General features: G+C 25.8%; 2 protein-coding genes across 2 annotated transcripts; both read left to right on the forward strand.

Moving 5' to 3' along the window:
* Nucleotides 1-7,709: 7,709 nt before the first annotated feature.
* On the forward strand, nucleotides 7,710-12,208 carry LOC129616080 (fatty acyl-CoA reductase wat-like). The gene is made up of 5 exons (XM_055531550.1): nucleotides 7,710-7,887; nucleotides 9,986-10,073; nucleotides 10,447-11,269; nucleotides 11,345-11,510; nucleotides 11,831-12,208. The coding sequence occupies exons 1-5, from the start codon at nucleotides 7,733-7,735 to the stop codon at nucleotides 12,192-12,194; spliced, it is 1,596 nt and encodes a 531-aa protein (XP_055387525.1). The 5' UTR covers nucleotides 7,710-7,732; the 3' UTR covers nucleotides 12,195-12,208.
* A 4,841-nt stretch (nucleotides 12,209-17,049) lies between these two features.
* Nucleotides 17,050-55,395, forward strand: LOC129616105 (uncharacterized; the record flags this gene model as incomplete). Its single annotated transcript, XM_055531576.1, has 3 exons — nucleotides 17,050-17,197; nucleotides 25,367-25,429; nucleotides 55,198-55,395. Coding segments are annotated over exons 1-3 (324 nt in total), but the record flags the coding sequence as incomplete, so codon positions are not given.
* Nucleotides 55,396-72,089: the final 16,694 nt, after the last annotated feature.

Raw genomic sequence — 72,089 nt, forward strand, 5'->3', positions numbered from 1 at the left:
AAGCTACTGATGATGATGATGAACCCTATATATATATATATGATTTCAATAACTCCTTGTTATAGGCTCACACTCTTATAATTTATTAAAGGAAAGGAATTTAGCTTTATATTTTGTCAAGAGGAATTTCTCAAAAGAATATTTCTAAACACATATTATGTTCAACTGTATAGCATTAGAGATTTAGTTTAAAGTGTTACAGCAGTACTTCTGCGCCTTCCTTTACGGAATGTAAACACAAATACACGATAGAGCAAAACTATTACTTAGTCAGTTTGACCGTAGTTTTTAGGGGTTTATAACCATCCAGGTGCGTTTTAGATTGGTTTAAAGTCCCTTACTATTGATAAGTCTGATGATAGTTTGGTTCCTCCTATCTTTGTCTTTCGATTACTTTTACGTTATTACCTTTATTAACAAAACAAACAAAAATTTGGAGAATCTCACAATCATCTTAACAGAATTTATTGCATAATTTTAGGCGGTTATAATTAAAGTAGTAAAGCCTCGTTAGAGAGAAAGAGCATTTAGTTTAATAAAATTTTTACCGTTTTATTAAAAAATTTTTTGTATACATTTTCCTTAATGGAAGTTGCTGTAAACATAATTGTTTTATAGTCAAGAATATAGAATGGTAATTCGATAATTGATAGTATTTTAATATAAATGAGAATTTCTGTTTAATGGTAATTCTTATTTGCGCTTTATACTGATTACATTAGAGCACTTATTGAGTAGAATTAGTCACAGTAGGGTTAGTCACAGTATACTAGGGTTCTTATTTTGTAGAGCATTTAAGTTTAATTTTTAAGTTTTAAAATGACCTCTATGTTATATATCAAATTAGATTCTTAGTACATAAACAATTTACTTACCATATAATATCATAACTTGTATGTTTTAAAGTGCTTTAATTTAATAACGTGATCTTAAAAAATTTTTTTGAAATTTTTGACGTTCTCTTACGCAATTGCAACATTTTTATTTATTACTTTTATATTATATTTATAAAAAAAAAATTTTTACCTTCTTTTCCTTTTTCAATAAAATAACATCAAAAATTATTTTTTTTCCTTTTTTTTGAACAAACATCCTACCTATATACAAAATGATAATCTTATTCACAAAATTTTAACTTTACCTATATTATTTGTAATATTGTATATAATATGAAGATGAAGGTCCATCTACACACACACACATTCAAACATAAATATAGGTTAAAAAGTTTTTCTTCCTTTTTCTTTTCTTCTTGTTTATTTTTACTTTAAAAGATGTTTTCTCTGATTAAACCCTTGAGACTAATATTATGCTATATATTTAAAGTCACAAACAAAAATTTTTTCGTATTTTTTTTTTGCTTTTTTTGTATTTTTTATTTTATATCACTTTTCAAAGGTTATATTTAATGATAATAAAAGGCCTCTATACTGTTATTATAGTTGGTTTATAAGAAAATATAGAAGAGTATACAACTGTATTATATGAAATGTACTTAAAGAGAGAATCATGAATTCAAGGATCATCTGCAATTTTTAACATTTTTATACATTCTATATAGAAAAAAAAAAGAAAAGAGAATATTATTCTACTGTTGCTTAAAATTTACTATAATAATAATTGTACTTTAATAAAATCATTTTAAAAATTTCAGAGTAAATAGAAAATGACTTTAATATGCATTTAAGTGCTTTTCATGTAAATTATAAAGAATTTCAAAATGAATTTGTAAAATTGTAGAATGTAGATTTAATAGTACAGAATTTATGCATATAAGCATAAATTGATTGTAGTAACAAGGATTCTTTTAATGTAAAATATTTCATAGATTTTCATTTTGTTGGGAAAAAAAGGATAATTTTGTATTCAGTGTATTTCAGTTTTTAATTTTTTTTTTTTTTTTATTTAAAATCATTAACTACAATAATTTTTCATTTATAAAAACGAATACGCATGCGTTGACCTATAATAAATAATTTTTTTCGAGTCTCTTTTAAAATTACTATTGTTACGAGTATAATAGTGAAATTATAAGAATATGAGCTGTTTGTAAACATAATTGTGAATTGCTTTTCAATATTCACGATTTTAAGAATTAAGTCTGTTCCCGAATAACCATTAATTATACGACGTATTGGTTGCTACAGTTGAATATTCTAATAACGCATGAAAATATCAATGATGATCGGAATTAATTATTAAGTTCTCTTTAATTAAGTTCGTTTATGGATTTTTAATTACATTTTTAGTCAAATAATATTTGCTATTTTTGTAAAATTAAATAAATTTTGCTGCACTATAAAAAAATAAGTTTAAATTGTGGAAATTACCATGAAAATGACTTCGAGACTTGAATATAAAACGTTGATTAATTCTAATTTAAAATTATATATTACAATTATGAGCATAAATGAGCATATGAGCATAAATTTTTTAAATTATGAGCAAAAATGGGAAAATAATATAAAAAATTATTGACAAAAATCGAAATTTGGAAATTTTCCTGTTTTAAACATTGAACAGGAAAAAAAAAATAAATTGAAAATATAATATAGGTCGAATTATAGCCCAAAAATCTGAAATTTAAGTTGAAAATATAAAAAAAATTATTAATCATATGAAATTTTAAGTAATTTTCAATTTTAAGTAAATTTTAAGTAAATTTTAAGTATATAGTAAATATGCCCCATAATTTTTTGCAGTGTATTACTACGATTATAAATTTACTAGTAAAACTAGTTGGTAATTCAGTTTATTATGTAACATGCATATTTTTCTCTGAAATGAGAACAAAAATATCTGTAATAGGCACGAGCATAAATTGAAAAATAAGAGAGTATATTCGAAAATTTTTAATATTTTCCTTCTCTTTTACATTTTGTTTTTACTCGTTTCTGTTTTTCTCTCTTTCTTATATTCTCCTTAATTTTTTTAATACTGTTTGATATAGGCTTCTATAACTGTTATACAATAAAGAAGAATATAAAAAGGAGAGTGTAGAGTATAAAAAATGTAATATAAAGGTGTGTAATATTTTGAGGAGTTTTTAATTTTTCTCTTCATTTACTTTATTTTTACTTTATTTTTACTTTGGTGCTGTGATTCTCTTTCCTTACATGTCCTATTTATTTGTTATAATTATTCAGTTTATTTCCTAGCTATCATGAAGGAAAATTTGTAAATAGTTATATTTTTAGTAGCGGATGCAATATGCAGGTATTTAATAAAAAATTGCATATTGAGTTAAAATTTAATTTCAAAAATTTAATAAATCTTTGTTAAAGAATTAAAATATAGAGGATGTATGAGTAATTAAATGACTAAAATGAGAGTGAGGTTTAATTAACCGTAATTTATTTGCTCTAAATAAACGGCTTACTTAATATTTTCAACTGTTGTTCACTAAAATGCAGTTCAATATTTTAAAATTACTCTCTATTTTTACATACATTACGAGTAAGCAGAATTTACTAATTTTTAAAAATTAGTGTTAAGAGAGAATAGTCCCTATAAATAGAAACTTTTAATCGAAATTAGGGTAAATAGAAAAAGAATGATATATTATGGGAACTGGTCCTCAAAACTAATCGTAAATATAATTGTATATTTTTACTCCGATGACAACTTGAACGCAAATTAAATATTTCAAATATTATAGTTGCTTTACTTCGATCCGATTAAGTAAAAGAACACAGGTTTTGTAAGAAAGTTTTCAATTCTCAACTTTAATATTTTTAAGCCGCTCTTTCAAATAAAGTATAGAACTCAATTTTTAATACTTGCAGCAGCGTATTGGAGTGCGAACATATTAATAAAATATTATCCCTAGTATCATGTGATGAGAAAGATGAATGAATGCATTACGCAAGGATATAGCATTTATTTGTATTTAAAGGGCAAAGCATAATTTTTATTTTATCCTTTTATGGTTTTTATTTTTCTCAGTCAATACCGCCACATATTATGTATAACACGTTTATATAGGTAAATACATAGATAATTTATTTATGAATTGAAGAAATTACTCACAACTTGGGTAATTTAATTTTATTACGAAATATTTCTAAAAAAAGAACCAAAATGAAATCTTAAGGATAATAAAAATATTTTTATTTTTTTTAGTAGATTATATTGTTGCGTGTAGGTGTAGAAAATTAAAATTTCTTTTAAACGTTTTATCTTTATTATGTTTACCTATGATACACCATACACGCACATATCATGCATTTTTATTTTACACCTACAAGTTCTCATCTTTCATTCTCTTTCTCATCTACATGAAGTGAATAGCATTAAGGGTAGTATAAAAACATTAAAAGAAAATTTACCATTATTATTGAGGAGAAAAGTTTTGTAAATAACCACGTTGCATATTTTTAGGAGTAGCACAATTTATTGTGTATTTTTACCAAGAAAACACTATTTTATTGCAAAGCTTTTTCCGAGTTTTTCGTCATTTTTTATTTCTCATTTTTTTTTTATTTATCTCGTTTTATTGTTATTTCACTTGTTGGTATAGTGCTGACCATTACAAATTTTTATAAAACACAAAAAATTCTAAATCAAAATAAATCTGAGGATTTTGACATTTTTATGTATGATGAATGATACGCCCTTTTACAGTTTATTCAAAACTGTTTTGTTGTTCTCGGAAAAATGTAGATGGGTATTAAGAATCTCGTAATTTTTTTTATAATATTTGTTGAATAATATTTTGTATTAGAGACCGTAATTTTTTAATATCTTATCGAAGATGATTATTGCAGCCTAGGAACCATCAGTGAAACAAAGAAATTTGAGCATCTGTGCTTAATATACATTTACACGGAAAGCGGCCGTGTTGAATATTACCTGCTGGACTCATGCATGCCCTTGTAAGTTCTAAATCACTGTCATGCTATACCTTCTTCTCATTATATTCGATCGGAACACGATCCATTCAGTGAATCTCACTTTTGTCCTTCTTTCTAGTTGGAAAAAGCCTTAAAAAAATTGCTCAGATTTGTATGAATTTTCATTTCTGGGATCTTTGAACACTTAAATTGTTATACATGTCTGCTATGTCACTTCACGATAGTAACGTTGTTTTAATTTTAATTGACTTTTCATTTTGAATTAAAACATGAAATATTTTAGTTCTATATATCCTATAAATTTAATAAGTATAACATTCTGTTATACTATTGGATTGTGTTCTATATATTGGCGAACTTTTTTCATAAAAAAGGTTTACAAACGATTTTCTCATGTAAGACCTAATACTGTACCCAAATATGAAATAACATTGTATAAAACGTAAGAAAGAGAAAAGAAATGTAAAACTTTTACGAAAAAATCAAAACAATAGAATAACAGTATACTTTTTTTGTTAAACTTTTTTTTTACAATGTATGATATTAATTTTTATATGCTCCAATTTACGCAAAAGATCTAATTTTTTTGTTATTCTTTTTAGCACATTTTTAATGAAATTGTAAGCAAAATGTTCTAATATTGTCAATTATTTCTATCTAGTCCAAAAAATCCTTTTCTCTTTGCAAAAACTTCTCGAAATTACAAATCTTTCACAAAACTGTTATATATTATGTAAGTTACTACTATATACCTAGCAACATGGTATCATAATTTTTTCGGCAAAATACTTTTTAAATTTTCGAAAAAGGTAAATATTGTTATACTGATACGACCTGCTGCAAGAATTGTATAACATTAATTTTTACCACACATTAAAATTTTGACATGTAGTAAGTAAAATAGAAGTAATAAAAATTTGTATAACAGTTATATCAGAATTAATATTTTTAATGTAATTATTATAACTGAAAAATTCATAAATGTGGAAATGTGATATACTGTATAACCTCGAGTTCACTTGTCTTTTTTTTTACATATTATACGATATTTCATTTTCTGCTTGTTTTCCTTTATGTTGTTCGCTTGGCTCAAAACTATTTAAAGTAAACTTGTGTATATAAAGGCAAGTTTGAATAATGATTTTTATTATTCTCATTATATAACATAAATGTAAACTTATATACACATTCTGTACACGTTATTCTAAGGGGAATATGTATGTATATATATACCATATATATACGTATATATGTATATATATATATATATATATATATATACAGGCTTTTGTATTACTATGATTTTATGACTTGTTTAGGATTATGTAAGAGATTTGTTTATTTAAGAATTTTAATGTCCTTGTTCTTTTTTCATTTTTATTATTATAATATCGTAATAAAAGGATAACTTTATAAAAGTGTTAAGATAAAATGTTGAATATTTGTTTTAATTGTTTTAACAGTATGTTTTTTTTTTTATTAAATGAGCAAGGCAATTTTATAATGCTTGTTGTGAATTTCGATCTTATAGTCTCTGTTTAAACTTTGGACTTATGAATCGAAAAAAGTTTTAATATAGATTTGTAGTGAGTAAATGCCTATAAATCCACATCGAAAATTTTGTAATGAGTAATTAATTTTATAATTTAAATTAAATTTCATCATAGCAACTATTCTAATGTGCAGATTTTAGATAGTTGTTGAAAAATAAATTTGTGTTTTTCACAATGAAGCGTAATTATTTATTGATTCATTTAATTATGAAATATTGTACCCTATGGGTTATGCCTTAACAACAATAATAATTTCTACAATAATTATTATGAAACATAAAAAAAATTTAATGTGGTCAGCACATAACCGACCGCAATGTGTGTTATCTAGTCTTACAGAAGATTATAAAAATTCTGTACGTAACTTTTAAACACTTCTTTCCAATTTTTTTAAGCGTTCGTAAGCATTTAGTTAACATACCTAGAAAAATATAAATTTGGTTCTTGTAGTAGAGTTTCGCTTTGTGCCATCCAAATTTGTTAAAAATTTCGCAAGTTAATTTTAGTAATAACCAGAGCTCAAATATTAAATTTCAAGAAATTTCATCAATCTGTTCCGTAGATATGGTAAAAAATATAAAATCGGCCCCCAGTTTAGTCTCCGAGTCCTGATCGTTCCAGAAAACTTATATGTTCATTATTTTAACACCCCAAATTCAAATATTAAATTTCAAGAAAATTTATTGATTATTTATATAGGTAAAAATCTAAAATTGGCTCGAAAAAAAGTCCAGTTCCCAAGGCCTAATATATTCCAAAAGTCGATTAATTTATGACACAGCCAAATTCACATATAAAATTTCATAAAAATCGGTTTGGCCGAACCTGAGATTTACGCTTGCACACACAGACAGACAGACTGAAATACCGAAGATGTCGACAGACTGACACCTCTCTAAAAATAGTTTATTTATGCTTCCCTACTATTAAGAAGTGCATTCCAACCGAAAACTCAATATGCAAAATTTGTTGCCATCACATAACCTCCCTTATTTTATTGAAAAATTAAATAAAAATAAGCTTTTTTTTTGTTTTTTTTTATTTTTTACAAGTAAATTAATAATATTTATTATTTATAATTTTTATATATTAAATATTGTATATAATGTAATTTTAATATTTTACATATATATATAAAAAATTTACTTGAAAAATAAAATTTTTATATGGAATTATTTTAGTTTTATATCAACCATTATTGGATTAACTCTTCGGATTTTTTAAAAAATAAATTTTTTGGAAATTCTCGGATATTTCGAAATTTTTCTTTGTTTTTAAATCTCGTTGATATTTCTATAAAAAAAAAAATTTCAATAAATAATCATAATGAATTATTTCAAAAATAATAATGATGAAAATTCAAAAAAGAAAATTTCGAAATTGGAAAATTCACCAATGAGAAATTTTTATAGGGGAAAAACAATATTATTGACCGGTTGTTTAGGATTTTTAGGACAATTATTTTTAGAAAAATTATTAAGGCAAGTGTCCAAAAAATTTTTCTATTAAGAAAAAGCATAATGATTTTTGTATAACAGATAATTAAAAATAATTGTATAATAATAATTATTTATTAAAATATTTGACTGTTATACACATAATATTTACATATATTTGAAATATAGTATAATAAAAATTTTATAATAATTGTGCTATTTCTATGTGAATTTTTTATTAAACAAAATAAAAATAGATGAAAAATAAAATATTAATATTTTTTGTATTTAATAATAATAAAATTTTAAAATTTTCTAAAACTAATATGCTAATATAATTCATTTTAAATTATACGAGTATTATAAATTAGAAAAAAACAAAAAAGTGCATAGTGCAAAATTTTATAAAATCGAAAAACTTGTGTATGAAAAAATTGTACTTTGTAAATCAAAAACTATATAACTATGGACCTTGGTTTTATATAAACAAAATTATGAATTATTAATGATTATTAAATTTAATATATTCTGTTATATAACAATAATAATTATAACCATTTCAAATAAATAATTATGCACATATATTATTTAAAAAATTGAAAAAGGATGAAGTTGGAATTTTACTTCCGGAATTAAATTCTTCTACCATATTTATGTTATACTATTGTGTTATACTTTATTTATTTTACTAAATTTAATTTTTGTTTTTAGTTCAGTTCATTTTATATTGAAATTTTAAGTCATTATCATTCAAATTCATTTTTAAGTTTATCATAACCTTTATAATTAAAATATTTATAATGGAAAATTATTGAAATGAATAAAATATTGAAAGAACTCTAGTGTTATGTGGAATTTTTAGCACTTTTCCAAAAATTTTTTGAAAAAAAGTGCTTATTAGTTTCACTCTGTCCGTCCGTCCGTCCGTCCGTCCGTCCGTCCGTCCGTGTGTCTGTTTACAAAACTTCTACACCCTTGAAGATAAAAAGCTGAAATTTTATATGTACATAGATCTTTACTAGAAACTTATTTCTGTAGAACAAAATTTTTACCTATCTCCTCCCCTCTAGAAGTTATACCCCCCCAAAACCCTAAAAATGGCCTTTTTTAACTATTTGTTGCAATGAAACCATAAGCATTTTTGAAATTTTGCAAACACAGAAAAGCAGCGGCGTGCTTCCCCTAGCGCGGCATACTATATTTAAACTTTAGAAAAACAAAATGGCCGTTCAAATTTACCGTTATCTAAAGTCCTTTTTTTGCAAATTTTTGATGTCGTTTTTTTTCTAAACTACAGCCTGTAGAAGCTTGAAATTTTAGGAGCTTTTAGACATTATCAAATAGTTCATTTCGCTAGAAAAATTTTTTTTCCATCTCCACCCCCTCTCAAGTTATCGCCTCTTGAAATTTGTAAAATTTGAATTTTTGACACCTTATATTTCCGAAATCGCAAGCTTTTTCAAATTTCTATTAACGCAGAAAGTTAACGGTAAATTCCATGAAATTAAAAAATATAATTATTTTTCTTAACTCACAAAATTAAACCTTAAAATCGAGCATTATGTTAACCCCACTTTATATTAATTTTTGCTTTATTTCAAAGACTGCATAAATCATTCATCCTAAATATATGCAAGCCTAGAAATAGTTTTGTATATGAATGAAAATAATTTTAATAGTGTGATAGGTACATAGACTAGATAGACTGTATTTAAAAGCAAAGTTTTCATTTGTTGAAGGGAAAAGTGCTACAATACAAACCATTGGTTTGACCCAACTTTATTTTTTTTAATTGTGGAAAATTTCAGAAATATTCAAAATAACAAGTTATAAATAATTTTGTTGTAATTGTCATATAGTTGAATTTAAAAATATTGGATTATAATTAAAATTATATAATTCTATTGAAGATTTCATTCATATATACGAGGATTTTTAATATAATTTGACTATACGAATCTGTTATACTACAATACTTAATATAACAGAATCTGTTATACTATAATAGTATAACAGATAATAGTATAGTTAATATAACAGAATCTGTTATACTGCGGAATTTAATATTTAATAAGTTTATCTTTATAGTGTAAAAATTTATATTACAAAATTTAAATTTATAAAATTTATATCTTTTATACAGGTCAGATGTCAAAATGGTTTATGTTATTATACGACCAAAGAAATCAACATCACCTTTAAATCGTTTAAAATCTATACTTAAAGAGCCTGTAAGTAAAGTTTTGCTAAAATAATAAGCTTAATGTTAATAACTATTATTGAAAAATTTTTAAATCATAAAATTGTAAATTTTTCAATTTTCTAACAGATGATGTAGAACATTGTACTAGCTACACTGTTATACATCAAGATAAGGTCATTATGTATATTACAATTTTAATTAGTTTAAAACACTATAATCACAAAAATATTTGTTCAGCCCATACGCCATTTATGTGCTTGTTGACTCAAGAATTTTGTATAACAGTTTTTATTTATAACACATATCAAATTATTTAAACATTTTTTCTCGGACTCAACTAAATGGCGTATGGACCAATAATATAAGATGGCATATTTTTTAATTAATATTATTTAATATAGCAATTTGATAAACTTCGACAATACGATCCAAATTATTTTGATCGAATTCGAATAATTGAAGGTGATATTACAGAAAAATTAATGGGTTTAACTGATATCGAATTAAATGATATTTATAATAATATAAATATTGTTATACATGCAGCAGCTGATGTACGTATGGATGCAAAATTATCATCATTAATTATATCAAATGTTAAAGCAACAAGAGAAATTTTAAGAATTGCTGAAAAAATAAAAAAACTTGAAGTTTTTTCATATATATCAACAGCATTCAGTAATTCATATTTATGTAATATTAAAGAAAAATTTTATGAACCACCAATGGATCCAAATAAAATAATTGATTTATATGAAAAATCTAATGAAAATGAATTTGATAATATAAATACATTATCAGTTAATTTTACAAGACCATGGCCAAATAATTATGTTTTTTCAAAATGTCTAGCTGAAGATTTAGTTAGACAATATGGTAAAAAATTTCCGGTATGTGTTTTAAGACCATCTATTGTTATATCAACATATAAAGATCCATTACCAGGTTGGTGTTATTCAATAGCTGGTCATATTGGTGTAACAGTTGGTGTTGGTATTGGTTTAATAAGAACAATATGCCTTGGAAAACATTATGTTGCAAATGTAATAAGTGCTGATCTTGTTATAAATACAACATTAGCTGCAATTTGGAATACACATACAGAACAAATGAAATTAAAACAAAATACAAATTTATTAATAAAAAAACAAGAAAATCAATTAGAAATTATTGAACCAGAAGTATTTAATATATGTTCTTGTTTAGATAAACCAGTTACATGGAGTAAGTTTTCTATAAATTTTAAAAATTAATTTTCAAAATTAAATTAAATGAAATTTATATATTAAAAATTTTTAGTACAATTACAAAATGCATCAACCGAATGTGCTTATAAAATAGAATCAAAAACTTTTTTCCCAGTCTTCTTTAAGCCAACAATTAATAAGGCTTTATTTTTCTATTATACTTTAATATTGCATTTTTTGCCAGCATTTATTGTAGAAAAAATCCAGCCGTCATCTAAGTAAGTATACGAAAAAATGTTAAATTTTTTTTAAATTCTCCATTTGGTTTTGTTGGTTTTTGCCAACAAGTGTTGCCATTATCTTCAAATCATTTATTATCATACATCGATTTATTTGAACATCACTCCTGCCATCTAACTGATTATATCGAAATTCACAATATTATATTTTCATTTGATTATCACTGCTGCCATCTAACTAATTATGTAAAGCACAATCATAAAATATTTTTGTTTGATAATCAGTGTTGCCATTTAAATAATCATGTTAGATAAAATTTAAATTCTAATAAATATTTTAATTTAAATATTATATATAGATATATGATGAAACAGAGATTAACACAAAGATTTCTCCTGATAATACGATATTTTTGTACCAGAGAATTCATATTTGATAATACGAATTATAAACGTTTAATGGATAAAATGACACCCGAAGATCAATCATTTTATGTTTCAGATATTAGAAATTTTGATTTTGATATATTTAAAGTGTCTTATGTAAAATATGTTACGAAAATAATGATGGCAACATTTAAAGACAATAAAATGTCAAATAATCATTTAAGAATGTTTTATATAATGTTATTAATAATATTTTATGGATTTCATTCCGTTTTATTTTATTTTATTACAAATTATTATAATATTATCAATTATAAATATTTATTGAATATGTAAATAAATTATTTTGAATTTAATTTATTAATATTTTCGATTTTTTTTTTTGTTGTACAAAATAAAATTTAATTATAATTTTAATTACAATTATAAAGACTTTATAGTTACATGTTGAAAATTTTTGTTGGTTTTAATTATTGTTTTTTACAACACTACAGTCATTATTATCCAGGTTCGGAATAATAATTGCATACGATTGGAAGGTAAGATCAGAAAAGATAAAGGACAAAAATTGAATTTCATTAATAATAAGAAAACAGAGTCAACCATATTTTTTCTATTACAAATGATTTTCAAACACAAGGCACACTGAAATTTAGCCCTTCTGTTTATTTCGGGTCATTTGATGACCCAAAGTAATTTCAAATGAAAAAAACTTGTAATTAAAGTCGGTTTAATTTAAAATTTATTATTAAATTATGAATTCAATTGAAATTTGAATAAACTTTTTATTACATATGTGTTACATAGATTTATATGGCACCTTAGACCACGTATCTTTTGTCATGTAGCACGAAAAATATGCAATAAAGGCATATCTCAAAAGTGTAATTTATTTAAATTGTAATTGCTTTGAATTATGTGAAAATATTTACAAGATGACACGACAAATTACTTAATTATCCCAGAGATGATTAAGTATAACTCTGCAAAAGGCGACAATTTATATTTTAGACCTGAGTTCTTTATGACTGGAACCGAACAACATTATATAAATTACTGTTCGTCGCAAGCTGATCAGAACTTTTTGTAAGTATTTTTCATTGGATTCAAGAAAGAATCAACAGCAACATATTTTGCAAGTATATTTGGTCGGCGAATTGTCATTCAACAATGATAGCCTCTGTTTACTGTCAAACAGAATTTGATTTCTTTTTGAATTTAATGTTTTTGTTGTTAAAAACTGAAGTCCTCAGAAATAAGTCATATAATAAAATAATAAAAAAAATGGATCATTCTATGACCCGAAGGTAACACGTGTATTTTTTTAAAAAGGGTTAATTATTTCATAATTTTATTTAAGTTTAATAATATCAGTTTATTACACTTCATAATATCTGGTCTGTATAGAAATAAATTACGACTGCATACGTCTTTTTCACCACTCAAAATAACTTTAAGCTTTAAATTAATTTAAATGCTTTATGAAAGCCGCTCAATGTTTTAATTATATTATATGGCGTGTATTTAATTTTTGAATATTTATAACACAAGCGAGTGTGTGGCATTAAATTAAATTCACGTTTAAGGTCAAATTTTGTTTACTTAAAAACTTTGATTTTATTAAGAAGGTAAGTTGAATATTTATAATTATTTACAAGTTAGAAATTTGAAAAATTTTGAAAAGGAAAATATTATTATTTAAAATTTAGGTAATATTGAGATATTCGAGTGTTCAATGCTTGATGTTCAATTGCTGTAACGCCTATCGTATAAACGACTTGGGAAAATTGGGTGCCAAGTTATTATTTTAAAGAAATATTTACTACAATATTGCATATTGTAGTAAATATTGCTTCAAAACTTTGAAATTGTGTAAACAATTAAATATGTATGAATTTAAATTTAGATTGTTATCCAATGTGTTGCTTTCTTCCATAAAAGGAAATAATATACAAGTATATAATAGATTTCAAGGATGTGTTATAACCTTCAGACAAACTAAATATAAGATCAATATTTTATAGTAATACAGATGTTTCAAAATAATTTCTTTTTATCCGCTCTTTCTGCTTCTCCAACTGTATAACAGTTTACGCTAAGAAATGAAATTTAAGAGAAAAATTATAAATATTGTTTAACATAACATACAAATTATGTAATTTTCGAAAATTAAAGAAATAAAATAATTTTATATTTAGGTGGTTGGAAAAACATATGTTTATAACTGATAGTTGATATAGGCTGCCCAGATTGTAAAAAAAATTTTGTTTTACAATTATTTTTAAAATTAAAATTCTCTTCTTGGTTTTCTGTACAAAAATTAAAAAATCAATTTAAATATTTAATACAAATAACTTAAAAAATATTACTTGTTTTCTTTTATTTAATTTGGTATGGGTTGATATCAAATATAACTCTTATACACCAATAATTAAAGATTTTTTTTTACTGTAATATTTGAAATATTTGCATATTTTTAGGCTCAAAAATATTATATTGTAATAATATACAGGCATTTATGTATATTATTTTTATAACTGTTATACACATTTGGTTAACTGTTATACATATTTGATTTGTAAATTACGTTACCAATTTAACTCGTAAACATCTTTTTTTTAAATTAATGCATTTAATTCTGCATAACCATAACAATTTTCAATACAAATAGTATTCAAAATTTTTTTATTTGAAACTTGAAAGTAAACAGAATTTCAAGAAATTAATGTTAAATTCTTTTCACACAACACTAATATTAATATGGCACAAAATTAGTGATTGTATAAAGTGCGAATATAATTAAAAATGTACAGATAATGGGTGATCTGCAAGGCCAATAAGATAATACATAATATAAAATTGTATAGGTAATTAATTTACAAAAAAAAAAAAAAAGAGTTTGTAATGAAGCACCATGTATCATCTGATTATATTCGAAAAATATTACATATATGTATAACATTATAACAATAATATAAAAGTTCGAATAGTTTTCGAATTGATTATGCGCTATTGAAATTTTTATATTTTGTTTTTTATTTTATTCTAAGTGAAAAAAAGAGAGTTTACATTTATATCGAGAGAATACAAGAGAATATTGAGAGAAGTAATATTTACTGTTTTCTTTATTATCATTATTATCAACATAATAACAGCAACAACAACATACCAATGAGAATAACAGTGAGATACAAAATTATACCAATTTTTAATTTTATTTTTGTTCTTTGTTTTGTTTTTATTTTTGTGTTCTTCCTTTATTATTATGAACCTGACCTGATGTACCGAAAAATATGTTAGTGGTGACGGTGATTATCTTTTTGTTTTTCTTTTTATATAACACAAAAAAAAAAGCGCAAAGAAAAGCAACACTATATGAATATAAGAGTTCTAGAGAAGAGTTTTCTTTTTCTAACTAAAAAACAAAAAAAAAAAAAAAAATAAAGAAGAAAAAAAATACGGCAAATATCCTTTTTTGGTGTATAGTAAAGTTTTGCTGTTTTTTTTGTTTTTTCTTTTGCTATTCTTTTATATTCGCAGACTTGTTTTCTTATATCCTTTTTTTTTCAATCAAAATACATTCATCAGTTGAGTTGATGTTATAGAAGTAAAGAAGCCGCAAAACGATAAAAACATCCAAAATTATCAATAAAATTCTTTATTTTTTTTGTGTTGAAGTTTTACCAAAAAAAAAAAGCAGTCCGTGATTTTTTGTTTTTTATTTTTTAATTTTTTATTTTTGGGGTAATTTTTTACGTTGATATTTGGACAATATGTAATAATAAAGAAAAAAATTATAAAAAAAATTTTTATGACAATTAAAATATTTTGTAAAATTTTTATTATTAAAATTGATAGTACACTGAGAAAAAAAAATTTTAAAAAATCATAGTAAAATTGTGATGATATTAAAATTATTAGCGTGTTAAAATAGAAAAATTATAAGTGAACAATAACAAAAACAGTAAAAAACGGAAAGAGTCCTTTATTAATCAAGTTCTGTTTTATATTTGTTTCTTATCAAAATATTAATAAAAATTTTTTTAATATTGAAATATTTTAATATATTGTGATTTATTATTGTATTAATTCAAAAAAAATTATTAGAATTTTAATGAAATTTTAAAATTTCTTAACAAAAATACAATGATATTTTGAAAATTTATCTTTTTTTACTATGTGTGGTTAATGCCATTGAATTAATTTTTGTGTTATGAAGGTATTACTCGAATGAATTTTATGCACTCATCATATAACTCAAATTAAAGCTGTAAGACAATTGTAATTTTACAGTTGAAAATTAAAATTGAGAACATTTTAATGTTGTGAATTAAAATTTAATAATATAATTGTTAATTATCTGAAATGATACTAGTAAACATGATAAATACAATAATAATACACAGAAAAAAATTATAACAAAATTTTGTAATAAAACTTAAAATTTTTTGTAATATGAATGGAAAATATCTTAATGTTATAATTGAATTATAAATTAAATGTAATATTAACTTAAAAGAGTTACTATACTTAATTTATATTCTATTAATTACAGTTGCATGTAATTTAAAAAAAAATTTAAGAAGTTTACAAAACTTCCATAATTAAAGAATGTGCATAGAACCTTTTAAATAATTTTGTACACAAAATATCATGTGAATATTGTTGTGGATCACATATATATATTAATCGCTTATATACCCTAACACATATATAATATATATAAAATCAAAATATTCTCATATATAATAATAAAGAAAATTAGCAGTACATAATATTGATGAATGAAATTGAAAAAATTACTTGCAAGAGAAATCGCGTGAAATTACAAAGTTCAAAGGAAAAACTCTAAAATATAGAAAATTGATAAAAGAAACAATAAATTGGAATTTTTAAAAAAAAAAAATTCTATTCATTTTTTTCCATTTCTTTTTTTTTTTGTTTTTGTAAAATAACAAAATAATTATAACTTTGGTATAACGGCACACTTATAAATAATAAATAATATGTAGGTGAGAATTATTGTAATTTATTATAATTTCCTTAAGAAACTAGTTCCGTGAAACTTAACAAATACAAAAAAAAAAATAAATAATTATGATTTATTTACATGAATTATGTTGATTGTAAATGAAATTTTTGATTTATTACCTTGTGAATAAATAATAATAAAAAAAAACTTTTTAATATAAATGATAATAATATTTAATAAATTATATAAAAATATTTAAATATTGTAAAAATCTTCTATATTACAATTGAAAATTTCATCAAAAATGGATAATAGTAATAATAGAAGGAACACAGCAACTGAATTCAGTTATATACTTCAACGTCAGGTAAAAATATTACAAAAAAACAAAAAATGTAATCTTACACCATGAAAATTTTAATTGAATTTTAGGTGCTCTCATTTTCTTAAAATATAATTTCTTACCGTTGATCCGGTTTAGTTTCAATTTGATATCACTTTCGGATATTTAAAATTAATATTAAATTGGAACAACTCATTGTTTTCGTAACATAACAGCTTCAGCTTTCGTTTTAACTTAATTTGAATTTCTTTGTATCTTCGAGAGTCTCTTATTACAGAAATAAGAATTTTATATTGGTTTGGGCACTGGACATAATTACGTTAAGCAGCTATCGTTGTCAATTACGAAACTAGAGTCAAAATACTAGTGAACAATATACATTTACAAAATCTCATTTTTAAAAGTTTGACAAATAGAAGCAAAACTATAGTGAAAGTGGTTGGTGCAATACGGCTCCGAATTCTAAAAATTTTGTAAATGACACTTTAATCGTCTGAGGTAAATTACGAAATTTTCTAACACATAAGTTAAAGTCCCGGTTCGGCCCGAATTTTTGACTTAGATTCCAAAAATTTTAATTATAAAATTTTTAATTCTCAAATATTTTTCAAAATAGGCATAGTTCCGCATTTTTGAATATATCAAAATTAAAATTTTGTGGCACCGGTCCTGGTTTGTTATATAGAAAAATTGAGCGAATCAAGACAATTGCTGCACAAGTGTTTGAAAATTGTATTTTAATGAAATATTTAATTTCTTTTTCCACGTTTTTCATCTTAAATTTAAAAATTTTAAAAAGAATTGTTTGATAATGGGCCTGCTCTTTGGAACATAAATAATCATTTGGAAGCATAGATTTCGGTTTGACTCAGATTGAAATTTAGAGATACTATAAATGATCTTTTATTCATCTTCATCACTTACCCTGCTCTATGCTCTATATGCCCCAAAATTTTCTTTGGCTGTCATTAAATTTTTCAAACTAGTTTTAAATTTGAGTAAGTATGTATGCAATTTATTTATTAATTTCTACTATACCGTAATTAAAATTCTCAATCGAATTTAGAGAAAAAATTTCAAATTACTAATAAACAAAATTGTTATATTCCCTCGTAATTTGAATATTATTTTAAAATTTTAAATTTAACCATACCACTCTCATATTGTGCATCAGAAATAGAATTACATTTTACGATATAAGACCCACCTATATATATTAATACGAAATCACAATATCTAATTTTAAAATTTCTTTCTATTCTTCTTTTATTAAAATTATTGATCTTTCATGTAATTTGATATTGAACTGCAATTTTGTGTTCAATAAATAATCAAACTTTCATAATTATGTAATAAACCTAGTTACAACCAGTAAATAAAAATAAAAACTATAAGAAAAGAACAAAAAAAAACTTTAATTTTTCCTTAAAACTTTTTCCTTCCACAATTTTAATTTCTAGGTTTTCAAATTTTTTTTTTCTTTTCAAACATTTTTCAATACAAAATAACTAAAATGGTCGTAGGATGAGAAAATAGAATCAAAAAAAAATTTTTTTAAGTATAACAGAAAAGAAAAAAGAGAACGCCTTCATAAAAATTGTATAAATTATAATTTTTTCTACAAAATAACGGTAAATAGTATAGTCTAACTGTTATATACCATTCTAACAACATTATGAATGTATGATAAAAAAATAATGTTCTTAGATTGTAACGGTTTAATGTTGTGGGCGATGAAAATGCAATCATAATAAGAAATTAAAAAAGAAAAATTTCATTTTATTGTCCTTATAAAGAAGGAAAAATATAACAGTGTACGTACGTTTGTTTGTTTGTTTGTATGTGTACAGTAAATGTGTTGATAACAGAAAAATTTATTTATTTTTCATTTTTCTATTTAAAAATAGCAAAAAAATTTATTTAATAAGTAAAAATATTTTTGAAAGCTTTAAAAAAATTTAATATGCTCCTCAAATTATGCAATCAATATTTGAATAATATCCGTCATCCGCCTATACATACAATTTTTTAGAGAAACATAAATTTCTTTTAAGTATTTTACGGGGCGGGGGGGAGGGGAGAGTGGTAGGTACAAACGTTCATATAAGGATTAATCATTTATGTATTATTTACATTGTGTACGTCATCGTACCGTATGTTATGTGGGATAGTATAAAAATATTTTCACTCTAAATAATTTATAGAAGATGTGAAGGAAAAATAATTTATTAAAAAATAAATTTATTAAAATAATTTTGTACAATTATTATTATGTTGAATATATAAAAAAAATGAATTTATATCCTTTATTATTTACGTAAATCTCATTTATTTTATGTAATGAAATGCTATGAATATTATAGAAGGATTTTGAATATGAAAAAGGATATATTTAATTAACAGAGAAAATTGAAATTATGAACAAAGAAAGTTGAAACAAAGATGTACTTTAATATATAATCTAAGACTAAGTAAATATTTTAATATAAAGGATTTAAAGGATCCCAGTAGTTAATGCAATTTATTCTTAACATTTCATACTTATAATTTGATAATATCTCAAGGACTACATTCAGGTCATATGATCTATAGGATAACTATCATACAAATTCAAAAACATTAATAATTTCAATGATAAATTAAATTTATCTGGAAAATAGATATTCTGGCCATGTTGGGATTATATGAATCGTAATAGCAGTTCTTATAGGATCATACGGCCATCACGTATACAAGCAGTTGAATCAATTTATTATTATGCATTATGTTCTTTTAATTTACAGCTGGAAGAACACAAATAATATCAGCCCTTCTAGATTCATCAATTTTATATTACTGGCATAGATTTGCTGCAATTTTTTAAATATTTCATTAAAAATATTTTAAAAACAGGCATTCTTGTTATTAACAATTAATTCACTTATATATACAATTCATATTAGTTCAAATATTATTTTTAATCTTGAGTATTCATTGAAGAAAACCATTTTTCGTAAATGAAGGCGACCGTGATAACTAATAATAATATTCAATTTACTTTTTATTCTCATTGCTAAATATAAAATAATTTAATTATCTCTATATACTTACATATATTATCATTATTTTTAATATAGAATTATAACAGTTAAAAATTATTACAATATCTTTCCTCTATTTTATATTAATTAGAGAAATAAAGACAACAATATTACTAATATACTCGTATATAGAAATATTAATATCTTTTTTTTTTGCATAGTTAGAGTAATAACATAATAATTTAATTATTATTATTATTTTTATTATTACTATTACAATAATATATAATATTATCCTTTATTAAAGATTTTCTTAAGGAAAATATGAAAAACGAAAATCAGTTAAAATAAGAAAAGAAAAATTTAAGATATTAGAATTAATAAAAGTCAAATTCATTAATAATAGTGTTTTCTTTAAAAGGTTTATTTTGGCTTATACGCAAGGGAATACAGTGAAAGCTCGATAATACAAAGACCTTTGACATATTAGTATTTTTATTTTTTTGTTATTAAGAGATTTCTCTACTAAAATTTTTTAATAATTAATTGAAATTGTATTTTAATAATATAAATGTCTCCTTGAATTCTATAGAACTAGTAATTTGAATTTCATATAACGAAATTTTGCTATACCTAATTAGCAACCTCTGTTTAAACTACATTCAATAATTCAATTCTAAGGTGAATCCTGAGTAGAGCACAAAAAAATTTATTTTTGCAATTTAGAAAATAAATTTTCAAATATTATAATGCATTGTTGTAATAGAATTAAAGAATATTGCCTAAAAATATGCAATTTTTTCAATATTAGAAATTCATAATTTTTCTTCAAATATAGCTTAAATTTTTCATAATAACATTAAATTTTTATATTATATTAAATATTTCTTAAAAAAAAAATTGTATAACAGTTGTATAACAATTGTATAACAGTAATAAAACTGTTATACAATTTTTAAAATAATTTATTAATTAAATACAATCAACTGAATAAATATATACACACATTTTTTTAAAATTTTAATATTTTCTTCAATTTATTTAGTGAATTTAAGTAATATATAGTAGATGAGTTCAACAGCTCCCTTTTATAATTTTAATTATTGAATGACCAATAATTTGCAGAAAAATTTCAATATAACACAATTTTACTGTTCTGTGTATATGAGTTGGTATCCGTAATTATATATTAGAATAAACAAACAGTTTTTGTTGTTCATGTTTAACAAAATATTATACACCTAAAAATATTTTCAAGTATAAAAATAATATTAAAAAATATATTTTTATAACAAAAACGAAAAAGAAAAATATGTACGTGTTTCACGTAATCGTGTGTACAACCCCCATTTTGCACAAGGAAACCAATTAATTAAAATCATTATAATGTACTTTAATACAAATGTATATATACATTATATATAATTGTACCTTACCCACCTAAAATATATATATGTACATCAGCCTATATTAAAGATTAAAAATATTATAAAGTAAAAAAAAAGAAACAAGAAAAAAACATCTAAAATATTTAAGTATAATAAAAAGGTTATCCGCTTTTTTTTATAGGCTTTTATTTACCTATATTTTTTTTACATATATTTTTATCTTCCTTCAAATATTATATATGTATAAGTAAATACTGTATTATATAAAAAAAAAGGTATAAAGTGAAGGTAAGGTTAAAAATTTCAACCATTTTTATAATATTAAATGAGATCTCAAGTTAAATGAAAAATTCTTGGAAAATTTTTTTTCTCACTTTTATTTTTCATTTTTTTTTTTTTTTTTTTGACAAATTCTTTATTCTTTGATATTGGAAAGGTGTAAGGAAATATTTAAAGGTGAAAAAAAATTTTTTTTTTTTTAATTTATTTTTTTTCTTTTCTTTGAGTTTGAAGAGGAAAAACTGATACCGGTGTTTAAGTTAACAATCAAAAAAGGAAAAGGTGACTTTTTTTTTTATTTAATTTTTTTTTTTGTAGGGGCGAGAATCATTGTGGATTTTACCACTTAACAAACTAAAAAAAAAAATATGATTTTTTTTTTCTTTTCATTTGTATTGTAAATATTTTTATTTTACTGTGAATGAATGTTCGAATGGGTATTATAAATTTACCACTCGGCCCTTTGTAACGTCAGGCAATAAACGTCTGAGATATAAACACTAGTACAGGCTTTTGATTAGTGTGAATTTAACCAGATCTGACCAGGTCTTAAAAAATATTAATTATCAATTGTTAATCAAGAAATTGTTAAATTGTTTTTATAGTTGTATAACAGTTATGTATAACAGTTTACTATTTTTAGAGTATAACAGTTAGGTGTATAACAGTTTTTATTTCGGAACTGTAAAGCCAGTTTCAATAAAATTTCGCATAAGTTGCAATATAGCAATATAACTGTTGTACAAATTCAAAAACAACTTTACATTTAACTTATATACAAATTACAATATGTATATATCAAAATCAAGTAGATATACGACCAAGTTTTTAACCCTTTACTATTCCATTCTGGAAATATTAATATTAGAGTTTGTTTTTAGAAATGTTAAATAGCTTATGGAAAACATTTTTGTACTGGTATCACATAATTGGCATAGTCAACTTTCTTTCTTGCAGAATTTCAATTTGCAATTGTTGTTATGTGAGTGAATGGATTAAAATGACAAGACTTTTGAAGAAATCAATTATTGTAATCGTTTTCTAAATAAAATAAATACGAGTGTAAAGGTAATTTCAGTAAAGGGGACAAACACTCTTTTAAAGATTTATTCAAAGACTTATTAATTTTGCTTTAATGTGTTAATTTATTAATAAATCTATAAATAAAAACAAGTAACAAGTAAAAATTTCATAGGACGGCGACAATTTGTAGAACGGCGATAACAACCTCAAAAATTAATTATTTGCAAAATATTCGATTAGGATTTTCATGCAATAAAATCACTGCAATTTTCGTTCGATTTTATAACACTGCCTTTGCAAGTTAGATGCCAATAACAATTTTTACAATACTGTAATTTAAATGCAATAAATTGTAAAATTATAAGCATTAATTTAAATATTTATTTTTTTCAAATTTTTAATAAATCTCTACTAGCTATTTACGAAAATAAATTTATATACAATTTTTTGTTCAATTCCCTTAAAGTAAAATAATATTATGCATATAGACCATTTGGCGAAATTCCCTTAATTAGTTTTGTAAATTATTGCTGATTATAAATGAGAAGAATAATTATAATCAATCTGAAATTTAATTTATTTGCCATATGGGAATGTTAATGTTACAGAGGAAAATCTATATTTGGAAATAATTTTTCTTCCATAGTAAATTGAAAGCTAATAACGTCATTTAAGCTGAGCTGCAATGAAAAATAAAAATTTCCAATATAAAAACTGCATTTGAAAAATAAGGTCCGGGACCTGACTTGGAATAATAAGTTTAAGGACCTGATGTTTCTGTTAATACGCCTCCTGTAGTCAAATTCCTTTAAGAAGTTGTTCGTTTCTTTTTCTAGACAAATTTTAATAAGCACCGTTGACTATTTTTAACTATATCTTCTTTCATATCTCAGATATGGTAAAACCATGTATGGCAATTCCGCAATAACGTTCTCGTAAATCACTTAAGTCCCGGAGTGTTAATTGATGATAATTTCTTAAAAATTTACGGTCTATAAACTCAAATATGAAGATCAAGAAAACTGAGCGAAACTGGGAGGCAATTCGCTGAAATTGAAAGCGAAACTGAGAAGCAATTCAGTCAGCGATATTGTGCGGGAAATTGATTTTATATTCCTTTTTCTAACAGAAGGAAGTTATTTTCTACTGAAAATTTGAAAGTCCAGCAGTGTGATGTGATTACAATACTTTTCATATTACCATTCAATGTGATCCGTAAAAATATATGACCATCACACATAATAAATTGTTATATTATTTTTTAATACATTATTTTTCTGTTTGCTATCCTTAATACGTTCATAAAAAATTGTTTAATTAAATTTTTTTTTTTTACAATTTTTAAAATTGAAATTTTCAATTTATGTGCATAACAGAGCACATGTTAAAAAATTTTATGTTAAAGTCATTATTCACCTTTATATCTTTCAACATTTATATAGGATTTTATCCACGCATTCGAATATAAATTGCAAAATTTAAAAATTATGCTGATGAAATTTAAAATATTTTAAAAAATCTATAAATATTTTTACATGCTTTTAACATAACAACTCTATAATAGAATGAGCTATAAAAATAAAAATTTAAAGCTCATTTCGTTGTTTAATATTTTAATTCGACTAACGAGAAAAATAAAAATTTTATGGGATTCTCAGCGCTATACACTCCTCCTTCATGCATAATATTCCAATCTTATAAAAATTTTAACTATTTCATATAACAGCAGTTTTAACTATTCTAGTTGTTAAAGCGGCATTTCTATACAGGATGTCTGTGACTTAATAATAGTATCGAAGCATGGTGATTCCTCCTTCCTCATATCCCCCTTCCACCTTTACGAGTCGTTGATAAAAAATTTATTTTGTGAACAAGAACCGCCAAAAACTGTTCTTGATGGAAGTTTTGTCCTCATATTTAAGTCGGTTGACTTCTTTATCGTGTTGATATTGGATTTAAACGGTATGTTATAAACATTTATTAAGTGTAAGCACTAATTTCTAATACACTTTCTGGCTGAAAGTCACAATTATTTTCAATTATTTAAAAAATATTTAAACATTTTTAAAGCTAAGACTTATTTACATTTTAAGACAGTATCGCGATAGTGTTTCTTAACCCCTTTTACCTCACTTTCTGCATTACTTTTGTAGGAAGTGAGGTGAACTGCTTTTCCGTGAGACTTTTACTCGTTCTGCTACTATTCTCACAATGATATTTTCCATCTCTATATGAGTAAATGAGAAATTTTATAAATTATCTCATAATTTTCGAGAACATTATTGATTTGATGACATATTGATGAAATTTATAATAAAATTTTTTAAATTTTAAAGAATAAATTTAATAAAAAAAATTTTTAATATTCATAAAAAATATTCTGATATTGAATAAATTAATTTTAACATAAAAAATTTTCAATTAAAATATATTCATTTCAGAATTTAAAATGCATTTTAATTTTATTCGAAATTATATTACAGGATAGCGATGTATCAGCAACTGAAGTTCATGCATTCGATGACATTAAAAATCTTGTAAATAAGGTGAGTTTAATAAAATAATTTTCTCTCTTATTTAATTTCTTCTCTCTTATTGGTTATTGAATGTGAGATACAATGACCATACATTAATTAAGTGCAGAAAATAAGTGCAAAATTAAATTATATTTAGAATTTTTATGTGACAATATTTGTAGTATAATATTATGTTCTAAATTAAAAGTCTTGCCGCTTAGAATGTTATTGCATTGAATATAATGTGGCCAAATGATATAATATTCTTATTATTGAAAACTAATAGAAAAAAATTTGGAATTAATTGAAATTATTAAAAAAATATTCTTGAGTACTCAATGACGTACTTTAATACTGTATATCCTAAAGTGAAAGTCCTCAAATATGACTGAGTTTAGAATTTTGCTGTATTAATTCAAATTGTACTCTGCCTGGTGCCAGGCTACACGAGATACTGGTCTAGGCTAGGATTGCCATTCAATACGATTGTTCGGTTCTGGACGGGGTCAGATTGATCAGTTGAAGTAGAGCAAGTGAGACGGGGATGGATGAGATATCGACTATTGGCATCGGGAATTTAGGTAGATTCCTCAAGCGAAGTTGGTGGTTTAAACCGGAAACCTATAATCGTATACTCAATGACGACCTTGTATTCACGAGCTAATATCATAGTAGGAAAACGGCACATAACTGAAAAATATCACATAGATATCAAAAATATCACATGTGATATAGAATTACGCGAGTGTTAATTGGATAAAATCAGTGTTTTACTAATAAAATATTAATGATTGTTTAGCTAAAACAATCACACGTTTTAATCCTTGCAAATCCTACTATCTATAAATCAATTAATTTTTTCTATTACGATTAATTAATGACTACATACATAAATTTTTCAAATTCTATTGAGAAAAATGTATACAAAATAATCAATAAACCTAATAGCAATTAAAATCTATATTAAAAACCTTGATAGATGTGTTAATTTTATTAGCACATTTAATAAGTGAGTCGATCTATTAAAATTTAATAGAAAATTTACTGAGGCGTGTGAATTATAATCCACAACAAAATGGAAAAAGTAAAATTCATCTAATCATGAAAATTTCATGAAAATCATGAAAATCTTAACCTTCAACGCATTTATATCATAATTACTTGGAGCACGTAGGAAGTACTTTTAAGAATTTATTTTCCAGAAAAATGAAGAAAAACCAAAATCGTGTTGTAAATTATGGCACAATTCAAATTTTTTAATACAATTTAACCATTATCCAACACCTTCAATTTCCGCTTGTTTTTCTAATTTTTTTATTTAATTAATTAATTAATTAAGTAATAATAATTACTGATTTAATCCCTAACACACTTAAAATATACTTATGTCTTTCTTATTACTACTATTTTATATTTCTATTTAGAATTTTACTTTTTAACCTAGTTTTACGTTCCTTTTCTCTCTGATCCTATTAAAAATTCCATTAAACGAATATTAAATGAAAATTTCAATTAAGGTATATAAGAAAAACGAAAAAAAAAAAAAATTAATATAATTTTCATATTTTTTTACCCTGTGAATTTTTGTTTGTATGCGAGGCGCACTCAATTTATTTTCATTGAGTTTCTTATTTTAGTTATTTTGTTGTTGAAAGCAATTCCAACTCAACACCTACCAACCTAACATTTATATGTACCTATAAATGATGACAAATTAAAATATAAACCTAAGCTATTAAATTATAAAGGACAAAAATGGAAAAATGAAAATTGTACTGAAATTCTCTGGAATGCAAAAAATGTTTATAGGCAAAATGAAAAGAAAAGTGAACTAGGAAGAAATTTTATTTTATTTAATTTTATTTTTTATATAGAAAAGGACTTAATTTTCTAGTTTATTTTTCTGTATAGTATAAAGTACAGAATATTTTGTATTAAATGGAAGAGAATGTAATTAAAATTTTTTCAACAACTTGTAAAGTTCATAAAGATTTTTTGAATAATATTTTGAATTTTTTTTTTTTTTTTAGTTTCCGATATTTGATCTAGTTCGAATAATATACTTACCGCTGTTGTAAGAATAACTTATAAATTGCCAAGCTTATGTTTTAAATAGAGATGAGGCTACGGCAGTTTACCAAAACTGCAACTCATTTTTAGATAGAATATGCAATCTACTTTTTTTTTAAACATTTTGCTAAACAAATATCTATAATGTCTGGCCATTCTACTTTAGACAGCTGTGTACCTTTAATTACAAAAATAAAATAAATTATTTTCCATTTACATATTGGTGTTTCTCTCCTATTATTTTTTGAATACATACTGAAATTTTTATCTGCAAAAATATGTTAAATTGGTGTCAATTTCGCTTATTTTTGACATAATGGTACAAAGTCAATTTAGTACATTCTTTATTTAGTTAAAAATTCAGATTGTACCAAAAATTAAGAATGTCAAATTGATTGCCGATTTTTTATTTTGGTTGACGGGGGTAATACTTAGATAGTAATTGTCTGATTTAAAGTGTATTTATAACCAGATCCCTAGCATTTTGCATTCCGTGATATTTTGCTGAAAAATTTTTGTCTACATAAATAATTTACAAAAAATTACAGCATCTTATAATCATCAATATTTTATCAAAAATATTTCATAGAATAATTCATTAGTGAGTTTCAAAAGTGTAGGTATGGTTTTTTACTATTACATTCAGTACAAAATTTAGTTCATATGGTAACTTGTAATATTAATTATTTAAATAGCCTTACATGTTACCCAGGATTTACTTCGTACAAATCAGGAAATTTGGATGGGGGGGAAGAATTTTTTTCAAAATTTATCATATAAAATAATACAAAATATTTCTTATAGAAATATTTTCGTAGCCTGTGACCGTCACATAAAATTTTCATTAATTTGCTTATGCATTCCTATTTGAATTCAAACAGTTGATATATCGGAATTAAAATGAAATCCTAAAAATCTGTTTTAACTAAATAATTTTTTTTTCAACTTAATTTTATTTATTATTTTGAAAATATATTGAGTGTTTAAGAGTGAAAACAAATAAAAATAAATAAAATCAGTTTAAATTTTCTTTTTGTATTTAAATAAACAAATCAAATTCTTTAACAAAAAAAAAATTAAAGGATATTTAAAGGAATAAACAATATTATTTATTTTCTTTAAAAACCATAAAATAAATTTTTTTAACCCCAAGGTTACGTACTCTACATCGTACTCATATATATACAAATATATAGAAGAACAGAACCTATCCCAAGAGTTTTGACTTTGAATTTTTTTTTGTTGTGTATTTTTTTTCTCAAAACAAATACAATCGAAAATATATGAGAAAATAAAAACAAAATGACAAAGGACATGAAAAACAGAAATGTTACAATAAAAATGAAAAATTAAAAAAAAAATAAAAAGGATAACAGGAAAAAGAAAAAAAAAACACACACAAAAATAAATAAAAAAAATTTTTTCAAACGTGAAACTTTCTAATGAACATGATTGTTTCCAATTCTCAGAGATGATTAAGATTAACATAGGAAGATTCATTCAAATGATTAAACATTAAAATAAATGTATGTAAATGTAAATGTTAATGTGGGCTTGTGTATTGTACATTGTGTCAGGACATATTACATAACATTTCGTATAGACCATATGTAAATAATTTATAAAAACATATTTTAAGAGAAATTCTTCAAAATGCCCATGTAATTTCAAATTTAATATACATACATGGATACATTTAAAATTTACATAAGAACAAATAGAGATTCATTTTAAATACAGTAATAGATTTGTATAGGATTAGTAGTATACTACTATATTATCATAATATAGGAGTTTAAAGAAGAGAATGGTACAGTGCAACTCAAAAAATTAATTTTCATTTTTATAAATACCATAATTAAAATTGTTAAATTGGGCAGTATTTTCGTACCTTAAATGCTTGTTATTTGCCGTTATTACACTGAGATTTTATGCGTGTAAGAGAGCCTATCGGAATCTTGGGCCTTAATGTCACATTAACCTATAAAATGAGTTCATAACTGTATCTAAAATGTACTCATTGAATTTTTTGTATTAAATAGCACATTTCCTAAAATAGTAGAATTGACAGTAGAAATCCTATTTAAATTGACATAATAAAAGATCTACTGTCTCTCTCTTAAAAATATTACAAAAACAGAATATTTTATAGTAGTTTTAGACTTGTAGTAATAATAATTTTTTTTTGCTGGCAACATTTCAAGTATACCAATTTTCTTTTCTTTAAATATTGAATAGAAATGTGGTCCGGCTAAGAGAAATAACTGTTCTCAAGTTGTAAATCAGTCTGTATGTTAAAAAAAGGATTCTATATATTTTGGGTATAACGTTATATCTAGAATATAGAGAGGGATAGTATTAATAATCTTAATGAATTCTATTTAGAAAATTACGCTGTCGTGATTTTTTATGCAAGGAAATTAATTTTTGATATTAAACATCTGATTTCATGGCACTATGTAAAGGCCACAATGAATATTAGAACATACAATTACAATAATGCCTCTTTTTGCTCATGGTTATTTTCAATTTTCTTCACATTTTTTATTAAAATAACAATGACATTTAAAGGTATGACAGTACATCTATGAAAGTTATTACCATTTTGCTTTCACGTCAGTAATATTCTCTTGAATTCACTGTCTATGCATTTTTCTTAAATATTTTCTCTTACATTAGTGTGTGTTTATGTGCGTTTATGTTATCATTTTTCTCTTTAAATTTCCCTATGGGGAAGAGCAGATTAAAATCGATATCAATTTTTTTTTTGTTTCCTTCTTTCTTTCTCTTATACTTTCTCGATTATTGTTTTTCTCATTTTATACTTTTTTTTTTTGATTTATTTTAAAAGATAAAAATTGAACAGTATAAAAATTAAAATTGTATCCTTTTTTGATTAGTTCACATTAAAATTAAGAATGAATATGAATATATCAAGAGTATATCCAAATAAATTATATAATTGGTAGCAATATGAGTATAATAATATTGTCTTAGTCTTTTCCAAAATAGATTTAAAGGATAGATCATTAAATTGAATGTTATCACATGAATATAAATTGCTTCTATATACAGAAAATTTTAAATAAATTTTTATTGTTTTAAATTGAAATTTTCAAGTTTTTAATATATTTTAATTAAATTTGCATAATATAATTTTGTATATTGAATACTTTGTATAACAGATTATATGCATTTGAAGTCTAATATAAAATTATTGACATAAAATCAAAAAAACTATAAAATAAATTTTGTGTGTAATTTTATTAATTGCATATTTCATCATCCTTTTATTATACATATAATATAACAGTTTGGTATATTGTAAATAGTAAAATATAAAACATTTTGCCATACAATTCACAATCAATTTGTAATCTAATCTGATATATTGTGTTTCTAATTAATTTGCTCATATTACTCTAATAATTAAAAATCATTTTAGAGAAAATGTTATACATTAAATTTGTTTATTTATTAATTATTTATTTAAAAGCATACATATATCCTTTTACAAATTATACAAAGTATTAATTAGTAAACATTTTGTATATATGAAAATGATTTATTTGCAAAAATAAATATTGCGAATATTGATTTATTAGGAAAATTACATACAAAACTTTTATAATAGATTCAATAACACTAGAAAATTAAAAATTGACGTAATTTTTAAAAGTGAATGGCGTCATATTGTGAATATTATACAATAATTTTTGTTTGTAATACCATTATTTTTACATAATATAACAGTTCTATATTTTATGAGAGCAATTGTATTGAATTGATTAAAACAATTTATATTTTTAATAAAATAGCGCTATTTAATAAATTTTATATAAAAATTATGAAAATTATCAATAAATTGTTAAATGTATAACAGTTATGAGAATAATAGTATTAAAATATTACACGAGCAAAAAATTGTCTCCCAAATTTATGCAATTTAAAGAAATCATCTCATTCTCTTATCATATTGTTCACAAGGAGATTATACAAGTGTATAACAGTTTTATCATAGAATATTCTTTTATTTGAAGTAATTTTGCGTTCCGAAATTTTTTTATAATATAATTTAAACTTGTTTTTGTTATTATTTTAAATGCATTATTTTTGAAGTATAACACTCCAAACTCCTCCAAATTAATTGGGTGTAATATATACAAGAGATGCCTATAAATTCAATTACATAGGTGTTCATTATAATTTTAAATAGAATTTATACAAAAAAAATTAATTTATAAATTAAAATGACGTCAGCAATTTGATTATTAGTTTTCAAAGTGAAATATGAAGCCATCTACCTGAATAAATGCGGACTATGTTACTATAGGTATATTGCTCTCAGCAAATGGTTCCATTTATTGGACTGATATTGTAGAATTGGTGGAAGTTAAATTTCTTATTAAATTCAGAAGAATTTTAAAAAAATTTTTAATCAAAGACTTGTTATAGGAAAAATTTTATATTTTTTATATATGCTTGAATTTATATAAATTGTTTTTTGCAAATTTTCTTTTAAAATTAAAAAAAAATATTCTTGAACGTGTATAATATAAAGAATTTAGATTTAAAAGAGAGAGAGAGAATAAATTTTCTATTTATTTTAAAATAAGAGAATTATCTTTTTTTTTTCTAAGAAAATTAAATTTTTTGATTAAAATAATTTTTTTTTTTTGCTCTCATTATTTTATGCTTTTTTCGTAAAGGAAAATGAAATATCCATTATTTTTTTATAATTTAAATATTCTTCAACTAGCTAGCTATACATACATGGTATTATAAATGAGAAATGAAATTCTATTTAAATGGTGGTAATATAAATTTGATTAATTTAAATTCGTCCGTCGCTCGGCCAGTTTGGATGATATTCTTTATTCCCTTTATAAACATTTGAATCGAAATTATAAACAGCAAAGGCAACTAGTTGTCGGAGCTCTATTTCTTAAAATATCATAGGCAAACGTAGTCTTAAATTATTTATCTAATAAGACAACTTAAAAACGAATTTTTGAGGATTCAAGTTATTTAATTAAATTCAAAATTGCAAGCTATTTTTGGTATATGATTTATATATTATGTATACAGATTTAAATAATTCTTATCCGTTTTCTTTTATGTTCTACTTCGCTCCTGGGAGGACCACAGGCATGATATCACAGATAATCATGAAACAGTTTCTTACATCATTAAGTTTATTAGGCAGGTGACGAGCCTACTGTATAAAGTAATGCTTATCAATACCAAGCAATATTTGAAATGGGAAATCTTGCAGCAAGAAATTGATTTAGTGAAATTTACTGCGCTAAAACATTATTCTTTTCTCTTTAAATATAAAAGCATAGGTGGGGAATTAAATACCTAATATATTTGTAAAATTTAACTTTAAAAATTGAAATTGACAAGCATTTTGGGTAAGATTATAAAAATTACATTTAACTCAAATTTCTACATTATAATTTTTTATATTTTCGGTCCCATTCGAACATAACCTCACATTCGAACATTATTAAGAAGGAAAAGTGATTTTTCGTACAACTTTAATTTAAAAATAACTTGTTTTTTTTTTTCTTTTTGCAAAATTTTTTTCAATTTATTTTAATTTTAATATATAATTGATTGTATTCATTAAATTTTCTCTCCATTTAGAAACTTATTATATAATTTTATTTTCCATTTTATTAATTATATAAAACAAATGAAACACAATATAATCGTATTGTACTAAAAAAAAAATTTCTGTTCTAAATATTTTCTATTTCAATTCTAATTTATTCCGTACTAATTCCGCAAAAATCTTTATATTTTAGGAATTTGATTAAAAATTATTTATAAATTACAAACAAGAATTTAATTAAAGATAGGCACATGTCATTGTCAGAAATTTTGATGTATGTACTAAAGACGTATACATAGTATGTCACGTTGACAGTACTGACATTATTATATGAGCATCTTTATTGCGTTTTAATTCATAAATGTATGCAAATTATTGACTTATAGCCTATAGCTATAAAAAAAGAATACTCGATTTTTCAAAAAAATTATAATGATTCAGAAAAATTCAAAATTTTTTTTATTACAATCATACATAAAATTTTATATTATATAGTATGTGCATATATGTTTATAATGCTAAATGTGTACACATGTGTCTATAAATTTACATTTTCATTTAAAAGAGAAAATATTATTTTTATTATGTCATAATATTTTTTTCCATTTTTTTCTATGTTCTCATAAAATATTTTGTACCCACATTAAATATACATAAATGTGCATACATAAGGAGTACAATTACATTGTATATGTGTATAATTCTGATAAAAAATAATATGGTAAGAAAATTTTCCAGCTGAGTATAAAAGTATGCATAAATACAAAAGTATTTTAAAAGGATTTTTTCTATTATATACATAAGAGTATTATAAGTAATAATTCATACATCTATTTGTATGTATATATATGTATAATATGTATGTGCATAGATATGCATAAAAATATTCTAAACTATGTATAAATATGTTCTTAAGAGTTAGTTTAAAGAGAAATAAAAGGAGGAAGAACGCAAGAGAAAGAGGTTTGACCTAATCTATAGTTTGTAAAGAAGCACTTTTTCCTTGAACAAGTGAAAATACTATTCTTTAAAACAATCTACATATTTAGGTTTTAAATTAGTTTAATTCATATACCAAAATATTTGAAAAATTGCATACCTCTAGGATGAGTAATGTACATAATAGTCGAAATAAAGTGTTAATTGAGTGAGTTAAGAAAAATAATTATATTTTTTGATAGCACGGTATTTATCGTCAGCTTTCCTGATTAGTAGAAATCTAGAAAAACTTTCAGTTTCAGAAATGTAAGATGCCGAAAATTTTAATTTTACGAAATTCGAATGGAAATAACTTAAGGGGGGATGGAGATGGAAAAAAAATTTCTTCTATCAGAATAAATTTTTTATTAGTACCTAAAAATTAATTTACAATCTGGAAAAAAGACAAGTTTCAGACAACGATCAACTATGTTACACCGCGGTACGAGAAGTCAGCCACTACTATTTTGCGTCCCCAGAATTTAAAAATTATTTTTGGTTTCATTACAATAAATAATCACAAAATGGCATTTTTAGAACTTTCAAAAGCTATAACTTTTGAAGTATGCAAAAATTCACTTGTCTTGTAATAGGGTTCACGAACGGACGGGCGAACATTAAGAAGCTAATAAGCATCTTCATTCTAAAAAAATTGGGCAAAATGCTGAAAAACTAAAAAATTTTAAAAAAATCGAAAAATGTAAATTTTTAAAAATTTTTTAAAGGACATTATTCTGTAGACCGCATTGTTGAATTTGATTTTCTTCTTGTTACTATAGCCTTTAATACATAATGTATGAATGTCACATTTTATTTGCATTATTCTGAAAATGTCATTTTTATGTAATGAAAAAATGTCATTTTTTGCATTATTCTGAAAATGTCATTTTTTTCCCATTCTCGTTTTTTCGATGAATTTACTTAAAATGCATAAATATTTTAATCAAAAAATAAAATGTAAGAATTGCTTTAAAATTATAGGAAATTTATGATCAGATTTAGACAAGTAAGTATGAGTAGTTATATTATTATGACAACTGTGTCAAATATAAAATGACAACTTCTTTAAAATCGTATGCCTATAGGGATTAGGACAATATTTGTCATTCATTAGTTTTTGACATAAAATTTCTATTTAAATTTCGAAAAAAAAAAATTCAATAATTAATATTTTAGGATAGTGCAGGTGAACAAATGAATTTCAATATCATGCTGCCTACAAAATGTCATATGTAAAGCAAAGTTGAAATAAGAATAAATCATAAGAAAACTTAGAGCATTACTTGTGTAAATAGCACTGGGTATATGCCAAATCTTTAAACAAAATGGTCTGTTTTGATTTAGAGGTTCATTCCTTAAGAAAACTATCTTACTGAATGGCATTATGTTGTTGTTAGATCCGTGGGATGAATAAGGAGGAAATATGCTTCTAGAGTGAAACTGGCGTATCTTATTAAATGTGTCTCAGTTCCAAATCAGTTTTGTTATTGTTAAAGAATAATTTTTACCCGGAACATTACATATTATTCTTCTGGAGCAAGAATTTTCCTAATTCTGTAAGAAGGATGAAATTCCAGCATTATTTAGAGGGTATTTTCCACAAATATTTATAATTTATCCGGCATTATTTATAATTTTTCACAAAAACTTAACAAATAGAATTTTTTTCAAAAAGAATTAAAACCAAAAATATAAAACCAATTTTTAATTAATTGTAAATGAATTGAGTTTAAAATTTACAAAAAGAAGAAATCCAAAATGAATTTCTTCTTCAACACTTTGTGTAATTCATTTATAAAATTATTTACTTATACACTTACAATTACTGTTTTCAACAAACAATATACATACACACATACAGCTTTTAATTAATATATATATATATAAAGTTTAATTAATCAGTACAATTGTGTCTATAGTTTATTCTGCAGGATATTTTATATAACTCAAACTTTTATAGCCTTGATTTAACATTGCGATAAATTTTTTATTATAGAGTAGACACCCTTGCACATTGACTTGTATTCAATATTCCTCTATAATAATGAAACACAACATCCTATATGTATATGCAAACATAGTAGTATCTAGTATGTAAGTATGTATATTTTATTATGCTTACAATATATATATATATATATAGGTTTTGATTAATAGTATGTGTATAACAAGATTTTCAAGTTAAAAAAAAAATTGAAATTTGCGTAGATCAGGATGTTTAACATTATTTTAAGTTCTTTGTGTATAATTTTATCCTAAATGAAGCATAAATGAGGCTCATTTATTAATGATAAATTCGAGATAATTTGTTTTTCTCCAATTTTCTCTTATTTTTTTTTTATAACTTGTTTTTCTTTTCTGCCGTTAAATAAAACAGAGACTATACTGCTTTATTCTTATTTCCGCATACAAACATTCATACGTCTTTTTTATTATGTGACTGCATATATATACGGCAGGATTTGCTGTAAGATATTCAAATTATATTTTGCATTGGGAGTTGGGCACTATGATTTAATGAATTCATATTTAATTTTCATATCTTAATTACACTGTTTTTCTCCCAGGTTCTGATTTCTTCTCTAATTTCTATTTAAATGTCATAGTTATAGGTGCCGCGAATGGAAACTGCAAAATTTCAAAATTTTGCCTGTATAATTTCTTAAAATTTCATATTCGAATCTGATATCTGAATAGGAATCCTTAATTTTGAACCAACCAACTAAACGCCTATTAAAGGATTTTGAAATTTCGACTCTGTAACTTCGAAATCCGACAATTCGGTTCCAATATCTTGATTCAGCCTCTTTCACTCTGTGACATGGACTCTGACTCTTCAAAATTGAATTTGATGTTGCGACACCAAATCTGACTTCTTGGCTGCCATTTTAGCTCTTAAACTCCGATCCTGCCTTCTTGACTCAAATACCGTCTAAATGTCTCAGTCTAAGAATCCTCGACTCCGACTCTGACTCATTAACTTTGACTTTTGTTACACTTTAACACTTTTTTTTTTTTAAACTCACCCAAAATTATAAACGAAAAAACAAATTAACTGAACATTTACGGCACATTGCTTGTATTTTACATTTTATAATTTTATTTGTTTGTATATAGGGTTGTGCTAGGCTACAATTTTCATGAAATATTTACGTATTTCATAAAAAGGACTTAATTTATGCCGAAGAATTTATTAAAGTTAATGTGTTTTTTTTTTGCCCTTTATGCAAGAAGTGAGTAGAATTTGTTTTATGTTTCATTTGCTGGTAATGTTTTGAATAAATTTATTTTGTATAACAACACAAAAAAAGAAAGTATTAAAATGAAATTTAAAGAAAAAAATTACAATTCTGGCGGTTTTTAAAAGCTATTTAACTGGAAAACAACAACAACAACAAGAAAAAAGGGAAGTAAAAATAAATCACAATTGTTTTACTGAAAAGAAATTTTTTTTCACGCCACACCATTCTTTGCTTAAAAATTGAATATACGCAAACACTTTAATATTGGTGAGCCCCTGAATATATGCAATTTTAGATGTTATTTTCAGAAATGTTATTTAAATTTAGAAGTTTCTAAAAAAATTGATTTTAATTTTATAATTTCATTTTAAGATTTAAGATTTTTTTAAATTGGCTTTCATATGATTTGCTCAAGAGTATTGCAATAATATGTGCGTTTGACCATGAGCCATTCAATTGATTTGACACGTTCGAACCAAAAGAAATATTTGATAATTAAAATTTCTGTTTGGGAATCTTCCAATTACCATCCTTTCCCTCAAATTTTACGAAAACGAAATCATGACGGATTTCTGATTAAAAAAAGAGAAAATTGAAAAAGAGGAAAATTTGATTATTTTTTTTTTTCTTCTTCAAGATATCAAGTTTTTCCATTGCACAAAATATAATTCGAAAACAGAAATTTTTTCGACGTGTAAAGCATTTTTCTTTTTTTAAGCATGAAATAAACAATAACAGGCAACAGTAAAAGTTTTTTAAAACAAAAACATTTTTTTTTGTTTTCATCTTCTCAATCATCTTAGGAATAAAACAAAAATAAAAAAAAATCAAATTTTTCTTAACTTTGCTTTTTTTTTTTAATTAGTTCTTGTCTTAATTATAGACTCAAATTCTAATTTTCGTACGGAAAAAACTGATTAAAAGAGAGAAATTTGTGCTGTCGGACAAAGAGAAAAAAAAATATGATTAATTTGCATGCATCCCTGAGATTTTGTAAAATGGTGAACAAAAAAAAAAATGCAAACAAGAAAGTTAAAATTAGATTTTTGAAAAGGGTTTTGTAAATTTCATTTGAATTGTAATTGAATTTGAATTTCGTACACAATTATGGGAATTTTTCTTGATGAAATGAAAAAATTTGATTAATTGTTGGATTAAAATAAATGAATTTAAAATTAATGCTACGATAATTGAAGCTTAATATATTCAAAATGGAGACTATTCAATTATAAATTTTTAAATATCCAAAATAACTGCAATATAGGCTTTCATATACTTTGTTAGCAAGGTTAAAAAGTGACTAAAATCCAGCAATGATTCCCTAGTCGTTTTTAGAATAGGTTTAGGCTTTCAATACAAGTTCACTTCTTGACAGAAAAATATGAATTTATATAATAAATAAATATAAGAATAAAACTTTATCCTGTGAATTCCTGCTGCCCTAGGTCATATAGATCTAGATAAATTCCATAACTAACCATTCAATCAAGTGAAATAAAATTTCTCCACACTCTTAAGAAAACTCACTCGAATTCGGCGCTTTTATTAAAGTTTTTAAGATTTTTTTTAATTGTACATTATACAGAAGGGGTAACAGTGCACCGCAACTAGCATGTAAGAAATTATTGTGTGGTACGTCCGTATAAAATCCCTCGAAGCTCATGAACCCAAATGAAAAAAACCCTCGCCAATCAATAAGAGTATCTTGAAAAGTCCAGTATTTCCCTTCACCTGCCGGTAAGATCCCTACAGTCTCTCAGAAAATGGACCGAGGCCTCCTCATATACACCACAAGATCTGCAACCATCCTCATTTTCTATGTCGTCAACATACCGGTGAAGAGTCTCACCTGGTATTTTCCCCAACCCTATAATCTTCTCAAATTGCTTTTCGCCTCTTCTCTGATATCTTTATTGATTCCCAACGAACAGTATGTTGTTCAATTCCGTAGAAGGACTCTATAGGCCAAGAAGAGGTGTCCTATCCTCCTTCCCCGAAAGCACAAAACTAATAAGTCAAACATAGTAAATTCTGTCTGATGGCTTCAGAATTTTTTTTTAAATAAATTTTTTTTCCATTGTATAGACATGACATAAGTTGAATATGAAATTACTTGTTTTGTTCAGTACTGTACTCGAATTCTTTTCGTAATTCAAAATTATGTACACCTTTTTATTATTCTTGAACTCCTTAGATCATTTACTAACTACCTAAATTTCCCACAATTATTATTTTCTTATTATACAAAAACGGCGTAAAATTAATTTTGCAAACATAATCACATTTAAAAAGAACTTCCGCACATTTTCATGCTTTGACTGTAAATTAGGAGGAAAAATGCGAAAACCGAAAAATATTATGAACTTAAAATTCAACTAACATTCGGAAAATTCAACATTTTGTTAAAATAATAAAATCAAATTGATTGTAATAATGGTGTATTGGTGTATTCGATTAATAAAAAGTGATAATCGGAAAATTTAATAGAGTGTGCCAAATTATCGAGAACATTTCTTTTTTTTCTGTATTTGCTTTTATTTTGTTTGTATAAGTAATAAGTGTACGTTCTAAGTGTTTATTTAAAGATCATGTTAAATTTTTACACACTATTTGGATGTGAAAATGAAAATTCACTTTCATATTATTGAAAATTTTCTTTCGTTTTTTTTCTGTTTTTGCTTGCTGGATGATTACAGATTAATTTTATGGTGTACTTTTTCAAATAAATGGAATATAAGAGTAATAAGGAACGTATCACTTGTATCAATCGTACAGAAGACGAAATTAAAATGAATTTTGTTTTTTTGCTTTATTTTTATTTTTGTAAACGAAAATTTAAAAGTGGGTGCGTAGGAGTAATGTAAGAGTATTTGAAGAATTAAAAAAAGTACCCCATAATAATGTAGGGAGCAAGGTAAGAGTATGTTAAAGAATTAATTTTGTTCAAAAATTTTAAGGGGTAAACAGTCTAGGCTTGACTTAGTCGTAGTTTATATTTGCTCGTGCCATGTTGGCCGTAGCGATTTCTTATTTTATTGTTCTTCGGCATGTATTCTTGGGTCATCCAACGTCTCTTCTCCCTTGTGACGCCTCTTCAATATCACAATACCTACCATACAATTATTTCAGGTGACCGTCGCAGAGTATACCCATCCCCATTTTTCTTTTTTACTATTTATTACCGAGAGATTTGTGTTAATTTTCCGTTCAGAATACTCGGCAGATGATTTTTAGCGTCCTATTTTTAGGCCACCTGCATTTTGTTTATGAATTCATTTTTCAACTAGCTTTCATGTTTCGGAGCCATACAAAAAGACTGTTTTTCATGTCTTGAATATTCTTAATTTTGTATTTCTTATAATTTTTTGTTACTTTAATCTCTTCACTCTTTTTTTCGAGATAATTTTGATTTAAAAAGAACTAAATATATTTTCGGAGAGATTAAAGGAGTTTGATTTTAATATGAATTCTTATATAATCTTCCTTATCCAATAATTAAAATCTTTAAAACCAAAGTATTGTAATAAAATTAAATACTAAGGATAGAAAATATGACTGAAACATGTTAAAAATTTTCCATTATCAAAATATATTCTCTTCAGGGAATAATATACACTATTACTGTCAAATTCTTGAATGTATATTACTTCCGTACATACCGATAATATCAACATAATGTTGACATAGAACAATATTCATGTGTGCTTGTGGTAAACAAAGAAATAAAAATGAATTCAAAACATTCTTATTTTTTTTTTCAGTTTTAATGGCATATTTAACGTTCTTCTTATTTTATTAAGAGTATGTGAAAAATTACATATGTAATGTCATATGAACTGTTAGCCATAGAGAATTAAAAAATATAAAGAGAAGAAGTAAAAATAAAACGTACAACAAATTTTACTTAAACAATTTTAAAGAGATGAAGATATAATTGTGCCGAAACTCACATTATTTTGTTTGGGCAGCTTAAAAATTGTAAACTATCAATTTTTTTTAGATTTTGAGTGTGAAATAACTGTGTAAATCACCGACTCTATACAGCAGGCAAGAGCCATGTTTTGTGCGCTATGAATGATTTGCAGAGCAGCGAAGTTCAATTAATTGTATGATTATCCAAGGTTTTCTGCCTCTAATATAATTGTAACTGGTTCAAAATAGAGAGAGCGTGAAAGGGCCACGCTAAGTTGCTCCGAACTGAGGTTATTAATTGAATTTTTTTGGAAGAGCAATGCGAAGACTTTTCGCAAAATGTCTCATTTACCACTAAGATGATTCGGGAGTCGTAAATCCAGCGGATGTAAGTTCAACACCAATGGTTCAATTCATCAATGGTTTTAAGTATAATGCTCTTTCAAGTGGGGATGAGAATCACTATAGATTCTGTAGGTCGATGTGAATTGACGACAGCCAAATTTTAGAGTGAGAATGTATTCCATTAGCTGGTAAAAGTAGGATTACATTACAGCAATCTTTTAAAATAGTGCTATAGAAAACTATAAATAAAACATACCAAACCCAACGACAAATGACCTTCCATTTGCATCACTTTATAAATTTTATATTTTTATATAAAATGACGTTTTATTTGCCAAAGACGTAGCAAATGAAGTGACAATGTGTTTTTTTTTCTTTCGTAACCAACAAAATTAAATTCATTTCATTCTTTTATTAAAAAAAAAAAAGAGACACAAAATATTAATAAAAGCACAAGAAATAAAGAAAAAAAGAAAACCATAAATAGAAAGGACAATAAAAGAAATTTAATGCACAAATTATCCTGTTGGTGACAGCACAATACGACATAAGCAAATGATGATGATGATATAACGTGATTTTGAGGAAAACTCTACTTAAATGTAGAAGAAAAATAAGAGAATACCAAACCAGAATGACAAACGAAACAGAGGGGAAGAAAGAAATATTTAATATGAAAGAAAAACACACGGATGTAAAGAGCTCTTTTCAAATTCAAATAAATAAATTAAATTTTATATTGAAATTTTTTAAGAATAAACACATTTAAAATTTTATTTAAATAATTGACATTTTGAAAGGAGATGAGATGAAAGGAAGCTTTAGTATAGAAAAGAATATGAAAAAGGAGGTTAAAGAGAAATTTAAGCTTCCTGTTTGAACAACAGGAAATTCATAAAAAAAAGAGAAGAAAGAAATTAAAAATAAATAAAAAGAGAAAAGAGAAACAAACTGTTTCTGTTACCAACTTGATAATTGAAAACGTTTTCCTTTACAATAATGTTTTTGACATTATTTTATTTTAGAAGAAACTTGTATATAATTTTTAAAAATAGAAGCTTTATACGAGCTACTTATTGTATGTATAGCGTAATATTTTTGAAATGAAGTTGAAGGAAGAAGTTTAAATGAATTTCTAAAATAAAAGCATTGAAAGCAAGAGGTCTAACGTCAGTGATCGGAAGAAATCATTTAAAATACGATAAGAATTACGAAATTAAAACTTGGTTTGCTGTAATTGGACCGGTATTCTGCAGGGGCCGTTGTAAATGCTTATTGCGAATGAAATTCCAAAGATATGTGGATCTCAACTAACTTGTAGTGGCAATCTAGTTTCTATTTAAAAAAAACACCAGAAACATACTGAGACTTTGAATGGGTAGATAAGTTAAAATAGTCAGTAGCAAATCCAAATTTTCGAGGCGAAACAATTTTTATAGTTCCGTTTAATGCCGTTAGAAAATATATATCTATAAAATCCCACCATGTACAGATGGAATGTAAAACGACTTAGTAAATTTCGAAGAAAAAAAGGAGGCATTTCCAAAATAAGATTTATAATGAGATCTTAACAAATCAGGGGACCTGCTGATAATATTCCAGAATAATGATCAAATTGAAAAAAAACACATGACATGAGCACTAGAAGGCCGAGTAAGTTTGCAGCTAGATTTTCAAACAAATAAAGTGCGAACGACTGCCTTTGTAGACCCAGAACAAGTACGGAAAGGCAAAATCAATTGAACAGTATTTTGAATATAATTTCAATCACACACGGAAACGGACAATGTCAAAAAAAAACACGAGCTAAATAGCCTATATTCCTATTTTACAGCCGTCGATTAAATTCGCAGCGGTAATTTCGCTTTATTCTGGGCAGTCCCATTTAAATATGTGCATTGTTTATGAATTCAACATTCAATCGCTCTTGTTCTGTTTTCAGCTTAAGACCAAATTATAGATAGTAGTCAAATCACCCTCGGGTAGTGGTTGTGTTATTGTGTAGGTGCATTATAAATAATTCTTAGGAAAAATATGGAAATGGATCGAATTCTTTTGTTTCCTAGTATAAATAAAAAAATCAGCAATTAATCAAAATATCGTAAAAAAAAAAATCCCTTTCCTTTATATCCCTTTTAATAGAAAGCCCTTTCAATAACAAGAACGCGTCATTTTGTTTTAAATTGTGCAAATATAATGTACACGTGTACAAATTTAAGTTAAGTAAGAAAAATTTTTGTTTTTCTATTAAAAAAAATTCCTTTCGAACCTTAATGAAAAAATGATTAAAAAAATTTTACCAATCTCTCGATATTTATGCATGTGTTTTTGTAGTACCACAGTTGAGCGTAAATAAAAATGTTGTCCTTCCTTTCATATTTTCAAATACACATACATACTTCAATCTCAATACCATTTTTACTGTAGGTAGAGTAGCCGTACTCTTTATTTAAACCATTTTAATCCTAGCTATCCTTCTATCCTTCCAGTGAATTTGTATAAGAAAAAAAAAAGGCAGAGAAAAACAAAAATAAAATGCTGAGTGAAAACAAGAGCAGAAAAAAATTCATAAAAATTTAAGTCACGTTCAACAAATGCATTGCTATAAAAGAATAATAAAAACAGAAGAAGAAAAGGGAGCAAAAAATGAAAATGTCCTTTTTCTTGTTTTTAATATTTTTGTTTTTTCCTTATTGCCTTGTTTTTTTTTTTGTTTTAAATATCTTCTTTTTTAGGTATTTGTATGATACAAGAAGGATTACAAAATACCAAAAACCAAAAAGCTTTATAAAAAAAAATTCGCCCTATACGGAATCCTTAAGTATGTGAAATAAAAAAAGCACAAAAAAAAGGCATAAAGATGGAGGAACATCCTCTCTATTTTTGTTTGTTTGCTCAAATTTTTTCCTTCGATTTCTTTTATTACTATTACGTCCTTCTTCAAGGATTCGACCATAACACGTTCGGCTTTAATGTAAGCTTAGTTAATATACGTAAGCGTATGTATGCATGTATGTGTTTATTGTAATGTAAGGGAAAATCATCAATGTTGTCATATAATAAATATGTGGGTCAAGTATTTCTCTATATTTTTTTTTTTGTTTTCATTCTCTTGTATTCTGATGATTTTAGGATACACCACTATACATATATATTTTTCTAGTACAAATTTATCTATCAAGTATAGCATTTATAGATCTAACTATTAAAATTCTGTAGTTTTATATTGTTATTAACTTAAAAATCAATGGACCTACAAGTTTTATAGGTTTAAATTTTGTGTACTTCTGAAAATGAAATATTTTATTGGATAGAGGGAAAAATAAAGTGTCTCAGATATAAATTAAAAAATTACGAATATTCAAATATGTTATGGTATTAAAGAATGATGATTGAATTTTGATGGTATACAATCGAATCTAAAACTGATCAGGGGATTGGGTCTGGAATTTTTGTGTAGTTAGATAATATATTAGGTGATGCCAAGTATTATCGGGAAGGATTTGTAATAGAAAGATTGAAATTGACATCGAAATCTAGTGAAGTTAAGTAGAAATAATGAAGTCATCCGAGTCTTTTACACCGTAACAAATGGTTACGAAAAAGTAGATTTTTCTATTAGTTAGAGAGCGGGCACAAGGAACTTTGCGCACAAATTTTTTTATGGTGTATCAAGATTCTGCCGTATAACAGTTAGAGGAGGTTTACTTCCAACGCTTTGAATGAGACAGAAGTTAAAGAACAACGAAAATATTAAGATACAGCCAAATGCCGCCCGAACATCGGATTTTAGGATATATAATCACTGTCTTACGGATTATTGCCAGTTCAATTCTTTATGCAAAGAAATTAAAAATGACTAAGGAAAATCTTGCAAACCTGGCTGAGTATATTATAGATATCTTAAAATTGAACGTGTCTTCCTCCATTTGAACATACTATGTAAAAAAACATTATCAAATTCGATTAGATTAACTAAATTTGTTTTTTGTGATACACATTATGTGATAAAGTTAAACAGAATGTCCTTTTAGAAACAGAATAACATGTACTATGTTTGGTCTTTAAAAAACAAAACAACATAGATGGTATTCTACCTATTTTGCCTCAAGCTAAGTTTCCTAAGTTTCACAATTTCTATAGTTTTCAACAATTTTTGAAAACTTTTTTTTTGCTTTTAGTTCATCTCATAATAGAGAAAATAAAAATTAATGAAGGAAACATTCAATGCATGCTGTGGGGAATTTTTTATGTCTCTTTTTTTTTAAATCGATTGATTTTCCGTTTGTGTTCCCTAGATTGGATCTAAAATGGATTAATATTATTTGTCTCTCTATCAATTTTGAGAAAAACAATAAAACAATTGTTCATTTGGAAAAATTTATTAAGAGAACTCTTTCTTTTCAAATTGCATTATTAAAATTTTTAAAATAGAGGAGCAATATGTGGGATATATATGTGATATGTGGGTAATATGTTAGGTTTCGTTCATTATACGACGTGTGGTTTTCATTGCGTCGAAACCTTCAATCAGATTATAAACAAAAATATTAACTAGTAAAGAGTCTAAACATTTTCTTCCAAAATTAATTCCAAGAGGCTTAATATTTTCTTCCAAAAATTTTATATGGTTTTCTAGCATATTTTCAACTTGTGTAATTTTTATTCAATTCATTGGTTTATTAAAATACTACCAAATTAAATTAAATAAAATTATTTTACAATTTTCATAAAAACTATAATAATCTTAACTAAATGAAAAATAAATCTCTAATTTAATTTGTCTACTATACACTAGTATTAATATATGACATATGCACACTCTCATATACCCTTAATAATCTTATTATATTGTGTAAAATAAAACTTGACATCCATACAAATTATTTGAAATGCATAATATACAAGTGGTTCTATATATACCGAAATATATAATATGCCATTCTTATGATACTTTAATTGATATAATATTGTTGCCGTTTCATGCCGTTTTCGTGCCGAATATTGTGCTCAGTTTTACTGAACCATTTTGAAATTATTTCGCACTCTTAATGGGATGAGTTGAGGTAATTGATAAAATAAAACAGTCAAATAAACTAAAGTGAGTCGAGTGAATTGAGTCAATTAGAGAGATACAGAGTGATTTTACACATTAATGGCTCACAAATTCTTCAAGAAAATATTGAAATTAAAACCACAATGTTTTGCAATTCCGAATCTGACTTCCAGTCTAGCATTTCTTTTAATTTTCAATATCGACCCCTTAACGTTTTCTTATATGTGAAAAAGCTGGAAATATCTACTTTAGACTCGACTTGAAATTTGACTCTCAATTTGGTAGAATTTAAAATGAAAAAATGATTCAATAACACTATGCTCCCTGCAGTGACAACACCTCCATATTTACATTCTCTTAACTAATATCATCATTTAATTTACATACTTAACGTGCAATAAAATTAGCTGTGCACAAATTCTTAACCAAAATCAATTTATATTGTATGAATAAATCAAGTGCATTAAAATTTTTCTGATAATTGCAAGGACACGTATATATACAAGTCTAATATAATATTGTAAATTTATTCACATATTCACATTTACATTTGCTTATATATTAAGTTAATGGTGATGATACATTTTATTTAAGTATGAAATACTTCAATTTAATTTTGTGAACCGAATATTTTGTTATTTAAAATATGAAAATTGAAAATTATACTCCAGGAATTTCTTAAATTGATGAAATTTAATTTGATATAATTGTATAGTTATGGTACTGATAATATTATTAATAAATTCAAGCTAAAATAAGTTTCGAAAAACGAACATAAGGATACCGTGGAATCATGTGTGAATTTTCATGTGGATTTCACGGACGGAACATAAAATGATTAAGAAAAACCTAAGCAAACTGGTCTTGGGGATTGACTGATCTTGCATGTACTGTGGACAAAGGGAGGAAACCTTGATATGCCTTCTCACCTTCGAATTTGGAGCAATGATTCATAAGAGAAGGCGACAGCTTGGGTGGGCCTTTGCCGATGGATATATCATTGTGGGATATTTTCCCGAAAAAATTGCACGCATATACCAAAAGTGTGGGAATCGAGCGAGTGCTATAGGCGAGACTCTGGACGATCGTGGGGGACACAATAAATTTTTTATGCGGAATAGTCGCGGTGCTTCGCTTGCACTCGTGAATTTGCGAAACGTGAATTTCCGTCACTCTTAAATGTCTTTAAAAATCTTAAGGATGTTCTTTTCACGGCTTCAAATTTTCATCCATTTTATTTCCAAGGTTTTTTTATATAATTTTTTTCTTCCATAATTATTCTTAGAATTTTAATTTGCTTATATAGACTGAGAAAATCTCAATCTGATTACTTTTATTCGCTTTTCTAAATTTCTCTAGGTTTAATTTATTTGAATTTAAAATTACTTCAACAACCTACGTTCTATGTGCCAAGTTTTTTCTTCTTCTATTTTTTATTTTTTTCGAAGTAGATAATTTAATCGATATTCTACTCTCATGCATTTTTATAACATTGTATACCACTTTGTATTTCGAATGTATAAAAACCGTCTGTTGCTGTCACTTTTACATAAAAGCCAAACTATGTAGGACGCAAAAATATTCATCTGTGTATTCATATATAAGCTGTAAGTATGTTTTTGTTTTACTATTGTACATGTATATATAAATAACGTTTGGTATAAAATGAGACAAAAATTAAATTAAAATTCAAAGCATAATTTTATACCCAATAATAAAGGGAATAAAGAGAAAAATAGTGAAGGACGAACAATGAGAGAGGGAAATAAGAGAAAAGAGAAACGATAAATTGATAAAATAAAGATGAAACGCTCTTTTTTCTTTTACAGTTACAGTTTTCAATAAAAGTGACATCTTCTGTATCATAAAATTTTAATTTATTATATTTTTTTTTCGTTTTGCTTTGATGTGGCCACAGTACTTTGTTCATAGAAGATGAAATAAACTGTTGGTAATTACAAAATATGAAGAGATTTACTGTTTATATACGTTATACTTTGTATGTAAGTAAGTGTTGCTCAATAAGAACGTATTTTGAAGGTTTAGATTTTTCAATAGAAAAATCTTCAATAATGTTAAATATTCATATGGTTATGTGTTTTAATATCTGTGAAATATTCTAATAATTTCCTCATATATTGTAGTGTACAGTTGGAAGCTATTCGTTTAAGAAAGTCACAAGGCGGAATAGAATCGTGGACCTTGAAAGTGATGGCTTTAAATAAATTAGAAGTGTTAGAAATTTGAAAGTTTTCTACACAGACAGAATTACAAATCTCGAAATTCTAAGAAGTTGTCATATAGCAAGCGGTTCTAGATATGATATATTCCAATTAGTAAAGGAAAAATCGAAGGCAAGAGAGATATCGGAGGGCAGACAGATATTCATGGCTCACAGATATTTGAAACTGGACGGGTAATAGAATGCTAGCAGAATTAATCCGCTGTGGGAATAGAAGTGAAAAGTATACTAAAATTTTTGCAAGTCTACAGTAACAACAAGTGAAAATAAATTATCGTTTAACATCCACTGGTGGATGTTAGCAGTACAAAAGAGAAGAGTACAATAATCTTAAAAAATTTTGATTTAATTTTTTTAAGATATGCTCTTCTGTTTTTTGATTTACTCGGAATAAGCATAAGAAATGGTCCCGGTAATTTTCAAAAATGCTTACAAAAAAATTAGATTCCGAATATTAATAATTTTTACATGGAAATACTCTAATATTAAAAATTTATAAAATCCTTTAATTTCTAAAATTATTTTAAAAATATTACGCAAAGATGGAGGGAAAAAATGTAATGCGTCAAAATGGAGCTATAAAAAGAAGGACACTTTTAAACCATAGTACAATTAATTATTCAATACAATTATACCTTCCACATTATATAATGATCTTTTAATATTTATTCCCGCCAGTATAGATGTGCTGTACAATTTTTGTACATAATCACATCGTACACATACATAATCACATTAAAAGTAGTATAACATTACAATAAAAAATTGAAAAAAGAGAAAATACTATACATGAAAGAATAAAATAGAAATAAATAACCGCAAGATTAAATTTCCTTTAAAATTTAAGGCTTTCAAAAAGTCAATTTTCCTTGAAAATTAACACAATTATAATAATTATCATTTAAATAAAAAGTGTAATTAAAAATCAAGGTAAAAATCATGAAATTAGTATAGACCACATATTGTTCACCACTGTTATATATATACGAAGTGTTGAATAATAGCACAGCATGAAATCAACAGCAGCAATTATCATTATTATTGAATAAGTAAGAAAAAAAAATTAAGTACAATGAAAAGTTTACGTACTTTTTACAAATTTTCTGAATTCTTAATAAAATTTAATATTTCATTTCTTATATGTATACCTTTGTATATGAGTTATAGAACATGGAACATAAATTTTCTATATTTTAATTCTATGTAATTAAAATATTACTTCCGATTTTCATTTCTTTTATTCACTTTTAATGCTCAGTTTCCATTAAATTTCGAGTAACTTAAAAGTGTAAGATTTTTAAAGAAATTTTTTTAAGAAATTCTTAATAAAGTTTGAGAAAATATTAACGTGTAATTAACCTAAATTATAATTTGAATATATTTATAATGTACTTGTATATTTTCTATTATATATATGTATAAATCTAGTTGTTTCCATTAAATTAGTATTCACATATCATTTTTATTAGTATTCACATATTCACAATTCCAAAATAATTACATGAAAATGTAATCAATTAGTTTAACATTATTTTGAAAAAAAATTGCATACTTTTAGGAGATCACATAAATTTAAGTGGTGTTATTTAATTTCTTTTTTTTTGTGTAGCTCTTAATTTCTTCTACTTTATTCGTGTTTGGTTTATTTCAAAATATTCTATAGTTTTTCATGATGACATAAGCTCTTGGAAATGGTTCAGAATAAACTCGAAATAGACTAGTGTCGAGTGATATTTTTAAAAAATATTCGTGGTTCTATTTAAATGAGTTTAATGACTATGTCAAAATTTTTATGTAGATAAAATTTACTGATTAATTTTTTTAATCACGGATCTATATCACGGATTTAATCACGGATTTTGTAATATTAAACATTACACGAATTCTTTGAATATATGAAATGGAAAGATTTGCATCTAAGGTCTTGGTTAGCATATAGTTGTCTTCATTATTGTTTCCCAAAGTATTCCAAAAATAAAAAACACTGAAACCAATAATTTTAAAAATATGAAAGAATATTGAGTATTGTGATGAAAATTCGCCAATTTGTAGGAAGAATCCTACAATTTTTCCCAAAATTTCCTCTTTCATTTTTAAAAAATCTTCTAGAAATTTCTAATAATTTCTAATATAGAAAATTCTAATAATTTTGTAAATGAACTGGAAATTAAACCAACTGACAATTAGACAAACTCATAAAATTTTAAATTTTTCCATTTCATTTGAATAATATTACGCTCTTATACTTTTAAGGCATATAATAATATTATATAACAAAATTTCTTTGTTAATTTGAAATGACTCGTTTATATTATATATATATATATATAAAATCCTTATTATATATTAAAAGAATTGTTCGTGGTATGACCTGTACGACATAGATACCTACTTTATTATATAAATAAAATAAAAGAACACAAAATAACTTACATTAAATTGAACTTGATCTTTTTCATTTTCTATGATTAAATTTACTCTATAATATACTAAAATATTGTACCAGTAAATATACAATAAAATATTATAAAGGATAATAATGTTATAAACCATTGCAACATTAAAAAAAAAATTACACCTTTTGAATTTACAATAATAAAATAAAATTGTACGTGTATATAAATATGTACGTGTTTAATATATATAAAGAGGGAGGGCTAAAAATATTATATAAAATAGGAGAAATTATAGATTGACATAATTGAGGTATCCTTAAATAAAACGCTTAAAATGTTTCCATGTAAAAATTGATTTTGTTTTCTAGTTTTCGTCCTGTTTTGTCTAATTTTCTTCATATATTTTAGCATTATAGAATTATTTTTCTAAAATATTGTATTTTAGAAAATTTCTAAAATATTGTATTTTAGAAATTCTCCATCCATTTGTAATTCTCTTGAAAATTAAAATATTTGTTTAGAGAATACAAGTGAATTTTATTGTAAAATTAGTTTATAAGAGTGACCGATTGTATGTTCAATTGTGTTTCAGTCTTGTATTCTTAACATGTTTCTGAATAAATAAATCAATTGAATTATTCAAGAAATATTAAATTTTTTTTAAAAAAAATATTATGAAAATTGTGAATACATAATTAATTCAAATGTAGTTCTTATAGAAATTTAATAATGTTTGAGTTATAATCGGTTGTGTTGTATATTAAATTTTTGAATCCTACCACATTTTTTAATGATTTTCTTAATATTCATTCCCTATGTAAATGCAATTAGTTCAATAAACAATAAAAAAATTTTTTTTTTATTATATATAATTAATATCAAATAATTTAATTGATTTGTAATTAAATTTTCTATATATACGAGTATATATATAGCATAATAATTCAGAATTGATTAAAAATGACTGATTTTTAAATAATTGTTTAAGTATCCTAGAGTTTGTTAAATTAAATTAGTGTGTTCTTTATTTATTCTTATATTCCTAATTTCTTCCTTTCTTCGTAAATTTCTAATAAATTTTGCCAAGAATGTCCTTGTTAATTTTATTGCGTCTATCCGACCATATTTTACAATATTTGGAGTAAAATATAGAGCGGTAGTGTGTTTAATTGTAGTATTTTAGTACGAAGAAGAGTGATAGATTCGGAATCAGTTTTATTAATCTAACTAACCCGTATACCTAATGCATTAAATATGTGATTTTCGCTGATTTCTTTAAAGTTTATCCTCCTTAAAGTATGCAATAACTATACATTCTATATTAGCCTAAATGTATATTCATTTTCAAATCCGAATTCTCCATTTTATGTAATAGATATTTTATTTTTCCAATAAATTTACTCATTTTTTTATAACTCATTCATCCAATAAAATACTCATTGAATTATTGCATTTTTTTTTCTCAAATTATCGAGTGAACTTTCCAAAACAAAGTGAATTAATTTTCTATAAAATATTTAAGAGATACGCAATACGGAAAATTCTTCTCACTTATTAAATCGAAAATTTCAAAAAATTATGCAAATATATTATAGTTACTCATTTTCTTCTCATTTGGCAAGTAAAAAAGCGAGATATAGGATCAGGCTCTAAATTAATAATATCAATATAGTAGGAAATGTGCTTGATAACAAACCATAAATTTAATCGACTGATTTTTATTTTCTTTATATATATATATATATATATTTTATCATTAATTTCGTGATTCGAACATTAAATAATATTGATAGATCAGAAAATATTGTATATCGATATATTTTCGAATTATTGTTTAAATTTATAGAAAAAAGAAAGAAGAAAACAAAATGTCTGTGACATTCACTCATTCTATTGCCCTATTATGTATATACTGTGCAGTATTGTATATACATAAGTGCGAGGATGATGAAAATATAGATTTATAGGCTTGTAAACACAATATATAGGTATATATATATATATAACATACATTTTCGTATTAATATTGGTTAGTTTCTATAAAATAATGAATGGAATTTATAATGAATATTATACATTTAATATATATATATATATATATATATATATATATATATATATATATAGAAAATTCAAGGACCATAAAAGATTTATGAATTTAATTTTTCAATTTTCAATATCCTTTCAAAGTCCTTAAATAATAATAAATCTTATTTCTTTAGCCTATCTGAATGAAATGAATAAATACACACACTCCAATAAATTTAGTATTTTATATAACACTACCATAATATCCATAAATACATATATTAAATTAAATATTATTATGATTTAGTTTTATTTATTAACCAAGAATAAGGGACAAGAAAATTTAAGAAGAAAAACATTTTATTTTGTTTTTTTTTGTGTCCTTTTAAATAAAAATTTTATTGAGATTAGAAAGTATTTATCACATTATTATTAAAGAATAACATTAAATTTATTATTGTATATATATGCAACGGAGTTATTATACATATATAACTTACACACGCAATATACTATTATATATTTACTAACGCAATGTACACACACACACACACGAATAAAGAAATAACATGTAAAATGTAAGAACGTGATCACTAGATGCCTTGAATATATAGTGAGAAATAAAATTCAAACAACAACAACAAAAAATATTGAAAGAGAAAATTCTTTTGTAACTTTTTATGTCATATTTTAACTTGATTAACTCACATGATGTCATGTACAAAAGTTAACATGTTGTAACCTTGACTTTTAATTTGAGACTCTTGAAATTTTTTTTGTATGCAATTTATTTTCTCTCATAACTCAATTTATTTACCTACTTTTTGTGAATAAATAATGGTTCTACACTTATAAAGAGAGAGAGAAAGAGAATTAGTAGAAACAGAAGAACGTGATTTCATTTCTTATTTTAATAATTTCATATTTAATTATTAAAATTTTGAATGTCCTACATCAATAAATTCCTGGTAACCTCACAATATATTTTTTTTCCTTTAATATATGATTAGTAATAGTAAAACGAAAATAGGTAAATAATGTCATTTTGTTAATGAAATTTGTTGTTGACACATTCATGATGCGGACTAGGTTTTTGAAGTTATTACTGTGAATAAATTTACAATAAAAAAACGTAACAAATTAAAGGTAAATAATTTCTGTCAGTTCATTAATATAGAACCGAAAAAATAAATTATTCTGATCATTCAATAATTGATGGAATTTTTAATTGAATTTTTGGTAAAAATTTTTCAATTTGCCCAAGGTAGAATATAGAGTGCTTTCATTTGAAATTGAAATTTTAAATGAAAATAGCTTTAAAACTTTAAAAGAATTAAAATTTTCAAGAAAGTTATATGAGAAATTTTAAAGGCGTAACAGGTTTATTCACATTGGTACTGTCTCACAGAATATGATGCTGGCGAATGGCGCTATGCAAATCAACAAATTCCCATTTTAAATAAGAAGGGCTTATTTAAATGCATTCGCCACTGATTTGCATATATAAAAAATCAAAAAAAGAGGCCTTCCCCATCTTGCAGCAGTTGTATGCATGTCACAGAAATGATTTTAAAGGAATAATATTAAACCTTTCAGTGCTAAACCTGAATATACTTACCACATATATGCAATACAGGAAAAAGTAATTGAGTTCTTACTTGTTCAGCGCCCTATGCCCTTTCCAAAAATAACGCCACCCCCGCTTCCTTTAAAGCAACAAACAATATGCGATACACTTTACATACTACACATAATATTTGTGACCCTGCTTTTCGGCGCTCATTTCAAATTCCTATAAAAAAATAATGTGATTTAATTTTTAAATATCCAGAGGCATTACATTCAAAATATGCTTACTACAAATTAAAATTAATTTAATATTTAAATATTTTTTATATTTTTTTTTTTTTAGGAAGGACCACCGCCAAATAATGCAACAGTAGATGATCATTTATCTTCATTACCGCAAGCATCATTTAATTATATTAATTCAATTGTTGGTAGTGGTGTTATAGGTATACCATATGCATTACATAGAGCTGGATTTGGTTTAGGAATGTTTCTATTAATACTAGTTGCTGTTATAACTGATTATTCATTAATATTGATGGTAAATACAAATTATTTTCATAAATATTTAAAGAAAATTTAAGAAATAGCTTAATTCCCACTAGCAGACTAACATAATTTGATTCTTCCAAATAACGAATTACTAATTTTTAGGTTACACCCTGTTTTTATCAAAAATACCGCGGCTTATCATTCAAAATTGAATATTACGTTGTTTTATGATTGTAATCACATTAAAAAGAAATGTTGGCTTAACCCTGTCAATTGTCAGATTTCACTTATATCCGAATTACTTACAATATTATTAATTTGCGAAAACTTTTACAATTTAAATGAATTGAAATATTAAAAATAATTACATTTTAACTAAATGAAATCTAATTTATTTAATTTAAAAGTTACTTTCAACACTTCAACCCCAATTAAAAGTTATTAATCATGAAACAAGACTAATTATGAAATTCTTACATTTATAAAAATATCAAATAACAGCACCTGTGTGTATGTTGTCAGAAAACCAAAAACAAACTTCTTACCACATTAATAAATTTTTGTTAATATTAAAATGAACACCTCAACTAAATATGAATTTAATTAAGTAATGAAAGTAAAATGAAACTAAAATGATTCCTTAACCTGCACAATATACAAACACATAGCATAATATTCTCTATATCACATACTTACATACAAGTACATTTAGGAATTTAATATGAAGGGAAAACAAAATATTCATATTTAATTTTCATCATTAATATTTTAGGCCCTTCCTTTCAACTGTACTTACCTATGCAATAACAAAATACATAAAAAACAGGATTTAATTTTCGCTTCTTTTGTGTATCCTTAATGTTTCATAATAATATTTTTTTTTGTGACGTCATGTTGGAAATTTAAATATTTTAAAATGAATTTAATTAGTCCGAATAATTTTTGCTATTTCATATTTTCTAAATTTAGAAAAATCTAGTTTTTAATTTAAATCAAGTTAAAATTGTAGTGATGCCCTTTAATTTGATTTTAATGCAGTTTAAAAAAATATTTGCCTACTGGTTCCACCGTAAAGAACAGGAATTAAACAAGGAAATAAAACTTACTTCCAAAATCATTTCTTTAGAACAAAATCTTAACATTCTCTCCTTAAAATTCCTTCATTTTGAGAGTTTATTGTGTTTAAACCATAATGAGAGAAGCATTTTTAAATTTTGTAGACAAAGGAAATTTCGCCAAAATTGGACCTTGTAGATTTGTTCTACCGAGATAACAGAAAATCGCATCCGTCTATAAAGATCTATTGCGCCCTCACTCTGAGTGCGGGGCACGTCTTCTCACGACGTTACTCAAGGATCTTATGAGGCTCGGAAGACCGTAATTCCGCCAATGTAAGTAAGTAAGCTCCCTAGTATTTTTTCTTTCGCACGACGGTAAGCTTCACGCTCACCAAAAAGATGTACTGAGGATTCCTCATCTCCCACAAAGAATCAACAAGTTCCTTCATATTCTGGGCCCAGGTTACGGATATATCTTCTGAGTCCGATTCTGTGTCCGAGTATGTGGTCCGATTCTAAATAAAACTCCGCCTTGTGGAGGGGTTCTCTAATCGACTCATTTAAGCTCTAAAAAGTTCCCGTCTTTCACTCAAATAATCAAAGTAAAATGTGCTTTTATATACAAACCATTGGGTTCATCACGGGATTTTTGTCTCTTTGTACCTGCTTATCGAAATTAAGAACTTCTTTTGCATTTACACAACTCATATACAGTCTCTATAGAACATACTATAGAAAAGAAAATTTTAATAATGTAGCTAACTAGTGTATAGGTAAATGGAATTTAAAAAATTTTATTAATCGCCTAAAAGCATGCAATATTTTTATAAAACTTAAAATAATTATTATGCATAACTCTTTAAGTATTACAGCAAATAAATGAATTTGTTCTATTTATAAAAGACTTTTGTGATAATTGAATAAATATTAAAATTAAATGCTAATAATAAAATTTAAAAAAAAATTTCCGAAAATAATTTCAAAGTTAAATTTATGCATATAATGAAAATTGAATTAAATTACTAGAAAGCATGCAACGCAACGGGTTACAGAACACATTGGAAATAAGAACTATTTCTTACGGGGCAGCCTACTATATTAAAAATTAAAGTAATCTGCCACATACACGTTCATCTTAATTGATACTATACTCGGGGAACTAATACACATTTAAGACATTGAACCAATGCCACATATAACCTTGTGAATGGTAAAAGTAATTCACATTCTTCATAAGACTCGTTCGATAAAAAATAAATAAATCAATCAAACATTTTCTTAAAGGTTCACATTATTAATGTATTCGATTCAAGAACATTTTTTCATCCATTTTATCTAATGAAATGAAATTTTCAACTTACATGTATAGGATGAATTCATTTGAATGCTCAAGGATATTTGGTGTAGTTATCAAAGGATATAAAAATTAAAAAAAAAAAAAACAGAATTTTAAACTTGATCAATTATGAATGACATTTCTTTTTATTATTCATTTCACTTCCGGTGACTGTGAAAATAAATTTTGTTCATATCACTTGTTGTTCTTTACCTTTAAGGCAAAAAAAAAAATGAAAAATTCAAAAAACAAAAAAATTTTCAAAAGAAAAAAAAGAAAATGAAAAGATTTTCGCCTCAAGCAATTTTTTTTTTTTATTGGAAATGAGGGTGGTTTTTTTTAGTTGGGGTTGATCGCCTGTTCTTTGAATTTAAAATCTTTAATTTTTTTTTAGAAAGTCGCCTAAGTTTAGGCAATTTTTTTATATTTTTTACGGTCCAAATTGAAAATTACAAATTAATTGCAATTGAGAAATATTATAGATTTTTTTGAATTTAAAGTTTAAGGCTTGGTGTAAAATTGAATATTTCTTTAAGATTCAAAAAAACATTTTGAAAGAGCTTAACTTAGTAAAAGAAAAAATAGTAAAAATCTAACAAAATTATTAATCTTGGGAAGCCAACAAAGAGTTGTATTGCATATAACCAAAATTTTCTGAGAAAAAAAAAAATAAAAATTGCTCAGCATATCATAATTCTCAGTCAAAGAATACTTATAGAAATATTTCGGGAGGAAAACGCTTCAATTATATTCGTAAAAATAATGAACTCGTGGTGATATGTGGAATCAATCCAATTATAATGTCCAAAATCGAATTGAGATCTGATATGTACCCATAAAGTTGATTAATTTATTACATTTTTTGAAAAAATAAAACACATTGCACCAACAGGAAGCAAATAAAATAAATAGCATCAAAATGGGAGACGACTCATCAGATCGCTGTGAAATCTATTACTTTATAATATGAAAGTTGTTCACCACAATTCGGAGTTAAGAAAATTTAGAAATCATTGCCCACTTACGCCTTATTATTTGCTATTGTTTTAAATAATTGGTGTTCTATTATTCTTGAATTTAACTGTAATGTGCAAACACACGGACAAATTCAAATTCCGATGCTTTCTAAGGTTCAAGTAAAACACACTACCAATACATTGTGTAAATTTGATTTTCTCATACAGGAAAACTTTTCTTACCTTTTTTTATTGACTTTAGTTTTGTTGACTTTAAAGTTAGAGAAATGAACATGTTTATTTATTTTTTCAATTAATTTAATACAAAATATAAATAGAAAATTTTAACAAAACAGTTTTCCATTAATTTCATATACAAATATTTGAGTTTACCTTTGAATATTTTAATTTAAGATCATTTTGTAAATATTGTAACATCTACTAAATACCTACGCATATGACATAACTAAGGTATTCCAACCAACTCCTTAAAGGGTATAGTTGTTTTCCTAAAGTTTAAACAAAATATAATTAGCATACCCTTACATATTTGCATTATGAATTTATAAAAACTACAATTAATTCTATTTAGAAATTAGATTTAGAATTTGTTAAAAAGTTAAAAATAAATCGCTCTTCTAGTTTAGCCAGAAAAGGCGTTTAAAGTTTTCCAAAGGATTTTTTTAAATATCTCCAAAAATATTTTTGCTACAGCCTATTATCATATATTGGTGGAATCTGTGAACTCCCAGTGATCACAAAAAACACTTAAAATCGCTCTATCTCTTCTAGTTTAGCCAGAAAACGCGTTTAAAGTTTTGCAAAAGATTTTTTTAAATATCTCCAAAAATATTTTTGCTACAGCCTATTGTCATATGTTGGCGGAATCTGTGAACTCCCAGTGATCACAAAAAACACTTAAAATCGCTCTATCTCTTCTAGTGTAGCCAGAAAACGCGTTTAAAGTTTTGCAAAAGATTTTTTTAAATATGTCCAAAAATATTTTTGCTACAGCCTATTATCATATATTGGTGGAATCTGTGATCACAAAAAACACTTAAAATCGCTCTATCTCTTCTAGTTTAGCCAGAAAACGCGTTTAAAGTTTTGCATAAGATTTTTTTAAATATCTCCAAAAATATTTTGCTACAGCCTATTATCATATATTGGCGGAATCTGTGAACTCCCAGTGATCACAAAAAACACTTAAAATCGCTCTATCTCTTCTAGTTTAGCCAGAAAACGCGTTTAAAGTTTTGCAAAAGATTTTTTTAAATATCTCTAAAAATATTTTTGCTGCAGCCTATTATCATATATTGGCGGAATCTGTGAACTCCCAGTGATCACAAAAAACACTTAAAATCGCTCTATCTCTTCTAGTTTAGCCAGAAAACGCGTTTAAAGTTTTGCAAAAGATTTTTTTAAATATCTCCAAAAATATTTTTGCTACAGCCTATTATCATATATTGGTGGAATCTGTGAACTCCCAGTGATCACAAAAAACACTTAAAATCGCTCTATCTCTTCTAGTTTAGCCAGAAAACGCGTTTAAAGTTTTGCAAAAGATTTTTTTAAATATCTCCAAAAATATTTTTGCTACAGCCTATTATCATATATTGGTGGAATCTGTGAACTCCCAGTGATCACAAAAAACACTTAAAATCGCTCTATCTCTTCTAGTTTAGCCAGAAAACGCGTTTAAAGTTTTGCAAAATACTTTTTTAAATATCTCCAAAAATATTTTTGCTGCAGCCTATTATCATATATTGGCGGAATCTGTGAACTCCCAGTGATCACAAAAAACACTTAAAATCGCTCTATCTCTTCTAGTTTAGCCAGAAAACGCGTTTAAAGTTTTGCAAAAGATTTTTTTAAATATCTCTAAAAATATTTTTGCTACAGCCTATTATCATATATTGGCCGAATCTGTGAACTCCCAGTGATCACAAAAAACACTTAAAATCGCTCTAACTCTTCTAGTTTAGCCAGAAAACGCGTTTAAAGTTTTTCAAAAGATTTTTTTTAAATATCTCCAAAAATATTTTTGCTACAGCCTATTATCATATATTTGCGGAATCTGTGAACTCCCAGTGATCGCAAAAAACACTTAAAATCGCTCTATCTCTTCTAGTTTAGCCAGAAAACGCGTTTAAAGTTTTGCAAAAGATTTTTTTTAAATATCTCTAAAAATATTTTTGCTACAGCCTATTATCATATATTGGCGGAATCTGTGAACTCCCAGTGATCACAAAAAACATTAAAATCGCTCTATCTCTTCTAGTTTAGCCAGAAAACGCGTTTAAAGTTTTCAAAAGATTTTTTTAAATATCTCTAAAAATATTTTTGCTACAGCCTATTATCATATATTGGCGGAATCTGTGAACTCCCAGTGATCACAAAAAACACTTAAAATCGCTCTATCTCTTCTAGTTTAGCCAGAAAACCCGTTTAAAGTTTTGCAAAAGATTTTTTTAAATATCTCCAAAAATATTTTTGCTAAAATCGCTCTATCTCTTCTAGTTCAGCCAGAAAACGCGTTTAAAGTTTTGCAAAAGATTTTTTTAAATATCTCTAAAAATATTTTTGCTGCAGCCTATTATCATATATTGGCGGAATCTGTGAACTCCCAGTGATCACAAAAAACACTTAAAATCGCTCTATCTCTTCTAGTTTAGCCAGAAAACCCGTTTAAAGTTTTGCAAAAGATTTTTTTAAATATCTCCAAAAATATTTTTGCTACAGCCTATTATCATATATTGGCGGAATCTGTGAACTCCCAGTGATCACAAAAAACACTTAAAATCGCTCTATCTCTTCTAGTTCAGCCAGAAAACGCGTTTAAAGTTTTGCAAAAGATTTTTTTAAATATCTCTAAAAATATTTTTGCTGCAGCCTATTATCATATATTGGCGGAATCTGTGAACTCCCAGTGATCACAAAAAACACTTAAAATCGCTCTATCTCTTCTAGTTTAGCCAGAAAACCCGTTTAAAGTTTTGCAAAAGATTTTTTTAAATATCTCCAAAAATATTTTTGCTACAGCCTATTATCATATATTGGCGGAATCTGTGAACTCCCAGTGATCACAAAAAACACTTAAAATCGCTCTAACTCTTCTAGTTTAGCCAGAAAACGCGTTTAAAGTTTTTCAAAAGATTTTTTTAAATATCTCCAAAAATATTTTTGCTAAAATCGCTCTATCTCTTCTAGTTCAGCCAGAAAACGCGTTTAAAGTTTTGCAAAAGATTTTTTTAAATATCTCTAAAAATATTTTTGCTGCAGCCTATTATCATATATTGGCGGAATCTGTGAACTCCCAGTGATCACAAAAAACACTTAAAATCGCTCTATCTCTTCTAGTTTAGCCAGAAAACCCGTTTAAAGTTTTGCAAAAGATTTTTTTAAATATCTCCAAAAATATTTTTGCTACAGCCTATTATCATATATTGGCGGAATCTGTGAACTCCCAGTGATCACAAAAAACACTTAAAATCGCTCTATCTCTTCTAGTTTAGCCAGAAAACGCGTTTAAAGTTTTGCATAAGATTTTTTTAAATATCTCCAAAAATATTTTTGCTGCAGCCTATTATAATATATTGGCGGATTCTGTGAACTCCCAGTGATCACAAAAAACACTTAAAATCGCTCTATCTCTTCTAGTTTAGCCAGAAAACGCGTTTAAAGTTTTGCAAAAGATTTTTTTAAATATCTCTAAAAATATTTTTGCTACAGCCTATTATCATATATTGGCGGAATCTGTGAACTCCCAGTGATCACAAAAAACACTTAAAATCGCTCTAACTCTTCTAGTTTAGCCAGAAAACCCGTTTAAAGTTTTTCAAAAGATTTTTTTAAATATCTCCAAAAATATTTTTGCTACAGCCTATTATCATATATTGGCGGAATCTGTGAACTCCCAGTGATCGCAAAAAACACTTAAAATCGCTCTATCTCTTCTAGTTTAGCCAGAAAACGCGTTTAAAGTTTTGCAAAAGATTTTTTTTAAATATCTCTAAAAATATTTTTGCTACAGCCTATTATCATATATTGGCGGAATCTGTGAACTCCCAGTGATCACAAAAAACACTTAAAATTGCTCTATCTCTTCTAGTTTAGCCAGAAAACGCGTTTAAAGTTTTGCATAAGATTTTTTTAAATATCTCCAAAAATATTTTTGCTACAGCCTATTATCATATATTGGCGGAATCTGTGAACTCCCAGTGATCACAAAAAACACTTAAAATCGCTCTATCTCTTCTAGTTTAGCCAGAAAACGCGTTTAAAGTTTTGCAAAAGATTTTTTTAAATATCTCCAAAAATATTTTTGCTACAGCCTATTGTCATATGTTGGCGGAATCTGTGAACTCCCAGTGATCACAAAAAACACTTAAAATCGCTCTATCTCTTCTAGTGTAGCCAGAAAACGCGTTTAAAGTTTTGCAAAAGATTTTTTTAAATATGTCCAAAAATATTTTTGCTACAGCCTATTGTCATATGTTGGCGGAATCTGTGAACTCCCAGTGATCACAAAAAACACTTAAAATCGCTCTATCTCTTCTAGTGTAGCCAGAAAACGCGTTTAAAGTTTTGCAAAAGATTTTTTTAAATATGTCCAAAAATATTTTTGCTACAGCCTATTATCATATATTGGTGGAATCTGTGATCACAAAAAACATATATTGCATATAACCAAAATTTTCTGAGAAAAAAAAAAATAAAAATTGCTCAGCATATCATAATTCTCAGTCAAAGAATACTTATAGAAATATTTCGGGAGGAAAACGCTTCAATTATATTCGTAAAAATAATGAACTCGTGGTGATATGTGGAATCAATCCAATTATAATGTCCAAAATCGAATTGAGATCTGATATGTACCCATAAAGTTGATTAATTTATTACATTTTTTGAAAAAATAAAACACATTGCACCAACAGGAAGCAAATAAAATAAATAGCATCAAAATGGGAGACGACTCATCAGATCGCTGTGAAATCTATTACTTTATAATATGAAAGTTGTTCACCACAATCCGGAGTTAAGAAAATTTAGAAATCATTGCCCACTTACGCCTTATTATTTGCTATTGTTTTAAATAATTGGTGTTCTATTATTCTTGAATTTAACTGTAATGTGCAAACACACGGACAAATTCAAATTCCGATGCTTTCTAAGGTTCAAGTAAAACACACTACCAATACATTGTGTAAATTTGATTTTCTCATACAGGAAAACTTTTCTTACCTTTTTTTATTGACTTTAGTTTTGTTGACTTTAAAGTTAGAGAAATGAACATGTTTATTTATTTTTTCAATTAATTTAATACAAAATATAAATAGAAAATTTTAACAAAACAGTTTTCCATTAATTTCATATACAAATATTTGAGTTTACCTTTGAATATTTTAATTTAAGATCATTTTGTAAATATTGTAACATCTACTAAATACCTACGCATATGACATAACTAAGGTATTCCAACCAACTCCTTAAAGGGTATAGTTGTTTTCCTAAAGTTTAAACAAAATATAATTAGCATACCCTTACATATTTGCATTATGAATTTATAAAAACTACAATTAATTCTATTTAGAAATTAGATTTAGAATTTGTTAAAAAGTTAAAAATAAATCGCTCTTCTAGTTTAGCCAGAAAAGGCGTTTAAAGTTTTCCAAAGGATTTTTTTAAATATCTCCAAAAATATTTTTGCTACAGCCTATTATCATATATTGGTGGAATCTGTGAACTCCCAGTGATCACAAAAAACACTTAAAATCGCTCTATCTCTTCTAGTTTAGCCAGAAAACGCGTTTAAAGTTTTGCAAAAGATTTTTTTAAATATCTCCAAAAATATTTTTGCTACAGCCTATTGTCATATATTGGCGGAATCTGTGAACTACCAGTGATCACAAAAAACACTTAAAATCGCTCTATCTCTTCTAGTGTAGCCAGAAAACGCGTTTAAAGTTTTGCAAAAGATTTTTTTAAATATGTCCAAAAATATTTTTGCTACAGCCTATTATCATATATTGGTGGAATCTGTGATCACAAAAAACACTTAAAATCGCTCTATCTCTTCTAGTTTAGCCAGAAAACGCGTTTAAAGTTTTGCATAAGATTTTTTTAAATATCTCCAAAAATATTTTGCTACAGCCTATTATCATATATTGGCGGAATCTGTGAACTCCCAGTGATCACAAAAAACACTTAAAATCGCTCTATCTCTTCTAGTTTAGCCAGAAAACGCGTTTAAAGTTTTGCAAAAGATTTTTTTAAATATCTCTAAAAATATTTTTGCTACAGCCTATTATCATATATTGGCGGAATCTGTGAACTCCCAGTGATCACAAAAAACACTTAAAATCGCTCTAACTCTTCTAGTTTAGCCAGAAAACCCGTTTAGAGTTTTTCAAAAGATTTTTTTAAATATCTCCAAAAATATTTTTGCTACAGCCTATTATCATATATTGTACTACATACTTTTTTAAATATCTCCAAAAATATTTTTGCTGCAGCCTATTATCATATATTGGCGGAATCTGTGAACTCCCAGTGATCACAAAAAACACTTAAAATCGCTCTATCTCTTCTAGTTTAGCCAGAAAACGCGTTTAAAGTTTTGCAAAAGATTTTTTTAAATATCTCTAAAAATATTTTTGCTACAGCCTATTATCATATATTGGCGGAATCTGTGAACTCCCAGTGATCACAAAAAACACTTAAAATCGCTTTAACTCTTCTAGTTTAGCCAGAAAACGCGTTTAAAGTTTTTCAAAAGATTTTTTTAAATATCTCCAAAAATATTTTTGCTAAAATCGCTCTATCTCTTCTAGTTCAGCCAGAAAACGCGTTTAAAGTTTTGCAAAAGATTTTTTTAAATATCTCTAAAAATATTTTTGCTGCAGCCTATTGTCATATGTTGGCGGAATCTGTGAACTCCCAGTGATCACAAAAAACACTTAAAATCGCTCTATCTCTTCTAGTTTAGCCAGAAAACGCGTTTAAAGTTTTGCAAAAGATTTTTTTAAATATCTCCAAAAATATTTTTGCTACAGCCTATTATCATATATTGGCGGAATCTGTGAACTCCCAGTGATCACAAAAAACACTTAAAATCGCTCTATCTCTTCTAGTTTAGCCAGAAAACGCGTTTAAAGTTTTGCAAAAGATTTTTTTGAATATCTCCAAAAATATTTTGCTACAGCCTATTATCATATATTGGCGCAATCTGTGAACTCCCAGTGATCACAAAAAAACACTTAAAATCGCTCTATCTCTTCTAGTTTGGCCAGAAAACGCGTTTAAAGTTTTGCAAAAGATTTTTTTAAATATCTCCAAAAATATTTTTGCTACAGCCTATTATCATATATTGGCGGAATCTGTGAACTCCCAGTGATCACAAAAAACACTTAAAATCGCTCTATCTCTTCTAGTTTAACCAGAAAACGCGTTTAAAGTTTTGCATAAGATTTTTTTAAATATCTCCAAAAATATTTTTGCTGCAGCCTATTATAATATATTGGCGGATTCTGTGAACTCCCAGTGATCACAAAAAACACTTAAAATCGCTCTATCTCTTCTAGTTTAGCCAGAAAACGCGTTTAAAGTTTTGCAAAAGATTTTTTTAAATATCTCTAAAAATATTTTTGCTACAGCCTATTATCATATATTGGTGGAATCTGTGATCACAAAAAACACTTAAAATCGCTCTATCTCTTCTAGTTTAGCCAGAAAACGCGTTTAAAGTTTTGCATAAGATTTTTTTAAATATCTCCAAAAATATTTTGCTACAGCCTATTATCATATATTGGCGGAATCTGTGAACTCCCAGTGATCACAAAAAACACTTAAAATCGCTCTATCTCTTCTAGTTTAGCCAGAAAACGCGTTTAAAGTTTTGCAAAAGATTTTTTTAAATATCTCTAAAAATATTTTTGCTACAGCCTATTATCATATATTGGCGGAATCTGTGAACTCCCAGTGATCACAAAAAACACTTAAAATCGCTCTAACTCTTCTAGTTTAGCCAGAAAACCCGTTTAGAGTTTTTCAAAAGATTTTTTTAAATATCTCCAAAAATATTTTTGCTACAGCCTATTATCATATATTGTACTACATACTTTTTTAAATATCTCCAAAAATATTTTTGCTGCAGCCTATTATCATATATTGGCGGAATCTGTGAACTCCCAGTGATCACAAAAAACACTTAAAATCGCTCTATCTCTTCTAGTTTAGCCAGAAAACGCGTTTAAAGTTTTGCAAAAGATTTTTTTAAATATCTCTAAAAATATTTTTGCTACAGCCTATTATCATATATTGGCGGAATCTGTGAACTCCCAGTGATCACAAAAAACACTTAAAATCGCTTTAACTCTTCTAGTTTAGCCAGAAAACGCGTTTAAAGTTTTTCAAAAGATTTTTTTAAATATCTCCAAAAATATTTTTGCTAAAATCGCTCTATCTCTTCTAGTTCAGCCAGAAAACGCGTTTAAAGTTTTGCAAAAGATTTTTTTAAATATCTCTAAAAATATTTTTGCTGCAGCCTATTGTCATATGTTGGCGGAATCTGTGAACTCCCAGTGATCACAAAAAACACTTAAAATCGCTCTATCTCTTCTAGTTTAGCCAGAAAACGCGTTTAAAGTTTTGCAAAAGATTTTTTTAAATATCTCCAAAAATATTTTTGCTACAGCCTATTATCATATATTGGCGGAATCTGTGAACTCCCAGTGATCACAAAAAACACTTAAAATCGCTCTATCTCTTCTAGTTTAGCCAGAAAACGCGTTTAAAGTTTTGCAAAAGATTTTTTTGAATATCTCCAAAAATATTTTGCTACAGCCTATTATCATATATTGGCGCAATCTGTGAACTCCCAGTGATCACAAAAAAACACTTAAAATCGCTCTATCTCTTCTAGTTTGGCCAGAAAACGCGTTTAAAGTTTTGCAAAAGATTTTTTTAAATATCTCCAAAAATATTTTTGCTACAGCCTATTATCATATATTGGCGGAATCTGTGAACTCCCAGTGATCACAAAAAACACTTAAAATCGCTCTATCTCTTCTAGTTTAACCAGAAAACGCGTTTAAAGTTTTGCATAAGATTTTTTTAAATATCTCCAAAAATATTTTTGCTGCAGCCTATTATAATATATTGGCGGATTCTGTGAACTCCCAGTGATCACAAAAAACACTTAAAATCGCTCTATCTCTTCTAGTTTAGCCAGAAAACGCGTTTAAAGTTTTGCAAAAGATTTTTTTAAATATCTCTAAAAATATTTTTGCTACAGCCTATTATCATATATTGGTGGAATCTGTGATCACAAAAAACACTTAAAATCGCTCTATCTCTTCTAGTTTAGCCAGAAAACGCGTTTAAAGTTTTGCATAAGATTTTTTTAAATATCTCTAAAAATATTTTTGCTACAGCCTATTATCATATATTGGCGGAATCTGTGAACTCCCAGTGATCACAAAAAACACTTAAAATCGCTCTATCTCTTCTAGTTTAGCCAGAAAACGCGTTTAAAGTTTTGCATAAGATTTTTTTAAATATCTCCAAAAATATTTTTGCTACAGCCTATTATCATTTATTGGCGGAATCTGTGAACTCCCAGTGATCACAAAAAACACTTAAAATCGCTCTATCTCTTCTAGTTTAGCCAGAAAACGCGTTTAAAGTTTTGCAAAATACTTTTTTAAATATCTCCAAAAATATTTTTGCTACAGCCTATTGTCATATGTTGGCGGAATCTGTGAACTCCCAGTGATCACAAAAAACACTTAAAATCGCTCTATCTCTTCTAGTTTAGCCAGAAAACGCATTTAAAGTTTTGCAAAATATTTTTTTAAATATGTCCAAAAATATTTTTGCTACAGCCTATTATCATATATTGGCGGAATCTGTGAACTCCCAGTGATCACCAAAAACACTTAAAATCGCTCTATCTCTTCTAGTTTAGCCAGAAAACGCTTTTAAAATTTTGCAAAAGATTTTTTTAAATATCTCCAAAAATATTTTTGCTACAGCCTATTATCATATATTGGCGGAATCTGTGAACTCCCAGTGATCACAAAAAATACTTAAAATCGCTCTATCTCTTCTAGTTTAGCCAGAAAACGCGTTTAAAGTTTTGCATAAGATTTTTTTAAATATCTCCAAAAATATTTTTGCTACAGCCTATTGTCATATGTTGGCGGAATCTGTGAACTCCCAGTGATCACAAAAAACACTTAAAATCGCTCTATCTCTTCTAGTTTAGCCAGAAAACGCGTTTAAAGTTTTGCAAAAGATTTTTTTAAATATCTCTAAAAATATTTTTGCTGCAGCCTATTATCATATATTGGCGGAATCTGTGAACTCCCAGTGATCACAAAAAACACTTAAAATCGCTCTATCTCTTCTAGTTTAGCCAGAAAACGCTTTTAAAATTTTGCAAAAGATTTTTTTAAATATCTCCAAAAATATTTTTGCTACAGCCTATTATCATATATTGGCGGAATCTGTGAACTCCCAGTGATCACAAAAAACACTTAAAATCGCTCTATCTCTTCTAGTTTAGCCAGAAAACGCGTTTAAAGTTTTGCATAAGATTTTTTTAAATATCTCCAAAAATATTTTTGCTACAGCCTATTGTCATATGTTGGCGGAATCTGTGAACTCCCAGTGATCACAAAAAACACTTAAAATCGCTCTATCTCTTCTAGTTTAGCCAGAAAACCCGTTTAAAGTTTTGCAAAAGATTTTTTTAAATATCTCTAAAAATATTTTTGCTGCAGCCTATTATCATATATTGGCGGAATCTGTGAACTCCCAGTGATCACAAAAAATACTTAAAATCGCTCTATCTCTTCTAGTTTAGCCAGAAAACGCGTTTAAAGTTTTGCATAAGATTTTTTTAAATATCTCCAAAAATATTTTTGCTACAGCCTATTGTCATATGTTGGCGGAATCTGTGAACTCCCAGTGATCACAAAAAACACTTAAAATCGCTCTATCTCTTCTAGTTTAGCCAGAAAACGCGTTTAAAGTTTTGCAAAAGATTTTTTTAAATATCTCTAAAAATATTTTTGCTGCAGCCTATTATCATATATTGGCGGAATCTGTGAACTCCCAGTGATCACAAAAAACACTTAAAATCGCTCTATCTCTTCTAGTTTAGCCAGAAAACGCTTTTAAAATTTTGCAAAAGATTTTTTTAAATATCTCCAAAAATATTTTTGCTACAGCCTATTATCATATATTGGCGGAATCTGTGAACTCCCAGTGATCACAAAAAACACTTAAAATCGCTCTATCTCTTCTAGTTTAGCCAGAAAACGCGTTTAAAGTTTTGCATAAGATTTTTTTAAATATCTCCAAAAATATTTTTGCTACAGCCTATTGTCATATGTTGGCGGAATCTGTGAACTCCCAGTGATCACAAAAAACACTTAAAATCGCTCTATCTCTTCTAGTTTAGCCAGAAAACGCGTTTAAAGTTTTGCAAAAGATTTTTTTAAATATCTCTAAAAATATTTTTGCTGCAGCCTATTATCATATATTGGCGGAATCTGTGAACTCCCAGTGATCACAAAAAATACTTAAAATCGCTCTATCTCTTCTAGTTTAGCCAGAAAACGCGTTTAAAGTTTTGCATAAGATTTTTTTAAATATCTCCAAAAATATTTTTGCTACAGCCTATTGTCATATGTTGGCGGAATCTGTGAACTCCCAGTGATCACAAAAAACACTTAAAATCGCTCTATCTCTTCTAGTTTAGCCAGAAAACGCGTTTAAAGTTTTGCAAAAGATTTTTTTAAATATCTCTAAAAATATTTTTGCTGCAGCCTATTATCATATATTGGCGGAATCTGTGAACTCCCAGTGATCACAAAAAACACTTAAAATCGCTCTATCTCTTCTAGTTTAGCCAGAAAACGCTTTTAAAATTTTGCAAAAGATTTTTTTAAATATCTCCAAAAATATTTTTGCTACAGCCTATTATCATATATTGGCGGAATCTGTGAACTCCCAGTGATCACAAAAAACACTTAAAATCGCTCTATCTCTTCTAGTTTAGCCAGAAAACGCGTTTAAAGTTTTGCAAAATACTTTTTTAAATATCTCCAAAAATATTTTTGCTACAGCCTATTGTCATATGTTGGCGGAATCTGTGAACTCCCAGTGATCACAAAAAACACTTAAAATCGCTCTATCTCTTCTAGTTTAGCCAGAAAACGCATTTAAAGTTTTGCAAAATATTTTTTTAAATATGTCCAAAAATATTTTTGCTACAGCCTATTATCATATATTGGCGGAATCTGTGAACTCCCAGTGATCACCAAAAACACTTAAAATCGCTCTATCTCTTCTAGTTTAGCCAGAAAACGCATTTAAAGTTTTGCAAAATATTTTTTTAAATATGTCCAAAAATATTTTTGCTACAGCCTATTATCATATATTGGCGGAATCTGTGAACTCCCAGTGATCACAAAAAACACTTAAAATCGCTCTATCTCTTCTAGTTTAGCCAGAAAACGCGTTTAAAGTTTTGCATAAGATTTTTTTAAATATCTCCAAAAATATTTTTGCTACAGCCTATTGTCATATGTTGGCGGAATCTGTGAACTCCCAGTGATCACAAAAAACACTTAAAATCGCTCTATCTCTTCTAGTTTAGCCAGAAAACCCGTTTAAAGTTTTGCAAAAGATTTTTTTAAATATCTCTAAAAATATTTTTGCTGCAGCCTATTATCATATATTGGCGGAATCTGTGAACTCCCAGTGATCACAAAAAATACTTAAAATCGCTCTATCTCTTCTAGTTTAGCCAGAAAACGCGTTTAAAGTTTTGCATAAGATTTTTTTAAATATCTCCAAAAATATTTTTGCTACAGCCTATTGTCATATGTTGGCGGAATCTGTGAACTCCCAGTGATCACAAAAAATACTTAAAATCGCTCTATCTCTTCTAGTTTAGCCAGAAAACGCGTTTAAAGTTTTGCAAAAGATTTTTTTAAATATCTCTAAAAATATTTTTGCTGCAGCCTATTATCATATATTGGCGGAATCTGTGAACTCCCAGTGATCACAAAAAACACTTAAAATCGCTCTATCTCTTCTAGTTTAGCCAGAAAACGCGTTTAAAGTTTTGCAAAAGATTTTTTTAAATATCTCTAAAAATATTTTTGCTGCAGCCTATTATCATATATTGGCGGAATCTGTGAACTCCCAGTGATCACAAAAAACACTTAAAATCGCTCTATCTCTTCTAGTTTAGCCAGAAAACGCTTTTAAAATTTTGCAAAAGATTTTTTTAAATATCTCCAAAAATATTTTTGCTACAGCCTATTATCATATATTGGCGGAATCTGTGAACTCCCAGTGATCACAAAAAACACTTAAA

This window comes from Condylostylus longicornis, unplaced genomic scaffold (assembly GCF_029603195.1).
Source record: "Condylostylus longicornis isolate FDR11 unplaced genomic scaffold, ASM2960319v2 ptg000162l, whole genome shotgun sequence".
NCBI classification, from domain to species: Eukaryota; Metazoa; Arthropoda; class Insecta; order Diptera; family Dolichopodidae; genus Condylostylus; species Condylostylus longicornis.

What these genes read in the sequence shown, in the direction of transcription:
- LOC129616080 (XM_055531550.1), top strand. Translation starts at nt 7,733, where the DNA reads ATGAATTATTTCAAAAATAATAATGATGAAAATTCAAAAAAGAAAATT. An exon ending in TTTTTAGAAAAATTATTAAG is followed by an intron (nt 7,888 to 9,985) that starts GCAAGTGTCCAA and finishes TCTTTTATACAG; the next exon opens with GTCAGATGTCAAAATGGTTT. An exon ending in AATCTATACTTAAAGAGCCT is followed by an intron (nt 10,074 to 10,446) that starts GTAAGTAAAGTT and finishes TATTTAATATAG; the next exon opens with CAATTTGATAAACTTCGACA.